This window comes from Danio aesculapii, chromosome 7 (genome assembly GCF_903798145.1).
Source record: "Danio aesculapii chromosome 7, fDanAes4.1, whole genome shotgun sequence".
Classification (NCBI taxonomy): domain Eukaryota; kingdom Metazoa; phylum Chordata; class Actinopteri; order Cypriniformes; family Danionidae; genus Danio; species Danio aesculapii.
The window spans coordinates 36314520-36386608 of NC_079441.1; the positions used below are offsets into that span (position 1 = coordinate 36314520).

Consider the following 72089-nt stretch of genomic DNA (forward strand, 5'->3'; position numbering starts at 1 on the left):
CTCTCTCTCCTTTTGAATAATTGAGTACAGTTCATCAGCCCTTGAGCTCCTGATTTCAGAAATGTCTCCATGTTTCCACACACTCCAATCTCACTTCCACACCCTGGGCTGATGCAGAGATCGTGATGATGGAGCAATCAATCTGAAAATATTATTACGAATAGGAGTGTTCTCTGATGTATTTCTTCAGAGTTAGCAATCAGCATAAAATATGTATGATTCAGTCAAATTTACATCTTGAAAATGTATGTATGATTTATCCAAACAATAATACAGGAAATTTAATTATTCGGCCATATTAAAGATCGTCCTCAGTACCACAAAAGGCTGATGACATCAGAGCTGGTGTTATTTCATAATTTACTGCTTTTTCACAATTTAAGATAAGTCTTTTGTGTCTCCAGAATGTGTCTTAAAATACCCATCAGATTATTTATTATATCTTTCAGAATATTGAAAATTTGATCTGTTTTGAATTTGTAGCTGTTTTGTTGCCTGTGCCTTTAACGTAAATGAGCTAGTTCTCCCCACCCATTATTCCCACGTGCCTGCCAGAGTGTGTCACATCTCCTGCTGTGTCAGGTAAACAGCACAGTGGCAGACATGAAGGAAGCAGATCCTGAATAACGCTTGTGAGAAATACTACAGTAAGATTCCCAATGATTCTTCCCAATGATTATTTGATGTATTTGTTGTGGAGTTAATTCAAGCCTTTGTGCAAAGATGAGTCAGACACAATGCCATTACAAAGTTCACGCACAGCATGTTTGATTTTGCACTGTGTTTTCATGGCAAATGTGACAGGATACACGTTAATATCCACTGCTGTATGGATATCCGTAATGTTAATGTACAAAATTAACCTGATTTAACGTCCACAAACTGGGATTGAAGCGTCTTCTTTTATAATTGTACTGACATGCGGCTGTGGTGATAACAGCCATTTTACTGTATTTAATACAAACATGCACTGTTTTAAAACATTTTAAACTTGTAAAACTCATTCTTTTTCATCTTATGGTACTTATGGTAAGTGGTGATCACAGAGAGCTGAACAGATCTTTTAAACCCAGTTGCTTTGCATACGTCCTGTATTGTGTTCATGATCATACGCATTATATGGAGATATTTTAATACGCGGCTGTCAATCAATTCGGTGGGCGGGTAAACTGCACTCCTATGTCAGGTTGTGGTGGGCCTCAAAATGGGAGAGATTTGGATTCTATTTTAACATCAGGAAATAAAAAAAAGAGACTTATTATCTTTATATTACCCCAATATGACTGTGGACAAACTATACCTACACGCAATTCTGTCCAAACAGCTTCCAAAAGTTAATTTTCATTATATGTGTCCTTTAATAATTATGCATGTAAATCATTTATTAATCATAGCAATGTGAGTTAGTTGTAAACCAACAGTGTACAACTTTAATTCCATTAACTAATGTTAATAAAGATGAATATTTACTCTAATAAGTGTATTATTTATTGCTTGTTTATGTTAGTAAATACATTATTTAACATTTTCTAATATAATTTAACATTATTATGGTACAGTGTTGCCATATTTTTGCTTTTATATTGAACTAAAAGTTTTATTATTAATACTTTTTCTTCACTATCAAGATAGACTAGTGTTCCACTCATGTCATACTTACAATTATCAAGCTATACATGTATGGAAGGCCAATAGGACCTAAAGTCTTTTCTATTTAACAAGCACTATTGTGCTGTCACTATTGCCCACGACCCCCCCCCCACCCCCACCTTCACTTGTCAGAGGGTCCGTGGCAGCCAGAGGTACCCCTAAAAACCATGTAACATTAATTGTATGTGTGAACTTTGTGTACAGAAACAGTTTAGGGAAATGTTTGCACCACCAAGAGTCTGCATTTTACACATTAAAATAACTTCAAACGGAAAAACACATTTATGTCCACTAAGAAGAATGGAGATTCCACTTGCCGTCATGTCCACTTTAGACATTAAAAGGCAAATTCTCTGCAAAAAAAAAGGAGAGCCGACATGAACAAATGGAAGGACAGAGTAAGGAAGGATTTGAGGGATGATGGGAAACCATATTTGAATCAAAAATGAGAACAAAAAACAGGGAAAAATCCACTGAAAGAGGTGAGTGGAAGAACCGTATATATGATGTGATCTCTCTCTCTCTCTCTCTCTCTCTCTCTCTCTCTCTCTCTCTCTCTGAACACACTGAGGAGCGCTAAACACCCCAAAAACAGCTAACCTAGCAAAATAAACCACATACCAAATATAATAAAGCTGTATCAATGCATATTTCCCGCCAGTCCAGTGCAAACTACGGCAAGCAGAGTTTATTTGTTTATATATTTATTTATATCGTGATATCACGGAGCACAAAAACAGTTTGAAGTTGTATATACACAGGTGCGCTGTGCCAGTATATTTCAAAATAAACGACAATATTTAGCAATGATGTATGTCTGCATTTTATGTATTTATTGATTGTTATTGCCTGTACTGTAAGAGAATCTATGTATTGTACATTGTTCATACTGTATTTTCTCTTTTTAAATAATAATAATAATAATAAACTTGAAAGAAATGCTTAATATTATCCTAAAGTTTCTGTTACTGTATTAAAACTAAGATAAAGGAATTAGATCTTTAGGGGTTTAAGGTTATATGATGAATTGGAGTTATTCTGTTAATCCACACTAACTTGACATATACCGTTATTCCACATTTGAGCAAAATAATTCACAATAACTTTAGATTCTTAATACTGACACTGAAAAATGTTATCTCCTAGAATTGAGAAGCTACCGTTGTCTATCTTCAAGTAAAATAAAAATATATAATATAATGTTCACAATATTAATTTTTAAAAAATGATTACTCAAAATTTGAAAATGTGGACTCATATGGTTCTTCCTCTCAAGGCCTCAGTTGAGACTTTTTGGATATGTGACACAGTGTGTTGTGCTTTATGTATACAAATGTAGACTAGTTTCCCAAAACGCCACATGTCACAAAGCTCAAATCATCTCAAACTGGTTTGTTTGGAGTTCACTAAACTCAAATAGCCTCCACAGTCACCAGATCTAAATCTAATTGAGCACCTTTGGGATGTTCTGCAATGAAAGATTCATTTTAAATATGTGCAGCCAGCAAAGATCATATCATTATTATTGCCTTCTCAAGTTCTGGCAAAATGGGGTTAAACCTGGCACTAGCAGGTAGCACCGAACTAATTGGCCGATTAGTACATTAACATTTGAAAGTATTAGAATAATATTGAATTATTTTGTAAAAGACATACCAAGACTGGTGCAGGCAGTCGCATTAGCATCTCCCTCTCAGCCTCTGTGATTACAACAGGACACTCTTAATCTCAATGACCATTATCTCATCATACCCTCAACAGAAGTCACTGCGGAGTAAATGTCAACAGGGCAACAAGACCTTGAGTGCCACAAAGAAACCTCAAAGACAGACAGAGGGAATGTGAACTTTAGCACTCAGTCAGCTCCTCGCTTAATTCAATGAACTTGACAGTTAATAAAGTGCTTTATTTTCGCCCTTCTTCTCATACATAAAAGCCTGCCACACCAATTAGCTTTAATTCGCTTTTTTTTTTTCCTCTCCTCTCTTTTTTCTTTTCATGCTCTCAAGCCTGCAGAAAGCGCTATATTCCGATCATTTGCATTATCCGGCGAATCTGCTTTGAAGTTGTGAGATACTGTAAGAAAAAGGGATCCACTTATCCGGCAGGGGAAAAAAAAAAGCGTTCAAAGCCTCTAAATACTCTGGAACAGATGTACATTATCATTGGATTTGCGTTTTCGCCTCTTTGCTCCTGTATGGGTAATAGTGTAGTCGCGTGTCCCTCACATCCTCTGTGTTTAGCATCTCCTCTCAACAGAAGCTTGCACCCCACTGGGCCAATCCGCACTTCAAAGCACTGTTTCTATCTACAGGAGACAAAGCACACTCCACACATATGGAAGCAGCCTCCTCACTCAATAGCAGCATTCGCTTGCTCGCCGTCTGTTTGTTTTTGTGACACAGAGATACGGCTCTTTAACACCTACAGCCCTCAGCATCCTCACCGCATACATCCAACGCCCCGTGCCAACCTGGTGTCACTTTTATGTACTTCTGAAGATATTTGTTGAGTTGAGAAGGGAAACGTTCTTTGAGAATGCCGGTTTTCTACTGTAGCGTTTCAGTGGCCCGTTAACAAACATGAACTAAAAATGAACTATACATTTTCTACAGTATTTAATTGAATTTTAGCTAATGTAAGTGTAACTGCTCATTGTTAATTCATATTAGTGCAGATCCGTGATATAATATTAACATATAGGCACTTTTGGCTTTAATAATGTCTAAATAAATTTGGTCACACTTTATTTTAGGGTATGTTTCCAAGAGGCAACATCCCGCTCTCCCTCATGAAGCCAATACGGATGTAACTGAAACTGCAATTCATAGACTCGCCTTTGGGGGCTGGCTCCAGGAAGTCCAGATGTTCACTGACTGCAATGCTAAACTGGCCATTTTTACAGCTGATAAAAACATGTTTACAGTCTGGTACAAAAGATGGTTTTGGTGCATATAACTAATATTACCCTTCATGACAACTGTGAGGGGATAATTTTTTAAATAACTCATCCGTTTCGTTTTTATTAAGTTTTATTAAGTCTGCATAGTTAAGGGTATGGCCACTTGAGTGACAGCTAGGTCCCGCTGGTCGCTGTCACTTCACCTCAGCTGATTCCGGCTGATTAGCTGCTGAACTCAGCATATATTGTATTATTGTTTTGTTTTATGTGGCTTTACACAGTCAGTTGCTTTTTGGAATTATTTCCTACAATTATCAGATGATATGGCATGCTGTGTGCACTTAACTGTGTTCACAAACCATTCAAGTTGCCTCCATTTCCCTAGTGAGTTAAAAATATATGCTTATATACCATCTCTATAAATGTATTTGTTTTACTTAAGATCATTTATTATTTATAGTTTTCTTTAGACTTGTAATGCACTCCAGAATCTGACAGATTGATTAGCTGTAGCCTCTAGAACAGTCGTCTGAAGCGTTGTCATAGAGTATTATGCCTGGATTTTTATAAGTAGTCTTACATTTACTAACACAGACTATATTTGAAGTGTTTGGAAGTAATTAGCATTTTCTTCCTGTAGAAAAACGTCATAAGAACAATGCTTTGTGGCTCAATGTATTACAACAGTGTTTTTAAAAGTCTAAACACTTCTAAACACACACTAAACACTCAGAACACAAACGTGTCACAGGTAATAAAGTATTAAGTGTTTCTCCCAAAGAAAAGCCTGTCTATGCAAAATGCTAGCAGCGTCTGTACCTCCACTCACACTCCGCCTCTTTGCCCTTGCTTGGTAATACCCGGTCGCTGCGATGACGAGCAAACAAAATGGTGATGGTTGGCCACGCCTACTTGTAGCTTCCTTTGTGCTCTTCAGAAACCTATGGGTGACCATACGGATACTATGTCCATATCTTTCACAGTCTATGTATATTTCTCACTATTAATAAACCTTTAACTACGACTTTCACCAACCTAAACTAAATTGCTACCTATTAATAGTTATTAGTTGTTTAAATGTTTTACTATGTTTTACTATAATGTAATACTAAGATCTACTTAACTATGTCTATTTTAGTGCTTCTTGGTTTTGCTTGATTGATTGTGTAATTTTCCTATTGTTTTTTAGGGTGACAATTTAAACATCTGTCCAGGGACATTGGATGAAAAATAGCCTTCTGACTAATTCTGGTGCATTCGTAGCAATGCTAATTATTGTACACTGTTCCTGCCAAATAAACAAACAATAATCAATGAATAAAGAAATAAAGAAATATTAAAGTAGTTGCTGGGTTTAGGTATTGGATTTAGGAGTAGGGATGTAGAATAAGATCATCCAGAATGTATGCTTTAATAAAAAGCCACTGTCTTAATAGGGAGGTAATAAGGCACAAGTAAATAGTGAAAATTGGCACTCAAACTAAAGCATTAACATGCATAAAATAAGCTTTATTAAATGTAATAAATCAAAATGAAATTTAGTGGACCTGCTGTGCACTGGTTTATTCCCACAGGGTTTCTCTGTCTATATTTATTCATCATCTACTTCACATCTATCATCCACTTATCCATATTTGGGGTCAGTATGTTTTTCCTTAGTAGAATTTTTTTAAAAATCTGAAAGAATGCATTAAGTAATTACGCAAAGTGACAGAAAATACATTTACAACATTACAAATAAGTGCTGTTTGACACAAACGCTGTTCCTTTGAACACAAAAAATTGATCAGTACTGTTTCCAGTGCTTATTATGAGTACTAAGTGAGCAGCACAGCTTAGTAAAATGCTTTCTAAAGGATCGAGAAGTGGTGACGACTGAAAAGTTTTGCTTCAGAGGTACAGTTTACATTTTAAATATTAAAACTAAAAACAGTTAATGGTTTAAACAACGAGTTCACATTACTGCTTGAACTTCATTTTTAATTAAATGATTGCAGTTATGTTGTCAAAAAGAAAAAATATACACTACCGGTAAATAGTTTAGGGTCGTTTTTTTGTTGTTGTTGTTGTTGTTTTTCTTCTTTTTTATAATAAAATTATTCTGTTCATCAAGGCCGCATTTATTAAATGTAAAAAAATGTTAAATTGTTAATTAATTTATTCATTCATTCATTTTCTTTTCGGTTCAGTCCCTTTATTAATCCGGGGTCGCCACAGAAAAATGAACCGTCAACTTATCCAGCACATGCTTTACACAGCGGATGCCCTTCCAGTCGCAACCCATCACTGGGAAACATCCACACACACTCATTCACACACATACACTATGGACAATTTAGCCTACCCAATTCACCTACACCACATGTCTTTGGACTTGTGGGGGCACCTGGAGGAAACCCACACGAACACGATGATAACATGCAAACTCCACACAGAAATGCCAACTGACCCAGTCGAGACTCGAATCAGCGACCTTCTTGCTGTGAGGCGAACATGCTACCCAGTATGCCACCGCGTCGCCGTTAAATTGTTAAATACTTACTTATTAAATATTTATTTATTACTTATTGTATGTATTTTCAAATGAAATTATTACTCCAGTCATTATTGCTTTTATTTATATTACCAATAATAATAATAACATTAATAATAAAAAGAATCATGTGCCTCTGAAGACTGGAGTAATAAAGCTGAAAAATCATCTTTAAAATCACTGAAATCAATTATTAAATTAAATTCTAAACTACTTTTGAACAGTTATTTTATAGTCAATAACATTTCATAATTCTACAATTTATACTGTATTTATGATTAAATAAATGCAGCCTTGGCGAGCAGGAGAAGCTCATTTTAAAACATGTAAAAAGACCTATCCCAAACTTTTGAACTGCTATTACCCTCAAACTTTTAAATGGCAGGGCATGTGGAGATGTGTTTTTAATGAAGATTGTGTATTTACTATAGTTTGTAAGTAGAATTATAATTTCTTTGGCTGTGTAAGACTGAACAGTGAAAAAGCAGGGCATGCAAACAACATAGATTAACTGGGAAGTATTTACACTCCACTAGAAGTAGAAACAGATCTCTGCATGCAGCAATGATGTAGTACACGCATGCAAAGAAATCATCAGAAACATTAACCAACGGCCAAAGAAATCAAGCCCACCCAGTCAGTAAGCAACAGTTCAGCTTTTAATGAAAGATTTTCCTCTTGGCACAGATCTGCTATTAAATAAATAAAGCAATTGTTTCCATTCATCTATATGAACTAAAAAAAAAAAAGCATGAAAAAGGATTACCAAAAGACACAAGTTGTCTGTACTAGTGTTGGGGTGTGGCATGTAATGCTACCACATTGTGTTATTTATATACAAGCACCTCCATGAATCACTTTCAGTGTGTCTGAAAGAATGTGTCATCCATATGACACAGTCAATCACACTAAACAAAAGCACAACAGAAATCAAGAAATGTTATATAGGTACAAATGGCACTATACAAGATAGCCGATCATCCAGATCCTCAGCATAGACTCTTTCTGTTATCACCACAGTGGTCCATTCATGTTGTATTTACAACCACCAAGCTACAATTGTATGGAAGGTCAATAGGGCCAAAAGCAGCTAGACCATGTCAATGCATCAACAAGCACAACAGCCAATTTATATAAATGAGAGAGTATGTTGTGCTTTATGTATACAGACTTTAAGTCATGTTTATTTCTGAAGGTTATTGTAGTGTACAAACGTAATCCATTTGGTTCTACTTGACCTGCCCAGAACAGGATTCAAACCAATGTTTTGCCATGGGAGGCGGACATGGTAGTGCGGATGTTAAAAATTGCAGCCTCTAACACCAACTCTTGGCACTTTTGTTGCAAAGTTCTTGGGTTTCCCATGGAATTGGGCCATTTTTGGGTTCTTTCTTTGTTTATTTTTTGCTGGCTCAACTGGAAGGTAACACAACACCCAGCTTCAAGAATACAGATTTTGATATGCACTACCAAAATGCTAAGCAAAATAATATACGGTTAGTATTGAAATATGTTTGAAATAAGTTTGAAATAAAGTAATTTTTCTCATCCCTTTGGCAGATTTTTTTTAATCTCGCAGAATTTTGAAAAACAAGACAATGAGTTTTGCTTCTCTAGAAAATGCTTCTTGAATTAAGAACCTAGATATTTTGACAAGAAAAAAAACTCAAAACCAACAAAATCATCAACAAGGTCACACTGTGCACGTCTAAGCGAACTAATGCAAAATGTCCAAAACTGCCATTTTTCAAATATCATAAAGTTCATCTGAAATTGATCTGATCATAAAGTGCATGTTCATGGTCAAATTCTTTTGTCGAAATACTTTTGGCCCCGATAGCCTTCCATATTTCTGATCCTATCAGACATCTAAACAATATGGTGACTCACTGAAAAAATAACCACTGTAGGATGTAAAGGAATTATTATTATAAATGAATGAACTGCGCAGTCATATATTTTGTGTTTGAACTTTTCATTTTCTTTCCAAGCCATCGGTGCATTTTTTTAGCAGCAAAACATATTTAAAATGGAGACAGCTCACTGTAAGGAATAACAGAATGATAAAACGAGAGGGAGAACTAAGCTTCATACCACACATTCATTCCCCTGCAACAGCGAGACTGAGTGAAGGTCGAGTGTCACTGACTTACTAGCCGTGATGAGACCACCCTGAAGCTGCAGGTGTGTTTTCTACAGTCTCGTGTAGAGTGATGCTCTCACATTTCCACCGTCCTACTGAGCAGAAGAGTCAGCCTCTATCCAAACAGAATAAACACACCCCATCACTCACAATAACAGGCTATTTCTTAACTTGCTAAACACTCTCCATGTTGACACCTCTGGATTATCATTATCAAGCTAGATTATATTAAATTCAGCTACAATTAAAGGACCTGCTGTGAGTTTCAACACACACCTGCTCAATAGCAGGACGGCTGTTCTGCTTCATAATCTTCTGTAATGTTGTTTTCGGAAGCACACGCACACTCATTAAGTCTCTGTCAGTGGGGTACTGGTGAGTTATGGGAGGACTGGAGACTCCTAGGCGGCGATACTGTCATCCTGCCCCTGAGGAATGAGACAGCTGCCATACACACTCACTCCCTCTAGGTGACTTGGAATACGTCGAACCTAAAATAGATCATAATGTACTATTTGAACGCAGTTTAAAACTGCTGCAAGGGAACAGATGAACTCCAAATAAACCAAATACATCTTTTTTATGCTACTAATCTGCCAATGCTGAGCTAAAGGCACTACCATATGGTGTACAAAACCAAAAATCAGTCTGAGGAAATATTTTGGGAGACTAAAAGAAAATGATTTGCAAACAAAATGTCCATATAGTCCAGTGGTTTACAGCTCTCTTGTCAAATCAATGACTAAAATGGGAACAAATGAACCTGAGAAAATGAAAGCGCTATTGATCCTTGGCAGCACAGATTCCTTTATACTTTACAAGGTCAAAATAGACAACTTGAATGATCTTCTTTCTGAACTTATAATACTAAACCAGCCGCAGTTACAATATGATGTATAATATTGTGTCATACAATATAAACTGTTTTCAGTGTTTTCCAATCAACTGATTTGACTTGCCATAAGCATGACAGGAATACGTTTTTCAAATAAATTACTTTTAACAAACTTCAGAACATTACTCTACAATCAATATTCTCATATTGTATGATACACATATTTAGCTATAAACTCTGATGCCTAGTGGTCTTACAATGAAATCAGCTTAATGTTACCGGGACAGGAAAACATTAAAACAACAACAACAACAAAATAATGAATACAAATGTTTCAGTAATAAAGCTTACGATGGATTTAAATCCAGTACATCTTGATATAACTGCAGATTGGTGGCATATTAAAACAGACGGACAAATAAAAAAAATTCAATCTGAATAATAAAAAAATGATGTCGATAATACCGATAATCATAATAATAATAATAATACTAGAGGTAGCAGCTGATTATGATGCTCTGTTTTCTTCATGTAGATTGGTAGAGTGTAGTTCTCACACCGTCCTTCAACAAAGTTCTCTCTGACAGTTTGAGCGTCTTTACTGGCTCTTTCTGTACATGTATCCTGTATTGCATTTTTAAAGGTGTTGATTCAGATCTGCTGTTTCTGAGAGAAGCTCTTCGTAGATAAAGTGTCTCGAATGCAATGGCACAAGAAGTGCTTTTCAAGTGGTCTTCAGTGGAAAATATAAGAAAGAAAAACAGGATAAGTGTAAAAAAAGACACCTTAGGCACACAATGATTCGCAGATCCACATGTACACACACACACACACACACACACACACACACACACACACACGCACACCCACATAATGTAAATTACAAAACCAAGGAATTGAATTCCTTCAAAAGTGGTTTCGACAACTCTAAATTCTTCATTTACCAGGGCTGATCACCTTTTCAACCAATCAGAAAAGCATTAAAAGAGCAAGATATGAAGGGAGAGAGAGGACAAGAAAGATAGGCAGAGAGAAGAAGAGCAAGAAAGAGAAACATAGAGCCCTTACGTATTATGTAAACCTGTCCAAAGCTCCTGCTGCCAAAGACAGGAATGAACACATAAGCACACATTCAAACCGACCCACACAACCTCTCTCACACACACACACACTTATATATATATATTTATATATATACACACAAATGCACACACGTGATCGGGATGCCTTGTGTCCTTCTCGGCCTCAAGGTGGCCGTGCGAGAAGATTTAAGATAATTGATTAGTTACATGTCTTTCCTGCTTGACTCTTCAGGACTGGTAGAAGTGATGATAGTGATGGTGATGTTCGTGATGATGATGATGCTCGTGTCTCTGGACCACCTGAGCAAGTCCTCCTTCATAAAGCACCAGACTGGGCAGATCCCTCACATGTTCTTTCTCTAGCACCGGGCCGGACGTCACACTCGGCCCCAGGGCCCGGTAGTGCAGCGATTCTTTAGGCCTCTGCTTGTGTCGTCGGTATGGACCTGAGCTTTGGTGCGGAGGGGTCTGGCTGGGGACCGATGGGGGAGGTGGTGCTCCTCTCCTCATAACTCGGCCTGCAGAGGCCTGGGTGGGTGGCGTGCGGTGGGTTTTGGGGGATCGAAGAGCGTGTGTGTGTCGGGTGAGAACGGCAGGTGGATCTGTGGAGATGGTCTGTGAGCGGCGATGGTGAGTCGGGTGAACCTGGCCATTCTCTGGTTCTTGAGAGCGCGAGCGGCTCTGATTGGACGAACGGGTGGCGTGGGTAGGTTTTGCCGGTTCGGTGGCAGGAGCTGCTAAAGGATGCACAAAATAATGATTTTATTATACAGTAAAATGTGTTTTATCAATGTGTACATGTATGCTTTTATCTGAGTATATTTGTTCTTTGATTTGTTCTATTTGTTTATTTTTTTGTATTTGTCTTTTGTATATTTTGCCTGATATTGATGCTGTTTCTTCATATTTGTTTATGTTTGTGAAGTGCTTTGAGTTGCATTTATGTAGGAAAAGTGCTATACAAATACAATTTATTATTATTTTTTATATATGCTATGGTTGTAAATAACACCTTCATAAACTAATAACGTTACATTCCAATGGATTTTACAGCATTTTTATTACTAATTGTTTTCATATACAATTTGTCTGACTTATTTTTAAAAAAATGTTGTTGTTTTTTTTTTTTGGCTGTTTGGTCAACTCCAGTGCAAAATAAATAAATAAGTAAATAAACAAAAATTGAACCTGACATCCTCCAATTTTCAGATTTGTGCAAGAAATGTATGCAAATTAGCACAAATGCAGTGTTGGGCAGTAGCGTCGCTACAAATAGTGACGCTACTAGCTTAAAGGGCACCTAGGTTACCCCTTTTTTTGTGTCTCCAGAATGTGTCTGTAAAGTTTCAGCTCAAACCACCCATCAGATTTTTCATTATACCTTTTGCAAGATTCTATTTTATACATTTTTGCACTAGGGGGCTGTTTTGTCATACTAGTCCTCCCCGCCCACCATTTCTACGAGCCTTTCTGCGTGCCTTAATCTCCTCCCTCGGCTGCATCAGACAACAGACAGACTTAAAGGAAGCAGATCTCACGTAGCGTTTGTGAGAAATACTGCAGTAAGAACTTTATCAATGAGTATTTTTTGTGCAGTTGCATCGATGAGTCACACAAAGTTCACGCGCGCACACGCACACACAGATACACATGCACACACACACCGCAGCAGACACACACACAGAGACAGACAGAGCGCCCGTTTAGCTTTGCACTCTTTTTTCACGCAAATGTGTCAGGATACAGGTTAATATCCACTGCTGTATGTATATCTGTTATGTTAATGTACAAAATAAACCTGACCGGGATTGAAGCGTCTTCCTTTATAATTGTTCTGACACACGGCTGTGCTGAAGAAGTGAATCTGAAGTGAATCGCTGTAATACATTCCACACATGCTCTGTTTTAAAACATTTTAAACATGTGAAACTTACTCTTGATCACATTTGATGATGATTGATGATCCTAGCGAACTGAACACACCTTTTATTCCCGGTTGCTTTGCGCACGTCTGGTCTTGTTGTTATGTTTATACACGTGACTACCAGGACATGGTAATATGCGCAGCTGTCGATCAATTTGGTGGGTGGGGGGACCGCACTCCTACGTAAAGTTGCGGTCGATCTGAAAACAGCTCCAATTGGTCCACCGTTTTTATGTTGTTAAATTGAAAAAAAAGGACTGGGTGTGTTTATTTCACCCCAATATGACGGTCTATACACCATACATGCACATATGTCTGTCCAAACAGCTTGAAAAGTAAATTTTTCACCATAGATGCTCTTTAACTACATTTCTCAGTAGCGTGTTGGTAGCGTCGCTACTTTCTAAAATCAAACAGTTTTCAGTAGCAAAGCAATTTTTTTTGTCAAGTAGCGCAGTAGCATCCACACAAGCCATATTTACCAACCGCAAATCAATATGTGACAGCACTGATATTCAGAGAGCTGTGAGGCCGGTGTCTAGCCGATGAAAGTAAATTCATATGATGGCAAGAATGAGAATTTCTTCTTCCTGTTTTTCGATGGTCGACAACAAACTTTTTGGTGCGTTATCGCTACCTCTTTCTCTGGTTAGTGACATCGATAACACAAGAAATTTGCTTGATGGAACGATGACTGAGGAAGAGGAGTTATTCCTGAAGCAGGATTCCTCATGACCATACCTCGAGAAGTACATGTTAAGATGAAATAACGTTAATTCTGTAATTTATAGTAAGTACTATAATATTTTTGAACAACACAATAGTGAAGTTCTCCCTATCTGGGAGCCTCGGCTGGGTCAGCGTTTCTAGAGTTGGCGTTTCTGTGTGGAGTTTGCATGTTCTCCCTGCGTTCATGTGGGTTTCCTCCGGGTGCTCCGGTTTCCCCCACAGACCGAAGACATGTGGTAGCGTAGGCTAAATTGTCCATAGTGTATGAGTGTGACTGAGTGTGTATGGATGTTTCCCAGATATGGGTGAAAGAATGAATCTATGTATCGTATCTACACATTAGGTGTAATTAGGCGCTAAATGAGGATGATCTTTGGCTCCTTTCACTGTGTGTAAGATCTTACCTGTTCCAAAGCGGGATGTGTAGTTTTCAATGCCGGCCAAGTCAAGATAATGGTTTCTTCTCTCCAGGTTCTCATCCACACAGTGCCGCTGGCAACCCTGCTGGCTGTGGTGCTCGGCATGATACCGCCTAATACAACAGAGTCATGGAGTCATGAGGTTGTGCACATAACAATTCAATATTGTTCATTAATCAATAATTACAGTTGAATTTTTATACATTGTAGGTTTATGTTTAGTAACAATCAATAATGTATGAAATTAACTTCTCAGATAGAGTACCTAAGAAAAGCTCTTGACTTCTTCTCTGAAGTCTTGGAGTCCTCTATGCACTTTTCTCCCTTATGCTTGGGATTGGGGGTGTCTGATTGAGAAAGAGAGAGAGAGTTGGGGGGGGGCTTTATCAAAGAGAACGGCGTTGAGTTGCACAGCATCACACACACACACACACACACACACACACACACACACACACACACACACACACACACACACACACACACACACACACACATATACTGCAGCAGCTTTAAAGACCAACCAGAATAAGAAAGAAACCTTTGTTCCCTGTTTTCTATTTACTTTGAAGGTTCATAAAAGAAGAAAAAACAACAATGCTTCATTTATTCTATTTTGAACCTCAGGCCTCATATAAATCTAAAAAACACACACTTGTGAATTTGCATGAAGACAGCTGCTGTTCAAAGACTCTTCTCTTTCAAATACATGACGGGTATAAATAGCCCAAATGACAGCACTAAACAAACAGAAACACTTCTGTTTCTTCACAGTACTTTCTGTTCTCCATCACACTGTTTTTTTTACCGAGTAACACAGTTAGAGAGTGGCTAAATGTGGATTTATTTATTTTTCAAACAGCAAAAGACTGTCTGAAAGAAGACTTTCAGAGAGGGATAAGATAGCGCTTTCCAAAAGGAATCCAAAAAGCTCCAAGCTGCAGAGGTTTGGGTTGCTTTCTCTCGTCTTCTGCCTTTGACTATGAACTCATCACACAAGAAATACAACGACATGGAAGACGGGGAAAAGGAGGAGGGCAAAAGTGTAGGAGACAGCATAACAAGAACTTTGTTCGCCCAAAAATTCTGTCATCATCTACTTGCCCTCACGTCGGTTTCTATAGGCTTGTTTTTGTTTCTTTATGAAACACAGAGATGATTTTTAAAAGGGTCAGTTCAACCCAAAAGAAAAACTCTGTTATCATTTATTCCCTCATTCGACTTTAGAACAAAAGTGAACATTTTTTCATCCTAAACTCTAATGCGTAAACACATTTGTAAAGACATCAAAAAATAAATCCAATGAGTAGTTTTCAAGCTGCTCGTAAAAACAAATAATATTAATGTTTCCAACAAAGCAAATTAGAATTATGCAGAAACCTGGAACCTCGCATAAAACATTTGCAAATTAAGCACAGTTTCCATCCAATGAGAACAACAAGAATAAAATCGCCACTTCCTCATAAACTGACGGCAAATATCAAAAGGAAAAATGGAATTTGCTGCAGTAGCACAAGCCTTTTTTCTTATATAATAAATCACTTGTGCCTCCAAAGATGAAGACAAAACCCAATGAACGATTGGTGGATTTTGAAGGCGCGAGTCCACTCGTTGAATAATTAAGCACTCAAGATAATTCCAGCAGGTAATAATATCAAGTCCCTTTGATGATGGACTTTGGCTGAGGAATTTTAGAATGACCAAAACAACATTTCAGAAGTTTTACAATGTGCTCAGTCTGCCAGTTTGTCCATTAATGTCCTTTATCACCACAATGTTTTGCTATCACATAATCTGTTAAAACAAAATGACTTTTTTGATGAGCGTGCAGGAATTAATTTATTAAATGTGTTTCTAATCATACCTTATGCGGTTTTTTCTTATTAGATAATTTTTTTTTTTCAGGAATTACTCAGCTCTCATAATCACCAGCGATCTAATCCTGACAGATTGCTGGTAAACACGCCGATCGCCAACGGACTACAAATCCACCAGTACATGGACTACAAGTTCCAGTCATGCACCGCTCACACGCACCTGTTCCAGATTCTGCTGATTGCACACACTCACAGCCAGAGAATCATTATGGACTGATAACAAGGACTATATACACAGCACACATGCACACTTCATTGCTAAGTCTTGTTATACTGAATTATGAACATTACGACGCGTTTTCCTTTGCCTTGCCACGTTTGACCTTCACTGTGTTTGATTGTTTATTCCTTTCTACTGCCTGTCTTCTGACCACTTGCCTATTTTTTGACTATGACTCTGGATTGTCTGTATGTACCTGATTACCTCTGTGTTGACCGTTGCTTGCCTGACAATTTTTTATAAACCTGCATTTGGATCCACAGTGCTTTGTCAGCGTTTCCTTCACATTACATCAGTTGTGCACATCAGTTTTTTTATGCACATTTTTTTAAATTGATGTGCATCTTGCCATTTCCATTAGCCATTTTTATGTGTTATTCCAAAATGCATCTAAAATAGATAAATAGAAATTTTCCAACATCCTTAACAATATAAAATTTTGTGTTGATTAGAAGGAAGAACTCATCAAGGTTGAGTAAGTGAGGACAGAATTAAATTGAATTAAAGTTTTTGGAGTGAAATCTTACTGGCATCTCTACTAGCTATGTGTTATTCTGAGTGAACTCTTTATCTTTGTGTGTGTGTGTGTGTGTGTGTGTGTGTGTGTGTGTGTTTGTGCGTTTACCTGCGTTAGTCTGAGTGCAGTTCTTCCATCTCTGGCTGGAGTCTGGGGCCACAGACAATTTGACTCTGAGGGTCTTACTGCTGCTGGGGGAGTGATTCACTGACGCGTCCACCACTTCATATATAGTGTGCAGAAGACTTGTGATGTCCTTGATACAAGATAATAGAGAGGTTAAAAACCCTACACAAAATTAAGAGAACTTCACTGACATGGCAGGACTGACTAGGCTTCTATTTGCTGTACGTGAAATATGATAAGATGCATGCATTATTGATAATTCATGCACAGACATATCCATAATGTGTTAATCAGCGTCTCTATAGCCCCAGGGAGGGAAGACAGGAGAGCACATGTAAATGCAAACATGCAACATGCTACACATCTGAATCTATTTAGCATGTGATAATGAAATGTAATTGCAGATCAACGAGGAAGTTAAGGAAAACACTGAGAGTAAATAAAAGATGCAGAGAGAGGATCTGTGGTGAAAGAAGACATCAGTCTCAGCCGTCTTACCTCTCTGGTGACCTTGCCATTGTTATCAAAGTCGTAGAGAGTGAAAGTCCACTCTTGTCTGTTATCTTCTTCCACTGATACAGCACACTCCAGCTCCTGATTAATTATCAACGATAGATTATTATTGTTTCAGAAACACACACACGTTCAAAATGCAATTCATAGGGCCCTATGAAATCTGGATTTTTTTTTTATTTTGCTAATTTACTTTTGCCAATCTTGTTTTTTCCATTTTAAAAAAATGTATTCTGTTTATCTGTTAAAAAAGTTGTCAGTCTCATGCAACCCATTCTGCTTTATGGCTGGACTTTACATCGTGGAAATCAAAGATTCAAATAATACATTCATACTTGAGCTGCAGGATATAGGAAAAATCTGACATTGTGAAATTTTCTTTTTCTGCGATATATATTGCGATATGGTACAGAAATTGAATAATTAAATATAAAAAGTAAAATAGTATTGTATTAATTCTGTCAAATTATTCTTTATTAAAGTTACAAATGTACTTCTCTGTGCTCAAATGTTTGATAAACTCTCCTGAAATGTCTTTAAAACACATGCAAATGATAAAGTTTCACTCTGTTATGTTTATATTTTGCAATGACTCCACAAGTCTCATGTATTATCAACTGTTGTGCTAATCAACTATAATCCCAACCCAACATTGCATATCCTGCGATGTGACTATTGCAGACAGACACATTGTGATATCGATGCTGAAACGATTTTTATTGTGAAGCCTTAATTCATACGTTTTAAATTGCTATGATTTTATAAAATGTGTCTTCCTCTAAGATTTAATAATCACAAAATTACTAAAATGGCTAGATTTTAACTTAAAATAACTATTTTAACATATTTTAAAATGTCATTTCTTTTTGTGATGATAGAGCTAAACATTTTCAGCATCATTACTCACATTATCCTTCAATATATATCTTTTAACATGACAAGGAATGATCAAGGAATATTTCTTATTTTTATAATGTTATAAACAGCTGTGCTTATTTTATTATTATTATTTTGCTGAAAGTGCGAGTATATTTTCGGTAAATATATAGTTTAAAAGACTAGCCTGTATTTAAAAATAAAATATTTTTGTAGTGAATAATCAGTGTCATTGTCAATCTCTGTGATTTTTTAGATATTTTATTCATCCTGGCTGAATGAAAATATACATTTTTTCTCCTAAAAAAATCTTACTGTCCATAAAATTTGTGAAAGGCAGGGTATGCCCAGTTCAGTGTGTGCTTATGTGTGTATGTGTGTGTGTGATATAAACTGACCTCAAACTGTAGTTGTTTGTGTGGGCCAACAGTGGCAGAGCCTTCCGTGCCCTGCATTCTCTCTTCCACACTGCAGCTGTCTGTCTTCTCAGGGGGCAGAGCCACTGCAGGAATACACACATCCACATCATGTTGAGGAAACATTTAAAAACCCCTTAAGGTACTTTAATAACATATTTAATGTTTTTTTTGTTGTTGTTTTTCAGTAACTGATGGTAACATCTGGAAGATCATGTAAAACTATGAAAATATTCAGAATTTTATTTGTGAAAGACTTTAATAAAACAGTGGAAACTGTAGTGCACAAGTTATAAAACTTAATTTGACATTCCCAGGATTCTCTGGATAACACTTCTTCTTTTTTCTTATTGGTTATGTATATTTAAATTTACAGCTTAATTAAGTTAATGCTTATAGTATTATTTTAGACTTAAATTTGTTACAATATTTAGAGACCTAGCACCTACGGTGCATAGGCCCTATTGGAATTGCTCTGTTTTTTATTATTATTATTATTTCGCCCCTAATTGAGGGAATTTTGAGGGTCTAAACATCTCGAAAACTCATGAAACTATGCACACATACCAGTCGTGGTGAAAATGACCGTTTGATATGGGTTTTAGTAGTGGGTGTGGTAATATGGCTCAAGAGCGCCACCTATAAACATTTGATGAAGTGGCCCCCAAGCTGCGTTTCATGCACACATACAAAAATTGGCATACACATCAAACATGCCAATACCTACAAAAAAGTCTCTTGGAGTGAAATCTCAAACCCAACAGGAAGATATTTTTTACTTCCTCTGTCGAAAAAAGTGCAGTTTTTGCCATTTCCAGGTGTTGTATTTTAACAAACTCCTCCTAGGGATTTATATATATCAGCTTAAATTATTATTGTCCACTGTTCTCTGTCATCCTAAGGCCACAGGAAGGCAGTGAGCCTGGGTGCAAGGTCCGTTTCATCGCTGCTTGCAGCTTTAATGGTGTTTTGTGTTTGTGTGCATGACACTTTCCTTCTATATACAGTTGAAGTCAGTATTATTAGCCCCCTCTACATTTTTACTCAATTTCTGTTTAACGGAGAGATTTTTTAACACATTTCTAAACATAATAGTTTTAATAACTTGTATCTAATAACTGATTTATTTTATCTTTGCCATGATGACAGTACATAATATTTTAATGATTTTTTTCAACAGCCTAGTCTTGAGCCTAAAGTGACATTTAAAGGCTTGACAAGGTAAATTAGATTAACTAGTCAGGTTAGGGTAATTAGGCAAGTCATTCATTGTATAATAATGGTTTGTTTTGTAGACTATCGAAAAAAATTGTATAGCTTAAGGGGGCTAATAATTTTGACCTTAAAATGGCTTTAAAAAAATTAAAAACTGCTTTTATTCTAGCCGAAATAAAACAAATAAGACTTTCTCCAGAAGAAAAAATATTATAGTTAATACTGTGAAGAATACTGCTGTTAAACATCATTTGGGAAAAAAAGGAAAAAAAATTCACAGAATGTCTAATAATCGTGTTTCTTTCTTCACCAACAGTTTTTTTTTTTTTTGGCTTTTTTTTTTTTTTTGCTTTATTTGTTTTATTTTATTTCCTCAATAAGCTGGAACAATATTATGATGAAATGAAAAGTTCTTGAGTTTACATGAGCTAAAACAGCTGGAAAAGAGTTAAGAAAGAGTGCCTATAGGAGGCACTCAGCTATTTTTATATCCAGCTAGAGTATGTCATTCCTGTACTGCTGTCCAATCATTTTACAATAAAGACACAGCATGAGACATGAGTCAAAGACATCCTAAATGTTAAACTACACATTCCTCTGCACACTTTGTGAGAGTCTGGGAGGCACTGATGGACGTGTGGCACACACATACTCATGTCCACATCTCAATCCAAAACCATATTTGTGCAGCATCAGCGTTTTCGCAGTGAATTGCCTGAAAGCAGCTTTACAAAGAAGAGTGCCTTACATCCCCAGCAAGCAAGCCAAAGGCAACAATAGTGAGGAAAAGCTGTTTATGTAGAATGAAGAAGAAACCAGAGGAACCAAGACAGCAGATCAAAATGTAAGCTGTTTAAATCAAGATGCAATGTGACAGTTTAGACGTCAGTGATGTTAAAAGGCAATGGTTTCTCATGTGTGACTGAACCGACTGTGACACGATAAGATTATATACAGTAAGTGCAACTGCGATTTGTGTTCATTGGCTAAAGGCAATAACCACTTCAATTTAGCTCTGTAGCTATTGTAAAAGTAGGAAGAGGCTCAGAAGAGGCTGCATTGGTGATGCTTATATTACTTTTGAAACTTCATGGTGTTGCATCTTACAGGTTTAGAACAACACCAATTTCGATTTTTGAGTGAACTATCCCTTTTAAAGCAGACTAAATCAGCTAAATGCCTGCAAACAGGCCTAACTTCTGGCATCACAACCTAAGGCCAGACTTAGGAAGCATCCTAGATATCCTATTGGTATCTGAAACGGCGAGCAAACTGAAAAACGGAGACTAACAACGGCCCGTTCAGATCTAGAGAATGCCTGTCAGGATTAATCCCCAACTCAATACCCAAATTTCAGAGGCAGTTTGTCTCTTTGTGTATTGTGGGTAATAAGATGGAGATGTTTTAAACGAGAGCAGATCTAACGCAGCTCAGCGAGGACACGGCTCAGCACCAGGCTGGGTCCTGCAGGCTAAATCCTCCCCCCTGCCCCAAATCCCTGCGCTTTGAAGTTCCATTCTCAAACCTTTTGGCCCAGGATCAGTCCGTCTGTAAAACAGAATCTCTAATTAATTAAGCAAAGTCAAATCTGAAACAGTGTTTGTTGTACGAGCCAAAAGGATAGGCAGACACAACAGTATCTCTCTCTGTCTTCTCTCTCTCTCTCATTCACTTCTCCTCCGCTGATCCGCTCAGATCAAAGAGGACCTGTCTTGTCCCTCTGCAGCGAAAGGCAAGGGAGGATGAAAAAAGAAAAGAAAAGCACCAGAGGATGAGAGCAGTCGTCCCAGGGAGCTTTTACAGGTTTTTTGGAGGGAAACAGCGTCAGATCAGGGCTTTTGATCAGGGCCAGAAACTCAAAGGCAACGCTGAGCTCCAGGGCCAAAGCCTGCTTGCCAGCCAGCTCACAATATACAGTACAGGAGCTGTTTATCTAGAGGACTAGCAAATGGTCACAAAGAAACTATACACACACACACAGGCCGTACACACAAAGGAAGTGCTAACTCTCACAGCGATAGTCAAAGTCCTTCCCCACAGAGTGATGAGACAGCCAAACCCGCTACACAGCTCCAATGACGGAGCTTAAAAACCACACTATACAACAGAGAGGGCAGCTTGGCTCAGTCCCAAAGGTGGCTTTGAATCTAAAGGTTCACCTGGAGTTCAGAATAAACTGTGAGGTGGCTGGTTAATAGCTGAAGCCCAGTGTGTTTCCTCTGGAGGTTTGGTACAGGCTAAAGTGCAGTGAAGCTGTAACAAGTTGCTTGGTTAAAAATTCTCCCAGTCCACAAATGTAGGATTTCTTTTGCCAGATAAGATTCTCATTGAAGGGTCACGAAACACCAAAACACAGTTTTTGAGATGTTGACAGTCATCTATATGTCCCACAATGCTAAAAACACCATTAGGACACATACAAATATTTAGCTAAAGAGTGTAAATATGTTGTTTTTGCATTGTTTAGAGCAAATTCGCAAATTTTGAAGCAACATCACGGCGATGAGACTATTGGGTAAATTCCAACATGGAGATTGGCTGTCTGTATAGGTACAACGTGACGTCATTGAGTTTTTAGCACATCTGTTTATTAATTCATGAGAAAGACTTGGTTCGAACCAATCAGTGTGCACTTTTGCAAATGAGATGCAACTTCATTAATATGCAAGATATAGCTTCGAAGACTGTTGTTACCTGTTACAGTTTTCAGAGAGACGCCATGTTGTGTTGCCAACCGTAAATCAAATAAATAGTAGAAGAATTGTTTAGAGACATGGGTCATCAGTGGTGCGTTTATAAATGTGACATATAAATGTGACATATAAATGTAAAAGCGCGAAAGAGATCGCATGCTGTTGTGTGAGTGCACGCCGCGCTTAGCCTTAGACAGGCTCCGAGACAAGCAGAACACACACATCTAACCCCATCTTAGTGTGAGCGCTTTAATGGTCAAACAGATGCACATTTGTGTCAGAGCGCGGTGTTTAGTGATTATTTATATTAACCCTCATTTGTGTAATAAAAAACAAGTTGAGAATCAAAAGACATGTAAAATTGAAACCATATCAGAGCCGCACTGCTTTTAAAGTGACAGCGTGCAATATTCCTGCTGTCGCCTGTTTTTATTATTAATCAAACAACAAAAGGAGAAAATCCCTCACTGCTCTTGACTGAAGGACTTTTGGAGCTGAAGTTTTTTTTCTTACAGTGAAGATGCTTAAAGCACAGTTTAAACATAATAGTTTTAATAACTCATTTCTAATAACTGATTTTTTTTATCTTTGCTATGATGTAAAGTACATTATATTTTACTAGATATTTTTCAAGATACTAGTATTCATCTTAAAGTGACATTCAAAGGCTTAATTAGTGTAATTAGGCAAGTCATTGTATAACAGTAGTTTCTTCTGCAGACAATCAAATATAATATATATATATATATATATATATATATATATATATATATATATATATATATATATATATATATATATATATAGCTTAAAGGGGCTAATAATATTGAGCTATTAAAATAGGTTTCAAAATATTTAAACCTGCTTTTATTCTAGCCGAAATAAAACAAAAAAGACTTGCTCCAGAAGAAAAAATATTATAGGAAATACTGTGAAAAATTCCTGAATCTGTTAAACATCATTTGGGAAAAATAAAAAATGTTATAAAAAATATATATAAAAAAATATATATAAACATTCACAGGAGGGCGAATAATTTTGACTTTAACCGATAATGGTTTTGAATAATCGTGATTACAATTATGACCAAAATAATCGTGATTATAATTTTTCCCATAATCGAGCAGCCCTATTACAAATGTAACTAACAGCCCTCTTTTGTCTTTGCATGTGCCCTAATTAGTTGAGAGAGACACATAAACATCTGCATCAATTTTTGTTTTTAATATTTACAATTAAAAAAATGTACAACATCCGATTCTACAGGTAACTGATTCCATACAGTTTAACTCCTGACTGTGATGCAACTGCAACACCACAAACCCCTTAGCCAATCACATCTCATCCCTGACTGAAATTTGACCCTTGTGCAGGCACGTACAAGCTGTAAATGTTGTAGCCTTTTGATCTTGAACTTAGATTTAAGGTCAAATGATACAATAAACAAATCACTCTAGGTTGGTTGATATCATTTGCACAGTTTTTTAAGTGTTCATCGTCATTAAAATGCAGCATTTAATGAATCTGCTTTTTATATACAAGAAAACATTTGTTGTTAGGAGGAAATAGTGTGATGGTTTACCTTCTAAACGATAATGTTCATCGCTGACACCTTCAGCATATCCTTCATCCAGTGGATCCTGCACAAACAAGAGATGAAGAGACAGTTAGGGCCCTTCACAGCAAGCCAATTATATGACACATCTCAGACCATGAAAACAATGCAAGCAATGGCAGCATTTGAAACAACAAACAGATCCAATATACAGTAGTCAACACAAATGAGATCATCAAAGTTGTTGCAAAACAAGAACGGGTTTTGTTCAATTCACATGTTGGTTTCAGGACAGAAGTTTAATGAAAGGTTGTTATTCATTTTAAATGGTGAATTTTGACCTGCATTTTGCTGCAGTTGTATTATAAAAACAGAAATACATTTTAGGACGGGTGAATAGGATGTGGAAATAATGCGGGCTGGATATAAACTTCTGAAGCATCTGATCAGATTGCTTTCATAGTTTATATTAAGGCTGCAAATTGGAGGATCTGCAGTGTCATGTTGGGATTAATAAAACTTGACCAAGTCTAACAGGTCCTAATAGTGGAAAAGACTTCATTCATTCATTTTCCTTTGGCGTAGTCCATTTATTCATCAGCGGTTGCCACAGCGGAATGAACCGCCAACTTATCCAGCATATGTTTTGAGAACTAAGAAGTGCTGTTTATTTCATTTTTATCTTTGGCCTATTGTTTTTATCTGTGCTTTATTTTACTTGGTATATTTTTGTATAATTATGCATATTTTATGCAGATGTGCTCCCTGAAAATTATAAATACTTTCCAAATAGAGATACTCAAGTCATCTTGTGAAATTATATTTAAATCTCAATATGTATTGCAGAAAATACATATTGTATCCGCTGCATAAAACATATGCTGGAATAGTTGGCGGTTCATTCCACTGTGGGGACCCCTGATAAATAAGGGACTAAGCTGAAGGAAAATAAATGAATGAATGTACAGATTGCAATGAAACTTGGCTTGCTTTCACATTTGCCTGTAGGGTTATTCATTCAATAGCACTTGTTTGTCGCATTAAAAGGCATGTTAATACAAGGTGAAAACAGTCATGTGTCTCGACTGACCACTTGTGATGGCATTACTGAAAATATTCATATCAGGTAAACACAGTGACATAGTTAAGATCTATGAGATTTCATTTACATATCCCATAACAGACAATGTCAATGTGTGTTACACTGGACTGTAGTTTCTAATCAAACACAACACAGCACATACACAAACAGCCATCTACAAACTTTCTGTCATTTTTAAACCAACCATCAGTCAAGAAGAAGAGCATTGTCTCAACACACCTGCTGTCTTTCTCTCATTTAAACACTCCAGCTGTCTGAATGCTGCTAACAAGTCATTTCTCTGGCCCAAAGACTGACCGTGAAGCCGAAGCTCTCCAGCTGCGTGTGTGTACATGTTGTTTCTGTCAGTGAGGGCCTGCTTTGTCTTCATCCACACTAGACAGGCACACTAAATGTCTTGCTGTAGTGCCTCAAGCCATACACTGGCCACGAGAGACACAAAGCCGCGCACGCAAACACACGCGCTCACCATAATGCTCCAGAGGTTAGCCGACAGCATGCGCTAATTATGCGTTGTCTGGATGATGGATGGGTTGTATTATAAATATGAGTTCCTCTCAGTTGGCTGAAATGAGAACCGGTCAGCAGAATTTCTCCTTCGCTTTTACTTTTTTCCCTCTGTCTCTCTATCATTCAAGGTCAAGTTTGTCTAAAGCACTACTTGGCCCTTTCAAATGAGTGCGCTGTGGATACGTGGCAATGTGTTGTTATGCAGGACAGTGAGGGCTGTGAGAAACTCACTAATCCCTGAACTTTACCTCTAAGTGGCGTTTAGCACAAGCACTGTGGCGTCTGTCCGCCCCTCTCAGTCACTTTATAAAAGCTCTATGGAGTCCCGGTCACCCCTTTATATTAAAGACTCCTTTCATGCTTCTGTTTTCTCACAGTTGCCACCACCACTGTCTAATATATGTGAAAATTACTGTTATATTTAAATATAATAACTTTATAATTTATTTGTTATAGTTATTCTTCATTAATATCATTATGATATCAAATCAGTTTTTGCTAATTTATATTTGTTTATAATAAAAAAATATTTAATATAATAACAATAAAAAGGGATGATTAGCGCTGACCAAAGATTAATTGCGATTAATTGCATCCAAAATGGATTTATATATTTGAGAAAATGTTTATTTCTATTTAGATATAAAATATACTCGTATATAATACAAATTATATATAATAAAAAATGTATTAATAAAAAAAAAATAATTATATATTTTTATTATATTATTATTATATTATTATATTTAATTTATAAATATATATATTTACAAAAAATTGTATAATTTTATTTTTATGTTTGTGCGTGTGTTGCATATACATAATATATGAGTAATATCACACAAGTGGCAGTGCAATAAGGCTGTATAATGGCACTGGTGGGAGGCGTGCATTGCTCTAGTGTCCCACCAGTGACAATATACAGCCATATCGCACTGCTACTCACGTGATATTGCGTTTCTACAACAGTTCAATGGCATGGCATAATCGTGTGTATAAAAAGAAAAATCATACACGGAGAGTCTAAAAATTCTTTTGTAAGAGGAACTACTTTTTTCCGCCATTCATTTACATCTGTAGCTGACGTCAGAACAGCAGAAACCACTGCCACTTTACCAATGTCACTTTAGAGCTAGCATTTGAATGATTCTCTAGTGCAGTGTTTCTCAACCATGTTCCAGGAGGACCACCAGCACTGCATGTTTTGGATGTCTCCTTTGTCTGTTACACCTATTACAGGTCTTTCAGTCTATGCTAATGAGCTGATGATCTTAATCAGGTGTGTTTGGTTAAGGAGACATGAAAAATTTGCAGAGCTGGTGGTCCTCTGACGTGGTTGAGAAACACTGCTCTAGCGTAATGTTTAAAGTGATGATAAAACAGATGATTTTGTTCACATTTTAAGATTATAAGGCTGAACGGCATGAAATGCCATCAGTCTAGAGACATTTTCCGGTATTTCTCTGTTGCAATCAGGAGACCACAATAATTAGTCAAAGCAAAGCAAACACTACCAGACTATGGTATAAATACAGCACAACATACAAAAGAGAGAGGTTTAGAAAGTCACTTATCAGTTTTATAATAATTTGATCAGCTTTAGTATGAAATTACACTGAGTTTTTCTTGTATGTGCTTATTATGCGATCTGTCACCATCTTGTGGCGGAAAGTCAACAGTCTTTGCTCTGCTCAATGACAGACTGATGGATGCTGACACGCTGTATCTCCGAAATTATTAATATTTAATATAGGCACTATCCTTATAAATGAACTGCATAGATGCAATCTAAAACAGCCTCAAAAGTCCATTATGTTGCCCAACAGCTGCAATATTTGTCAAACTGTAGTGAGTTTATTGATCTGCTGTCACTCTATGTGGGTGGAGTCATACAGATGGGTGAGGAGGCTGTACCAGTTCTGATATTGCAGAATATCGGCATTCAAGAACCAGACATAACTGTTGTATAAATATATATAATACACACAAACAAACATTTATTTTGAATGTGATTAATCTTTGCCCAGCAGTATATATATGATATACTATTTATTTTACTATAATATTAAATGATCAAGGTTAAATCGCATGAAATACCCATTGTCCGTTTCTTTGGCTCATATTGAGAGCTCATGAGATCCAACCACCTACCAAACAAGAAGTTTGGAAATAATGCAACACAGACTACATAACGCACAGATGCACTGCACTGCACTGCAGTGACCTTGACCACTGTGACTGCCCTTTTTAAATGGCATGTTTTTGTACACTTCCCAGATAACATCAGAAGCTAATTGGCTATGGAAAGTGTAATCAATAGAGGCTGATCTCTCTTCAGTGGTGTAATGAGAGGCTGAAGAGGGATCTGTACACACTCAGCCTGTGTGAGGGAGACCATGTGCTTCAGGTCACTCATTAATGTATGGAGACTAAGTGCCATTTAGTACAATTGAAACTCGCTGAGGAAAAGAGGGACACGGTTTGCGTGCAAAGAGTGACCGAGGCTTTGATTAAAAGCATTGTCCTCTAATTTCACAGATGAAGTCTTGCGAGCGACATTTCAAACAAAGAATGAAAAACAATTGACAGATCTCGTCTCCTGTGACTTACTCCTGGTGTGAACGTATTCACCTCCATATTTGTTACTGTTTTATGTTTATAAATGTTTATAACAGATGGAACAATGACATTTCTGCTGTGGGTCTTTTGCCTCAGCAACATCATGAAAAGGCCTGTGAAACATAAACAACGGCTTCACTCAATCAGTGCCAGCGACCAGAAACTCTTTCCCAGACACCATGTTTCACACTCTGCGGAAAACCAACCGCATCTTTTTGTTTTAACGCAAGCCAAAACAGGAAAGAAGAGAAGTTTGAGTACTTCACTACAAATGGATACCCACAGAACCCAATGCAGCATTACTGATTTGCCAAAACACATAAACACATAGCCTACATCAAGCACTCCATTGCTGTGTTTTTGTTGGCCTTGCGATCAGTGGAAACAGCCCAAATGAATCTTTCAATATGAAAGTACAAATACAAGAGTGAAATAACAAATAGCTTTACAGTGGGAAAGAGACACAGAGAAAGAACTATTCACATAGAATGTTTTTTGTTGGTCTGTTTACAAAACTAATAGATAGAGCTGTTTGCTTGAATTTTGCTGACATCTGTGCTGAAATAGTTGAACTATTAAAATCACTTAGGAACAATAGACCCACCTCATTTTTCTAGTTGCCAGTATATTGGAGTTAAAGGATAACATTTAAATATAACAAATTTCATTTCCATTTTCTCACCTTCAAGCGGTTCCAAGCCTTTATGATTTTAATTTTTCCTAATGAACACAAAAGAAGATATTTTGAAGGATGTTGTAACTTGTAGCCATTGACTTCTATAGTAGAAAAAAAAAAAAATCGATGGAAGTTAATAGCTATGTGTCCATCCAAAAATGCTAATTAACTTTATGCACAAAACTGGATTATCGCATAAAAGACGTGCAACTAAAGCAGCGTTACCATCCAATGAGTCAAAGAGAACAAAATCGTCACTTCCTGATTAACTGGCGCCAAATGTCAACAGTAAAAACTGAATTTGCAGTGCTAGGAGAAGCTGCGTCAATCTTTTTTTCATTTAATAAATGACTTGCGCCTCAGAAGACAATCCTAACATGCAGTGAAGTTGTGGTGGTGTTTGAAGGTGTCAGACGTCAAGCACAGAATTTCTTAATTGAACTGAGCTAAACTGAACTGAACTTAAAACACTACAAACTGAACTACACTGTTCCAATTTACTATGACCTTTTATGTGAAGCTGCTTTGACACAATCTACATTGTATAAGCGCTTTACAAATAAAGGTGAATTGAATTGAATTGAATAAATTCTGAAGGTAATTAATAATATAATAACACTAAAACGGTTAAGGCGTTTTAGAATGACCAAAACAACATTTGAGATGTTTTACAATGTGCTCAGCCTGCTGGTTTGTCTATTCACACACATTTTCACATTACTTTTTTTATGTGCATACTGTAATTTGTTTGGTAAAAGTGTTTCCATCGTAGTTTATGTGCATCTTTTCTTATTGAATAAAAAGTTTATCCTACTTAGTTATGCGCATACACTTTTTATGCACATTTTCAAAATTGATGCACATCTTGCCGTTTCCATCAATCGTTTTTATGCACATATTCAAAATGTGCAGAAAAATAGATGGAAGGAAACGTAGCTATTGGCTAGTTGACCAAAGTTCTTCAAAATACGTTATTTTGTGTTCAAAAAATGAAATAAGTTAAAAATAGGTTTGGAACAAGTGCAGGGTAGGGTGTCATCATATAAGGCAGAAAAGGGTCCCCCAGCAAGTAACCAATGTAGTGCCCAGTAAGGATTGAAGTGTATAATACAAATATAGTAAAATAAAAAATAAAAAAATGGTGTAAAGCAAAATGTATCCTGAGCTTTCACAGTGATAGAGCAACAACACCCGGACTCTGTTTTAATCATTCTCTGGGATTTTAACAAAGCAAAACTATCCCGTGAACTGCCAAAATATAGACAGCATGTTACATGTCCCACAAGAGACAGTAACATATTGGATCACTGTTATACCACAATAAAGGATGCATACCGCTCCGTCCAACGAGCAGCTTTGGGACACTCTGACCATTGTTTGATTCATCTCATACCAACAGAAACTGAAAACAGCCAAACCAACCTGTTGCCCGTTACTAAAAACAGCCAAACCAACAAACCAATCCTGTTGAAATGTGTGGCATAATGAAGACTCCCTGAAATGTCGGGCATCATTTCCAGACCCTGGCCATTTAGCCTCAACATAGTGATGTGGTGGGGTGCATCACATATTACAGTAGCTAGTTAGTGGAAGCAGTAATGAGTTAAATACTGTAGTCGTAACACCAAAATACTAAGGACAGAAAATTAGGTTGTTACCTGCACATTTTTACTATGGACAGATTTCATATTATCATAGTCTCTTTATTGACTGATTGAGCTTTAAAAGAGGCTGCACACAATAACATATGGAAACGCTGAAAAAATTACATTAAAAAAACATATCAAGTGTGTGTGTGCAGTGTGAACAGATGTATAGATGTGAATGACTAGACATAGGCCGGTATATGACTCTAACTTTTTTCCCCCTACACAATATATTTTGTATGAACACAATATATATTATTTTGAGAAACATTTAAAGTATTTTGGAACAGTAAACATGTTTGGTTAATAAATTCAAATCAATCATTGACTTCTGCTGTCTTCATTTGTTTCAAAAACACTGAGTTCTTGACAATTTAAAACAACATCTTTGCAGATCCTTTTGCCTAGAGATACTGTTGTCCTAAAAAACTAAATAAAATAAAAAACGTAAAACAAAATCTTACATATATTGTAGGAACGGTATAGCAGAACATGTTGGCGGATTTAAAACCTTGACTTTTTCAAAGCGCGCTATACCTTAAAAATGGTCATCATCCCATGTCTATGAATGACTACATCTTAAAATATAGATAGATTTTCCTAGAAAAGACAAAGCTGCCACTTCTTATAATATTTTATATAGGCTACAGAAAAATGTACGGGGTGCAGAGAGAGAGAAAGAGAAAAAAATAACAATGATCTCTACATAAGACTCAAACTCATTCCACCGTGAGCACCATTGTGTTCTAACATATCTGTGTAATGATATGCAGAGGTTTATGGCCAAGGAAGTGTACAGAGAGTGAGTAAACAATGACATCATTTTCATCTTTGTATGATCTATCCCTTTGATGCTCCTCTGAACAGTCATTGTAAAGCTCCTTTCCTCCAATTAGATTAGAGGTCTCAAATAGCTGGACTATTAGTATCATATAACTAAATAGGCCAGACAGAACCACACAGTACAGTACACAACCCCTCAAACAATACCAGCTTATGCTTAAACACTGGACATAACTTAATTTTCACTTTATGCATTATCAGTTGGCTTCCAATGTTTAAAAACTGTCTAAAATATAGTAGTCATTTCACACACACACGCACTCACGCACGCACACACACACACACACAAATTTAAGTCTCAAGAGCAGTCGCTTCAAATCTGGCAATCACTTTCAAGCTCAATCCATTAAAAGAGTTTGGGGTGTAGCTTCCGTAAGACAAGCTGAGCCAGAGGGTGTTGAGTTGGTGGTGGGACCGCGATAGACATGTTACAGGCAAAACATTCCCTTTCATAAGTACAAACCAAAACTTGAAGACTTACTGAAATGCACACACGCTTTCACAAGATTTAGGAATTTGACAGAAAAGTTTCTTCTCGACAGGTAACCTAAATTCAGCTTAAGGTACACATTTGAATACGGCCTTATTCGATTTATAATTAAGGTACATGTGCGTGTGTGTATCTGAACATGTGCATTTATCTGGATAACTGTGTGTGTGTGCGTTGTGGAAAGTCCCACACAAATCTGTGTCTGTATTTTCTGTCTGCTCGCCACGCCACAAGGGCTGATGGACAATTTACACAGCTGATGACAGTTCTGCATGATCCCGGGCCAGACACACACACGCACACATAAAACACACAGACACGATCAGTCGCCAAGCTTTCTCTAGGCCGCAGCCTTGGAACGTCATCAAACCCAGGAAAACCTAATTAAGAGCGTCGCCTCTGTCTCTGTCGCCTTCTCAATCCGTCTCTGTCACCTTTGCTTTTCACACTCACAGACCACAGTCCTAATCATATTAAAACGAGGAATGAAAGAAAGATGGAGGGTTCCAGTGCTGTGAACTGCAGCCAACCAGAAACACTCAATTTTTAGTACAGTTTAAGCCTTCAGGAAGACATATGCACCTACAGGTGCCATATTTCACCAGAGAAACATTCAGCTGCGGATATATAGTAATGAGAGATGACGGAAAAAGACTTGAAACTGAATTCCTGTTAAATCTTCCATGTCTGTTATCTTGCTTAAGCGTATATGGTTACATCTCAGGAGAGGAGATGTATATGCGAGTGCGGCCCCCTGTGCTGAGGGCACAGCAAAACCAGTCCTCTTTAGCTACAGGGCCAATCCAAAAACGCCTCCCTGTCCTCCCCCCAGTACCCTACATACTTTCCTACATGTGAAGATGAAAGAGTCTGGAGTGTGGTGACCTATATAAGCACCCTGTACTTTATAATGAGCAGAACAGACAGCCCAGACAACCTGAACTACTGACTGGAGCGTCAGTACTGCACTCTTAAAGGGACAAGTCACCCAAAAGAAATATTCTGTTATCATTTGCTCACCTTCGTGTCATTCCATACGTTTCTTTCTCTACTTGAAAAACAAAAATTAGATGGTAGAGTTGTTTTGGACTACATTGACTTCCATTGTATGGATATACAATCACAAAGCAGCTTCCAGATCCAGCCGCTATATCAAACTGTATGGGGAGGCTCAACCAATGGGAATAAAAAACGTTTACAAAGCGATGAAATGCTTTTAAAAATCACAATCGCTACACTGTAAAACCCAACAGTCAACTGAAATCAAATGAAATGAGTGTAGTTAACTCAAAATTGACTGAAAGTTAATTCTACTCATTTAAAAAAAGAGTTTTGAACTCTAAAGGTGTTGAATAAAGAGTTAATTAAATACTTCATTACTTCAACTTAAATGGAGTAAGTTCAAAGTACTTATATAGATTAGTTTTTTACTCAAATGGGTTGTTGCAATCGGTTTCCTCAAACGGTTTGAGTTACCTTAACTTTTTGGGTTTTACAGTGTGTGTATATATATATATATATATATATATATATATATATATATATATATATATATATATATATATACACACATACATACATGCCTAATATCAGATGGCCAGAAAGAGATTTATTTTTTATAAATTGTTAAAATATTGGCAAGTCCAGAGACTGTTGTGTACGGCATAATTTTATATAAAATTCACATTAATGTGTGATATGACAAAAAAGTTGTCATAAACAAATATTTTCTCAATTCAACTGAGTGGGCCCAACTTGGTCCCAGAAACAGAAATCACAACTTAACAAGCTGATATCCTCTTTTATGAAGGAAGTCAGTCAAAATGGTGAGCAAATGGAGACAGAAGTTTTGTTTTTGTTTATGTCTTTAACACTAGCACCACACAGCCTTACTTTTGTTGCTGAAACTGTATAAGTCTGACACGCCGATTAAGACTAGAAGAGCGGTAACAACTGAAACAACTCCCTCTGACATTCCTCTTGGATTCCCTGTCATGTTTTGCAATGCCCCATTTTGGCAGCTAATCAACATGAAGAAAGAGGCACAGTGCAAATGGAGACAATTGTATTAGAATGCAATTCATGGAATGACTTCACCCTCTGAATGTGTGTGATGTTTATTTGTCCCTTCAGGGCTTGCCGTACAAAGTATATGTGCATGTGTGCCGGGAGCGCTTGTCAGCTTCAGAGAGAAAAAGATTTACATTCAATAAACACAATGTTGCCAACTTTCTCTCATTTTATTATTCATTCTGATTAAGGGAACACAATTAAGGGTTGCACAGCATTCCTGACTAATTTCACTTAGTGGATCAACAATTCTTGAGAGTGATCTGCATGTGAGAAGGAGCTCAATGGTCACTGCTAAAGCCATTAGATCAGACTGTAGTCCTATAGAAATAAGTACAGTCTAAGTACAGTCTAAAGTATAGCATTAAGTACATTAGGGCACTTTAGCATACCTGAGTAGAGTCTTTCAAAGTAAGCTCCCTTAGATAATGCATAAAGAACACAAAGATTCATCCTCATCAAACTCCCTTTAAGGCAAGTCATTTCACTCGATGGCCAACTTTAAAACCCTGTATGCTCAGTTATTCTGTCTGAATGGGGAAGCATCATATTCTCCAAAACTGTTTGCCAAGCTTGCGATTACATTACAAATTTGTACTCACCAATAAGGTTAAACAACAACCGTCTCATAAGTTTTATTTCTAAACATCCGAATCAAACAAATTCTGCATATTTTTAGGTTGCCCGAACTAATGCACATGCACACTCAAAAGAAATCACGACATCAACCTCATTTATGGCCATTTTACTCATTATCATCCTCTGGATAATGATTCTCTGATCGCCCCGCTCTTCTGAAGTAATCCACAACTTGGTCTTGATATTGACTCTCCTCCAGAAATGACAGCGACTCTTTGTCTACAAGTTTGTGGGCGTTTGAGTAATTGCTGTCATGTTATGTGCATTTAACAGGACAGACTGTACCTCACACTAGTTTCATACAGATTACTAAATAAAAAATATTTTTGTTTTTAAGTGTAGTTGGTTCCTTTAAAAGTACAGATTTCAAGCTTTATGTGGATATATTTCTCATGTATGTGAAGCAAGTACTCTATGAGATAAAGCACAGCGTCTGCTTCGAGCTCTCCCCCAAAGAAACGTCAGTTTAAAGCGATCGATGATTGGCTTCCGTATTTGTAGGCGGGGCTTAATTCGCCATATTGACCGTTACACTTTTCCCCATTCAAAACTATACGAGTGACACATCTCGTGTATTCTATAGTCTTTGTCCTCATCCAGTATTTGCATTTTCTCTCCAGATTTTATGCAATAAAAATGTCTTTGTTGAAAATACATGCGTATTTTTTAATCTCCTCACATAAGTGCTGGTCAACAGAGGGTCTGTAAATGCTCAGTTGCAGACAGATACGGTCATGCACATCAATCCTCAAATTTGATATGGATGATTTGATATATGATGTTGCTCATAGTTGAAAGGCAGCTGAAAAAAATCAGTTAGTGAGCTCAAACTGTAAACATTAAAAAAAAAAAAACATTCAGGCTGGACTGTAAACTACCCCTGATCTGCTGTGAACTGAGCAGGAAGATATGCAACTGATGGGATGTTTTAAGGATTAGTTCACCCAAAAATGTAAATTTTGTCATTAATTACTCACCCTCATGCTGTTCCAAACCCGTATGAGCTTCGTTAATCTTCAGAACAGAAATTAAGATATTTTTTTCTGACCTCCAAGAGCTCTCTGATCCTCCACAGACAGCAAAAGCCATGAAACCGAAAGACCGAAAGGTACCAAGAACACCATTAAAACATTCCATGTCAAAACAAACTTTTATTTTGGGTTTTTATCATGATTAACCTTTGCCCAGCACTATATATGATATAATATTTTACTATATAATACTATATACTACAATACTATATAATCCTATAATACTTTATAACCTGTTTTAACACATTCAAATCTGTTTTTATCGGTTTTAATCATTTTTAATTCTTCCATTTAATTTATTTTCTTATTTCTTTTATTCTTGTTTATGTAAAGCACTTTGAATTACCATTGTGTATGAAATGTGCTATATAAATAACTTGTCTTGCCTATAACTAAGGCCAGACAGAATGTGCTGACCTTTTTTTGCTATTTCGGTGAAGAATATTGTGAAAAATCTGCGGATTTATGTAGAATGATTTTGTGTGTATCGTAATGTTGAATAAAAAATAATACATTTGTAACTTTTATTTAATGTTTACGATACAAATCCTATTAGATCCATTTATTTGGTAAACAAAACAAGTCTCTCATAATATATCTATTAAAAGACAGAACTTATTACTTTACAAACTGTATTGTAAATCATATGAACATTTTCATATTAGTCAGTAATATTACTGAATATTTAAAAACTGAACAAATATAAAATTACCCACAATTCGAGTTCACACTTAGCTGATGATTGATAATAAAGCTTGTTTGGTGTGCTGTCCCGGGAGAGAGCCCTGAGCTTATAAGGTCCTCGAGCTCTGGGCTCCCTCCCGTTGCAGGGCGAGAGGGGAGTTTGAGCTCAGGTAGATCTCGATGACTCCCCCTCCTGCTTAGTGTAGCTAAGTGTCAGACATGGAAGCTGAGAAGGTGTACTCGGAGCTTGGCTAAAATATTTTGGATTAATTGTTTAGGGTGCTTGTTTTTGAACTGTGGGAGGAAACCGGAGGACCCGGGAAACAACCCACGCGAGCACGGGGAGAACGAGCAAAACTCTGCACAGAAATGTCGGCTGGTTTGGAAAGGAATTAAACCAGGGGCATTCTTGCTGTGAGGCAACAGCGCAAATCACTGGCTACCGTGTTGCCAGTTTGAAAGGAGGGAAAGTAGGGTTGGGTGGGGGGGGGTTTCTTCAAGACGAAGATATTGAGATGAAAAAAGTCTGGTTATTTATAGTGAGTTAAGGATCGTCTGATAGGATAATTAGTCATAAGCTAAAGTTGGAACAGCTGTGAACAATCATAAGCACGTTATCCTCTCGACATTTGTTTATAAATAAACTTCACTTAAATAAACAGACTCAATGATGGGCTGAAAATCTGCAGAAATCTGTGGATTTACGTAATGCAAGCTCTGTGATTGGTCAGCTTGATAGCTGTAACCAGTGTGGGCGGGACCCAGAGCCGCACGAACCTGTTGGAGCGAGTGTTTACAAGTGCCGAGTCCCATGAAGGAGCTCTAGATGGAAACTTACTTTATGATTAATGTTGTTGCACGTCTGCAGGTTCCCACCTCTGAATGAGCGAGTTTGAGCTACTTGTACATTAAGGTAGCATTCAGAAAAAACAAAACATCAGCAAAGATACACGACACAGAGGAACATAAAAACCTCACTGCCAGCTAGGGTTTCGGAAGTGTTATTGCAGAGCAACACAAACAGCGCACTGAAGTATAAATGCATGGCTACGTGCAAGACATGCGCAGTGGGTCCCGCCGATCACTCAACGCAGAAGTATAAATCAGCAAGCTGAACAACAAAAATACAAAAGGATGAATACTTCTGTTTAAATGGTTAGCTCGGCTGAATAATTAGAGCACTATTAGATGTTTATGGATATATATGGCTTCATCTCCTTCACCACAGGACAGAAAACATAACTTTAGTGTTAATGAACATCTCTCATCAGAATGCTCAATTAGCAGAGAGAAAGTAAAAGAAAGAGAGAGGCTATAAGACCATTTGAATAGTTTAGCTGTGTGGGGTCAGACAATAGATTAGCGTGCTTGGAGAAGCTGCTGTGTCTTGTCTCCTGGATATACTGGTGGTTAGATTGCAACTTCACATAAGCATCTGTACACTTTGTGCTTTTTATGTTGCATATTTGCAAAGTGGACATAAAGAGATCATTAAAGGGTGTGTGTGGGCAGCCACTTGTGTCAATGTCTGCAGAGACTCTTTAGTAATTTCTGAGATGAGATTAACATTGCAAACATTTCCTCACACATTACCTCATCCACTTCAAAGCGCTCGATGCTGATGTCACGGCACACTTGCTGTCCACACCAAAAAAACACTCTCCAGTCATAGACATGCTCCGTACGGAGATGCAGACATCATTTCTACTAATGCGGCTACAGAAAGCTTAACAAATGCAGATTTATTAAACTGGATGTGAGCATGATTGTGCTTATAAAGTCTGTTTGATCCTGTGTTTTTGTGCATCAAAGACTGTGAAATGAAGTGGAGCATTTCCTATTAAAACAGGAAGTTGAGGCAGGACACTAGGAGGAAGTATACGTAGCTGATACAAACACAGGAGCTAGAAGAGTGCTTTTACATTCCAAAAACACAATGCGTTTATTCTCACAGCTAGACGACTAACAAAGCATCCACATCACATAACTAAGCTACACAGTATCACTGACAGATTCGACAGAAAGAGGCTGTTGGCAGAATAGTTACTGAGAGATAAAAGCATCAATCTTATCACTTTGCTGGCAACAACAGGACACTTATTGAGATAAAATGAAGCAAACATATAGTACTAGTGAGGTTGCGCTCTCATTTACTAGAGACACTTTTAAAGCATGAAAGCTGTGGAGAGAGTGAGCGCTTTGAAGCACTGAAAATGAAGCAGAGCTTCCCGTTTGTTCTGCACTCTCTTCCCCTTAGGTGATCCCTCCTTTACCTTCTCCCTATTTCCCCTTTTCCTTTTCTCTTTAAAGGCAGAGAAAAGGAATAGCTAAACTGCAAACCAAAAAAAAAAGACTTTTCAAACATTGTGTTTGAAACTCCGGCCTGTTCCTCTCTGAAGGACTTTAAACAGCAGAGTAACAGAGATCTGGAGAGTTGTGGAAACAGCAAGTCAGAGATGTGCCAGGCCCTTCAATATTACCATTTCATAAGTGCTCTAAAAATATAGACAGCACTGTGAACATGAATTAAATATTGCAACAAACTCTGCTTTTTTATTTTTATTTTTTGCCTTTTTGCTGTATCTTTGTGGTGAGCAAAAAATTGCATTAAAGAAATTTGAGATCAGTAAAATCTGTGAAAAAAAAATTCTGAAAGCAGTGCTTAATTTGAGCCGGATCTTGCAGAATCTTTTTGGCTTAGTCCCTTTATTAATCAGGGGTCGCCACAGCGGAATGAACCGCCAACTTATCCAGAATATGTTTCATGCAGCAGATGCCTTCCAGGTGCGACCCATTACTGAGAAACACCCATCATTCACACACATACACCACGACCAATTTAGCCTTTTCAATTCACCTGTACCGCGTGTCTTTGGACTGTGGGGGAAACCGGAGCACCCGAAGGGAATTCCACGCAAACACGAGGAGAACATGCAAACTCCACACAGAAATGCAGAGGCAACATCGCTACCCACTGCACCACCCATATTCGTATTTTGCATTCTAGTATTTATTTTAATGGATCCGGCATTAACTTGTGCATAGTGAATCCCTACATGTGTGTATGTGTGTGAGAGAGAGAGAAAATGTAAATGAGTGCAAGCACAGGCTGTGTGGATTGTGTGTGCGCACACACACATGACGGTAGTCACCATGCGCAAGTTAAAGGCAAAGTCACATTTAACTATTGGCCCTCAACAATTTTTTCAGCCAATCAGCTTTCTTATGTTTACAATCACTCTCATTGGTTGGCGATAGTTGTTGCGCTGCAGTGAGCAGCAAAAATATATCATGACATAGTGGCCAATCTAAAAATATTTGTATATTCAAAATGGCAAAGAGGCAGTCAAACATATTTTAATTTTCTTAAAAGCACCAGTAAATCTGATAATGAGCCTGATCAAAAGAGATCTCGAAAAGATGAAACTGTGCAAATAGATCAGGATAGTGGGCGACAGAAGCAAAGCGAGTCAGCCAGAAAACATGACAGAAGAGGTAACTGTGGGCTCTTCTTGAAGATTAGACGGAGTCACTGAATTTTTTGTTTTTCACTTGGCACATAATAGTGAAGTGAACTAAATAGTGATGTTTTATGTTTGTAGCTAGATGTTTTTATTATCCATGACTTACCTGTAACGTTATATGGCACAAAATAATTAAAGACCGTTCAGCAATGTGATGCTCTTTTTTTGCGATATCACCGTTTACTGACGTTACGTTCTGGAAAAACTGAAATTGTTTGGTGAACAGTGGTCACGGTAACTTATTTCCCAGTTTTCTTCCGGGAATTATTCATTAACAAATTAAGCACTGTCTGAAAGTATTCTCCTCTGCTTAGGAATAAACAGCAATATTGTAAAACATTTAAATTTAAAACAACTGTTTAACATGAACCTTCAGAAAATCTGTTTAACATGCTGTTTTTCTGCTCAAGAAACATTTCTTATCATAATCAGGGTTAAAAACAGTTGACCTGCTTAATGGTTCTGTGAAAACAGTCATTAAAATGTTAAGATATTACATTTGTATCTTTATCAGTATATACTAGTAAATGTTTATTTGCAGATAAGTCAAGTATCTCAATCTTACCCTTTGAAGTACGGAAGAATCATAAATGTGTCAGAGCAGCTGAATAAATAGGGGTGTTGAGGAGGTCAGAAAAACACTGTCCTGCTTAGCTGCTTGTGTATGTGTGTGTGTGTGTGTGTGTGTGTGTGTGTGTGTTTAAGGAAATTTGGAAAACACAGCCCGATTCTCAGCTGTTAATCCTGGCAACTCCGTCCACACATTCCCACCATGCACTTTGATCTCTAGAGCACATCCGGACAGACGTGCTTTAATGCACAACACACACACACACACACACTCTCTCTCTCTCTGATGCACCTAGCCAGGCGCCATCCTTTCCCCCCCGGCACACCCCCATGCCACACATACCTGAACACTATTTTTACATGCATACTTACACACTTGCATTACTCAGAGTTAAATGGAAAAGCACATACAAAACACGAGGCAAGCCATTTAAATCGCCTACAACTGAGATGACTGTAATGCTTTCCAAACCACCGGTGCATGTCTACTAAGCAAGAGTAACTGGAGAGGAAAGACCAGCCACCTCAGAGCTGCCTTTCAAGTTCCAGCTCATTACAGGTTATCCTCACACAGATGCGGGGCACGTGCTGCTGTTCTCGGATACAGAGCCATTCATAAACCTCAATGAATGAGTCAGTGACAGTCATAGTTAGCATTTCAGTAACAAAAATAATCTGTCCTTTTAAAATTTGATGCATATGCACTACCTGACAAAGGTCTTGTTACCTGTGCAAGTTTTAGGAACAACAAATAATAACTTGACTTCTAGTTGATCATTTGGAATCAGAAGTGGCTTATATGAAAGGCAAAGGCCTCTAGATTACGCTTATTTTAGCAAAATAAAATATGATCATGCCTTGATTTTTAAGGATTTAATTAGGACAGTAAGGTCTGACTTTGCTTAGACAAAAGTCTTGTCACTTAACAGAAATAAAGTACAATACAGAATATAAAGTCATGGTGCAGTGGAATAAGAATAAATATTGTGTATGACTTCCATGAGCTTAGACGACTGCATCCATACATCTCTGCAATGACTCAAATAGCTTATTAATAAAGACACCTGGAATGGCAAAGAAAGTATTCTTGCAGGACTCCCAGAGATCAAGATTTGTTTGATTCATCTTCGATGCCTCCTTCATCTTACCCTAGACATGCTCAATAATGTTCATGTCTGGTGACTGGGCTGGCCAATCCTGGAGCACCTTGAACTTCTTTGCTTTCAGGAACTCTTATGTGGAGGTTGAAGTATGAGAAGGAGTGCTATCCTGCTGAAGAATTTGCCCTCTCCTGTGGTTTGTAATGTAATGGGCAGCACAAATGTCTTGATGCCTCAGGCTGTTAATGTTGCCATCCACTCGGCAGATCTCTTGCACGTCCCCATACTGAATGTAACCCCAAACCATGATCTTTACTTCACCAAACTTGACTTACTTCTGTTAGAATCTTGGGTCCATGCGAGTTCCAATAGGTCTTCTGCAGTATTTGTGAGGCTTGGGATTCAGTTCAACAGAAGATTCATCTGAAAAATCTCCCTTCTGCCACTTTTCCAAATGATCAACTAGAAGTCAAGTTATTATTTGTTGCTCTTATAACTGTGATCGATGACAAGACTTTTGTCATGTAGTGTAACTTATTTCAGTTTCAGTACAAATCATACTCCATTCATTACAAAGTTGGACTAACGGACCTAAATAATGTGAGTGTGACTGAGTTTGACTAACATGGGAACTGGGGTTCAATTTATTTGTTAAATAAATTGTTAGTTTTATGCAGCAAATGGAAGTGTTAATAAAGACGTTCATAAATTTTACTTTAAAAACACAAGTTAAAGAGAAATCTTTTCATTCAATTAAATTTACAATAAAGACAAATATCCATTATGGCTTCCCCAAAAAAATATTATGCAGCACAGCTGTTTTGAACATAGATAATAATAATAATAATAATAATAATAATAATAATAATAATAATAGTATGTTTAAAAACAAATCAGTACACTGTAAACAAATGCTGAGTCCCACGCATCCGTTTTGATCCGATTTGTGTTGGGACAAGATGAAGGAATTCATTTAGTTTTGACAAACTTAATTGGATTAAACATAAAACACAGGCATTACGGTGGCACATTGGTTAGCACGATTGCCTCACAGCAAGGAGGTTGCTGGTTTGAGCCTCAGCTGGGTCAGTTGGCATTTCTGTGTGGAGTTCTCCCCGTGTTCGAGTGGGTTTCCTCCGGGTGCTCCGGTTTCCCCAACTGTCCAAAGACATGTGGTACAGGTGAATTGGGTAAGCTAAATTGTCCGTAGTGTATGAGTGTGAATGAGAGTGTATGGATGTTTCCCAGTGATGGGTTGCACCTGGAAGGGCATCTGCTTCATAAGACATTTGCTGGATAAGTTGGCAGTTCATTCCGCTGTGGTGACCCAAGATTAATAAAGAGACTAAGCTGAAAAGAAAATGAATGAATGAATAAACATAAAACAATTAAGTTGTCCTACCTCAAAAAAATCTGCAATAGTAAGTACAATTGTTATTTCACCTGAATTTAAATAAGTAGTTTAAACAGACAGTAAAGGTCATTTGTTTTAGGGTAAGTCAAATATTTTTAAAGAAAAAATGGTGCTTTAAATTCAGCTTTGCCATCAGATGATTTAAATATTTTTTAGGGTGCACTCACACTAGGCTATCAGAACTACATCCAGGCATGTTTCCCAGTTAGTTTGACAAGTGTGAGTGCTCCGAATCTGGCCCAGGCGCAATTCAGTTGACCGCTCCTGGCCCGGTTGGAAGAGGTGTGCCAAATAGGTATTGGCCAATCTTATATAAATCGCCTACAAGTGGTACAAAGGGTACCTAGCAAGACAAAAGTGTACTAAAAGGCAGAGCCAGACGCGCAGGTAAACACTATTGGTTTACAGAGATACGTCACTCGCTCGTGTACAAGCAGGAGACAAAGAAACCACCATTTTTAAAAACACAGCCGAGACATTCCACCGTAATATATACATATAATAACAAGCCATGGTCGACCCGAACTTAAAAAGACCTTGTCGTCACCTTGATGAACAGCCACAAAGTCAAAAAGAACTAAATCTGCTGTGTCCTACTGTTGTTTTACGACCCCGTCTGAAAGTACGAGCAGTTTCACTCTCTCCAGAGAGCTCCTGATCGCGAAACTTTTTCACACTGCATAAAAAAGTATTTAAAGTGTTTACATGATATGACAGATATGTTTCACGCTTCTAAAAAATGTAGTAAATTCAGTCTGCTGCAGTAATGTGAACATTAAACAATGACAAGCACTTGCTAAAGGAGGTAGACCTAGCAGTCAGCAGCAGGTCCCTTCACTCTTCCTGTCCTGCAAGAACAATCTACTTCTCTTGTGTTTCCCTCCGCCCTTCTCATCTCTTCTCCTTTTTAGGAGCCCCTTAACAGCCCAACACTGGAGCCAGGTGCTGTCCCGCTCCCCAGAGGCACCCTCCTCCCTCTTCCCTTTTCTTTCTCTTTTACAGAAAAAAAACAGCTTTTCTCTTCTGCCCCCACCCTCTGTCTTTCAATCTCTTTCTGTCATCCTTTCTCAACCAACCCTGGAGAGACATGGTAAACCTGACGTCTAGAACAGAAAGAGAAAGAAGTCTGAGGGTAAGTGTGTGACAACTACACTTGAAGCTTAAAGTGAAAGAAATACTTTGGATATTGGGAGGGGAATTAAAGAGACAAAGGATTTAGTGCATATACTGTCATGCTTTGTGCAACAATAAAGACAATTCTGAAGACAGCAGTAGAGAGGAAAGGCTTGTGTGTTGTCAGGAAGGGTTTCAAAAGCAAGACTTGGAATCCAAAATCCCCCCCACCCCCCCAAAAAAAGTTCTAGAATTTCTAAAGAAATTATTTTTAGAATTACAGTTCTGTATTTGATCTGGGCTTCAAAGTGTTTGGTCTCTGAGCGATACTACACACAGAGTGATACAGAATGCTTTCAAAGTCACGATCAGGCTTGGTTTTACAGTTGACCTATTGGCCGCTTTTGACTGCGCCGGAGATTGTGTTTAAAGCTGTGATGTTTTCTGGTTTGCCCTAGTTTAGAACTGTTGTGCCAACTGGTTTCAGAGTGGTTTTCAAAAGCTACATTTCAAAGTCGTAACATCGTCTGGTCTTGGCACTTTGAAGCTGACTGAGTTATGATTTTTCTTCTTTGATAGTGTAATTCAGCTGGTTTTAATGCAGAGGTGCTATAGCTGCAATACAGTGTTAAGTGGAAGATCAGTTCAGATGAATATCAGAGACATGTTTCATTTACACCTAATGTTTTAATCCATTCCTTTGTATACTTCTGACCGCTTTTTGTGATTTCTATAGATGTCTGTATGCATCCGCTTTTGTTCTTCACAATTTACACACAAATGCAAAAGGAGCCAACAGAAAATAATATGGAGAGCTCACATTTCTGTTCTGGTAGCTGCAAACCTTCATTGAACATTATGAGTTTGAGTTAGAATCAAGTCTGCCAAGAGAATATTAAGCTTTATATATTTGCTTAGAGTATTTCAACACAATGTCTTTTGTGGCTGTTCAAATACATTTGACCACATGAGCGTTTACATTACCAAAGCAACTCAATTTAACTTGATTTTGAATATCTCTGAAATGGATGAAAAAAATCTGTGTTGTCCACTTGTAAGTGGATATGCAAGTTACACGTTTTTATCAGGTGTAAACAGGCCTGAGTTTTAATATAAGCTGCCCGAGACTAACATTAATGGGCACTAAATGCAGAACATCTGCAGATAACAGAACACCAATCAATAAGTTTTAAAATTTAAAGTAATAAGTCTAAAGTACTCAGTTTAAAGTAATATGGGTCGATTAAAATATTATGGTTAAAGCTGTCAAACTGAAATCAACAGACAAGCACCTAAATTTGATTACCAAAAAGGTGATGACTTGCACGGATTAATGGACTATATGCACAGCTAGTGTTTTTCAGTCAATGATGAACTTCCGGTGTAAGCTTCATGTGACTATTTTCACTTTTATAAGGTTCCTTTAACAGCATTGATGTTGTAATGTAATTGCAATATATTCAGTTAATAGACTTAAGCATTCATTTAGTTGTTCAAGCGTAAAAAGAGACGAAAGGCCGTTTTAAGGTGCCGTCATTAGCCGCAGGCTAGTGCAGAAACTCAATTGAAAATACTGGGGTAAAATAATTTTCCATGTTTTAAAGACATGGCATGGAAAAAATATAATTTAATGCAGTGCTTCTTGTTTGGTCTGATACCCATTTTATATTGTATCTCAGCCAGGCAGCGAAGATCGCTGTTTTTCTAAAGAAATGAGACCTTAAACATGGCGATTTTGTATGGGATGACAATTCACCGGAAGCCCTGGGGTTGGCTAACTGAATTTAAAAGTCTGTGTGCATATACCTCATTGTTCGTATAAAGAATAACAATATGTGCTAGCAAAATAAATAATGCAAATTTTTGATTTCACACAGACTTTAAAGGAACTTTTTTCATAAAAGTAAACAGTAAACAGTAGGTCTGAAGCGCTTCATGTAAGGGACAGGAAATTGTAAACCTTGTAGCCACATGAAAACCAAAGAGCATAATACTTTGTTTTTCTCTGAAAAAAATCTGACCAAACAAATTTTTTTCAAGTTTTATTCAACAGTTTGAAACAGCCTTCTGGAATTCACTTTCCAGAAAATATTGATTTGCCTGATAAACACCTTTAATATACCACTGATCTATGGTAATTATGTAATAGGCTCAGCAATATTTGTCACAGAAAACTTCTTTAGTTAAAAGATGAACACACTAGAGAGCTGTTTTACAACAGAAATTGATGTTGTGCTTCTAATTGAAATCAACACTGACATTATTTGAATTTCAAATACTATAAAGCTGCTTGCATTAAAGCTATCTATTGTATAAAGTGCTATATTAAGTTGGGTGGGTGTGACGATGTGATCATGGATTAACATCTATGTTGGTCCTGGAATGTCAGTTTTGTTCAAAAATGTAATCCATTCCTATTCCCTACCCCTAAACCCAACCATAACTGTGAATTATTCCCAAAATCGGAGGGGAATAATAGTTGGATAACAATCATGTAGAAGTACATATCCCTTATTGTAAGCCTAAACTTAGCATAAACTGTAAACGCATCCTTTAATTTTGATTGTCTGATTGGAATGTTGTTCCAGGATCAATATAGATGTTAGTCCAGGAACATGTCCTACTTGGTGAAATCCCATCAAACTAGTTCAGCACAAAAGAAGATTTTTTGAAGAATGTTGGAATGTGTACCCAATTCATAGAAGCAAAAACAACTACTATGGATGGCCATGGTTACAGGTTTCCAACATTCTTTAAAATATCTTCTTTTGTCTAACACATACTCTATAAACAAAGCTCAAACTGGTTTGGAATGATTCAATGGTGAGGAAATGATGGCAGAATTTTCATTTTTGGGCACACTTCCCCTAACTGCAGTTTTCTCATTACTGTTGCTTTTGTTGTTTACATTTACATATTGACATATTCATCTAACCTCCACTTCCAACACTAACAGTGTATTGCCGAAAAGGGACATACCATACATAAACTTCTTTTTACCCCTTTGAAAAAGAAAAAGATGAAACGGAAGAACTTCAATGTGAGTACATCCTTTAAAAGCCATTACAGTGCTTGCAAATAGCACAGAATCAATGCAAACCAGACTGGAAAATGTAATAAGCAGTGCTACAAAAGAAAGTTGTGTTTGTGTGAAGGCGAGTGTGCACAGCACAACACAACACAAACACATTCAAATAGATTCCTGTCTCGGACTCCCCACCATCCATACCATCTGAACCACATTTAAAACACAGGCACACACAACTGTCCCAACTTAGGCACAGCTGCTATAAATAACTAACTCTCCAGGTAGCCTCTATTAGTCCCAGTATTATCAGCCAGTGAGGTTTATGCTTTACTCATGCTCATGAAGTGAGGTCATTCGTCTATAAGAACGCATTAGCTTTTCATAAAAAACAAAACAGAATATTTACATAATTAAATGATGATTTTATAAGATTTAGAGTGAAAATTAGTGTTGTGCAATATCGAATGAAAAATGTGATTTGTAATAGCACGCTAAATAGGGTCATTTTTGTTATGTGATTTTTTTTTAAATATACATAACCAAAATGTGTTTCATTTTATTTCAGGAAAAATAAAGCATCACTACAATTTCTGAAATTAAAAAAACTTTTACTGTTGCATAAAACAAATATGCATAAAATATCATAAAAATAAAATAAGGACCACTTTGCTCTGCTCTTTAACTGGTATAGTTTTATCAATCTGAAAACATCAAGACAAATTAGATAACCGAGAGTGCAGTTACTTCCTAGTGGTCTTATTGCATTCTTTACATGGCTTGATTGCTTGGTGTTTTTTCAGCATTAGCTGATATTTGTATTAAATCACTCATTTACTGCAACAGTGAAGTTTTACAGTTTGAAATATTCAAAAAGTTCATTCATTCATTTTCCTTCAGTATAGTTGCTTTATTTATCAGGGGTCACCACAGCGGAATGAACCACCAACTATTCCAGCATATGTTTTACACAGTGGATGGCCTTACAGCTGCAAGCCAATACTGGAAAACATCCATACACACTCATTCACACACATTACGGCCAATTTAGCTTATTAAATTCACCTGTACCACATGTCTTTGGACTACGGTGGAATTCGGAGTACCCGGCAGAAACCCTTGCAAACACGAGGAGAACATGCAAACTCAGAACACAGAAATGCCAACTGACCCAGCTGGGACTCAAACCAGCGACCTTCTTGCTGTGAGGTGACAGTGCTAACCACTGAGCCACCATGTTGCCTATTCAAATAGTTCAATGAAAAAATGAAAAGGGTCGCAAACCCTCGTTCCAGTTAAACCATCCAAATTTTCTTCACTCTATAAACATTAAACTGTCCTGGAGATCCTTTGTTAGTCAAAAGAAATAAGTTCCTAATGTTCCAAATAAATGTTTATGATTTTAACACCTCCACTTGTTCTTTATTTCAACATTCCGCTTTTATAAAAAATAGTTCAAATGTTTGAATTCAGCAGGGATCCTTTCCCAGCCTGACCAAATCACTTCACACCAACTGGGAAAACACACACACACACACACACACACACTCACACAGATGCACACACTCACGCACTCCTCAGTTCTGCTATTGTTTCTTAAACTCCTCATTAGTACATCAGAAGGAAAACAATCATGTTGTGTTAAAACAATCCCTGGTTCACATTATAATACTGATGTAATGAAGGCAGCCCAGAAAAGTGAACAACTTTAAGGCTTTATTGAAGTCTGAATTCCTAAATAAAAATCAGGTTCACCATGTGTAAATCATTTTAGACTTTGTAACTGTTGTTGAGCGCGTTATGATCTCTCCAGCTCCAATAAAACCTCCTCCTCACAGCAGAGAGTGAAAAAAAGTAATAAACTTCAAACTGCGTGAACTTTGAACTAAGCAAGGGCCATGCGTTCAGAGCTCCTTAAACATATTTTCTCCCCTTCAGACCTCACAGCTCTGTTGCAAATCTTTGTTTGCGATGCAATTTTGCATCTTGTGTGCCAACCCGCGGTTTATTGCCTTTACTTTCCTACTGAGAGTCAAAAAAGCAGCATTTCTGCAGCAACATTCCTCAGTCGGAAAGTTTAACAGCATCAGGTTTGTGTTTGGATGTCCACATATAAGGATTGGCTTTTTAAGAAGTTGTGGTTGCGCTCTCCTGCTGTTTGAGACGGCTGTTTAATAGCAGCCTTCTGTGGATTTCCTCCCTCTCTTTCTGTCACTCTCAGCGTCTCTCCATATCTCTCCAGCCCTCAAAAAGTCTTTTGAGACTCCGCAACAGCCCTTGACCAAAAGAGGCTTACTCTGAGGTATTTCCAGAGGATTTCTCCTCTCCTAAACGACAGTGCTCTTATGTGTTTACTAGGATGCCAAATCTGAGACAGACTGGCCCTCCCTCCACCCCTCGCTCTACTTCACAATACAGCGCTGTCACCAGCCTGTCAGCCTGCAATGCTTTCAACCCGCCGTGATCTATTACCTACAGAGAGAACTTGCATCTGTTCCTAGCCCTCACACAGTTCTTCCCACCACGTTCAAATAAACCATTTACCCATGTGAGCCGCCAGTGAAAAAGTTGACGTGCCTTTTGTCTAAACATGACTGCTAAAACATTTTCCTTGTTGGGCAAATTCAAGATAGAAAACACACAACTTTTCGCTCACAAAAAAGATAACCAAATCCAAACATATACCTTCAAACACATCTGCTGCCTTTAAGATACCAATGTAGGCCTAGATTTATTTACCTATTGATATTTCCTCTCAAAATGACGTGCTTGTCAGAAATAAACCTGTCTGGAAAAGTTGACTTTTCCTCTTCCTATCTTTCAAAGGAATAACAACACAAGATCTCCTCCTCTATCTTCAAAGGCAGCAGCTGAAGCCGTGGAGAGCGTTTTAACAGACATCATTAAAGGGAAACGTGTATTCAGAGAAGTGTTTCTCCTTTAATCACTGCTGGTAATAACGCCTCTGGCTTTTATAGTTGGGCTCAAACTACAGAGTGTTTCCAGAGAGTAAACTATTGTTCTTGGTGACGTCACAAAACAATAGCGCGATCACTTTCAAAGCGCGTGAATTGGGTGGTCTGAAGCGCGTGTGGCCTCTACAAACAGCGCGAATATCGCATATGCACGTTTTAACCATCTATAAGCCGATGTGATGGTTTTGCGACATGCCTATTAATATTTTTATTGTAAAAATTTATTTTATTGATGCGCTAAGACAAATTTCTACTTAAAAAGATTAATGGTTTTACATTTTCATCAAGTTTATCTATCGATTTATGTTAATTTTACAAACATTGCTTTTTAAGGTGACTAAAATCCATTTAGTTTCGATTAATTAGCCTAATTAATGCAATACCTTGTGTGCGACGCTGTTACTTGTGTAGAATAATTTGAACTCTTTGTTAAAAATAGTTGTGAAAATAAGATTTTCATCTAGTTTAAATACACATAACCACAAGATACAGAGTTCCGCACATGCATCCCTTACTTCGGAAAGTCAATAACAGCTTAACACTCAGACATTTGATTCCTAGAGCATTTCAATTATGAAGGCGAAGCGCAAACAAGTTTACAACTTTCTCAAAGTCAAACATCTTTCCAGTTTTTACATGCGCATGTAATAAAGTTATTAAAACCATTCACATACCCGTGGAGACAGCTCGCAATTGTTTTTCTGCTGGCAGTCCTGCTGATCAACACGAGAGCTCGAGCAGTAATACTTCTGTTTAACCATCCAGTCATCCAGTCCTTTCCTCGCCAAACACGCGTTAACTACAAAACTATCGCCTAAAACAAGAAAACACGATTTATACACCTTGAAAAAAGAATTACTTAGTGTTTACAAGTTGCACAAGCTCTCGACTGAAGTTTCAAATTCTTTTCTTGACACAATGAACGATGTAGCTTTGTTTTATTAGTCTTTAATTCAATTACAATAAAAGCGCAATTATTTATTTGATGAATAGAAAAGTATATTCAACTCACCTTCAGGACTCTCCCTCGCTTTACAGATAGCAGCTTTAAAAGAGAAAAAACGTCGTATACACGCATTACTCGAGAGAACTACATCACATGTGCTTTAAATTTAAAGTCTTGCTCTAAAACACCAAAAGGTATCTCGCCTTACCATGTTTGGAATGAAGTTTACCCATTTCTCTGCATCGGAGAGCACTTGAGAAACATCAGAAACGAAAAACAATCCAGAAAGAGTGCTAAAGATATTTGTGAGCGTCCGTGCAGAAGAGCGCGCGGCTTGCGTACACATCCAGCGGCGGCGGAGGAGCGAGCCGATCTGCAGCTCCAGCCAGCAGCCACTCACAGAGCGGGATTGACGCCTCGCGCAGGCCGCCTCTCCTTCCGTCTGATTGGGCAGAGGCGGCACATGAAAGGGAAGCGGGATTCTTTTGGAGACTCCAAATATAAAAAGAGCAGCGCAAAGCCCCCCGTGGGCGCCATGAGCAGGACGTCAGCTAAACACGTCCATCCGAGCGGACACCAATCACTGCTTTGGACTGAATAGCACACTCTGAAAAACGATTCTCTGGATAAACTGTAAAGTGAACATTTAACTAGTCGTGTAATGTAGTATATATAGCCTACTAATTAGGACTATATGCAAACAAAACTTACAATTTATCTATCTATCTATCTATCTGGAGACTAGAACATACATTGCATTTGTGGTGACTGTTACAGTATAGAACCAGTTCTGCTAAAAAAATATTTAATACGCATTTCAAATAGTCATATTTAATATATTGGAAAAAATAACAAAACTGTTTTTAACAGGAAACCTAAACTTCTTTATCTTTGTTTTGTTTTCAGCAATAAATTGTTAAGTCTTCTGTGGTTTAAGTTAAAAACTGCAAGTCTACACCTAAAAGGGATTTTTTTACTGCCATGTCTAAAACACCAAAGGGATAAAAATAAAATTAAAAAGATTAAAAAGTGATATTTAAAATGTGAAAATATATAAAAAAATACATGTTATAATAGTAATATATAATAATATATAAGTTAAGACTGAACTTGCCCCAATAACCTGACAATTCATTTCTCTCTCCACAGTGCATTAGTAAACCACAGCTGGAAAATACAGGTTACACCAGTGACACCAAGAGGGAAGGCAGAAACAGAGGTCATTTAATTCAAGATAATAGTTCTTTCTCCGTGCACTCCATTTCTACTGATGAAAAGTGTTTCTACTTCACAGCATTTGTTCGTAGTGAAACTCATGATGGATGTCACGGTGGTACAGGGGTTGCACAATCACCTCACAGCAAGAAGGTCGCTGGTTCGAGCCCCGGCTAGGTCAGTTGGCATTTCTGTGTGGAGTTTGCATGTTCTCCACGTGTTGACATGGGTTTTCTCCGGGTGCTCCGGTTTCCCCTACAGTCCAAAGACATGTGGTATAAGTGAATTGAAAAGCTAAATTGGCCATAGTGTTGGTGTTTCCCAGTGTTGGGTTGCGGCCGCTGTGTAAAACAAATGCTGGATAAGTTGGCAGTTTATTCCGCTGTGGCGACCCCAGATTAATAAGAGACTAAGCCTAAAAGAAAAAAAATGAATGAATGAAACTCATGATGCTGTTGGGAAACCCAGCACTTTGATTCCTAATTGTCATCCACACTGGCATCATTCATCATTTAAAACGATACAGTGAAGCAGTCATCGCAATATCTCTATAAAGAACATCACTTCATAGCAGGTGAAGGTGCAGACAAATGGCCAAAAGTAAGCAACGTGTGACATAAATTAAGCACTAGAATTAGATGCCAGACGAAAGGGAAAAAAGCTGAATGAGGTTTGCGATGAGAGTAAAGAAAAACTGAATTTGCACTGCATCACTCCGTACTATACAAGAAGAACCTTTTCCAGAACAAGTTGCATGTCCGAGGTCTTGGATTAAAAAAAACTCATCCGCATACAAACAAACATATGCATATGCCAGAGTGGGGCATCAATGCCACAGCAGATTTCACATCCTCTCTTCAAAGCAGAGGATTCTGGCTAGCTTTGAACCTCCCAGACACACACGCACAAATACAAGCACAGAGATGGGCATGTTATTATACCCTGCATACACATTTTTTTCGCTCTCTCTTGCTCACACACTAACACACACGCAAGGGCTGGGAACCAGCCGGCTAGTCGCTTTGACACACTTCCTGTGCTTTGAAGCGGCCAGTGGAGAGATGGCTTTTCCCATCATCGCCTTTGAAGCCTGCAAGAGGAGAATGTGTGTGTGTGTGTGTGTGTGTGTGTCTGTGTGTACACATGATTTGGGGGAGGGGTGGTTCTGACATTAATTCATTGTAATCATTTATTTGTTGGTTTGTTTGTTTGTTACTTAGCTAAAAGTGATTCATCCATTGTGCATCTCTTTTTAGAACAGTGTTACAATCCATGTCTCCTCATGGTTACACTCGTGATGGTCAATCATTCAACTGTTTGATTCCAAACTGGTCTTAGAAACGACATAGGCATTCATATTCAATTGGCTTAAATCACCTGTGGACATTTCAGCAGTAGAACGGGCAACAAGAAGTGGACTAGGCCAGCAGCTGTGGGGTGTGCGGTGCACATGTGACCGTTGCTTTTTTCTTGTGGGACAATAGAGAGCTGGGTGTGTGAGAGGGCAGAGGGCAACAGTCCTGCGGTACAGTGCAGAGTCCTGGGACGGCTGCAGAACGGGGCTTTGTAAGACCCAGCATGCCGTGTGTCAGAAGGGGGGGGTCTGGGACAGTTGTGTGTGCTGGGGAGGGTGGTGAGAGACAGCAGGCTGGCATGTGTGTAGTGTGCGCCCGCTAGATTAGCACCATGACCCCGTTGTGCAATGAGAGCAGACACAGTCAAGAGATGGGCTTCTCATGCTAGAGCTGTGCTAAAGCAAGAGCTGTGCTGTGATTTGTATGTAAAATGTACTTCCCACTTTCCCAACAAAATAAATATATAGCTAAAATTACAACGATGAGAAAACAGCAGTTAAGAAAGCATCTGATAATAGTGATGTGGAGGTTTGCACAACGTCTGGATTTCAGCACATCAGGCAAAAGTCATGGTCGATTTATTTATAATGAACTTTATATAGTCGACTCCTTAAAGTCCTCAATGAACTGGAAGCTGAGACCGTTATTTTTTTCGTATTGTGACGCAGTTCCTAGAGAAATGAAATAATAAATAAGAAAACAGTGGGTGTGGCTTGTTTTTTCTACTGTGAGTTGAATGGATGTTGTAAAGTAGGCATTACGTTCAGAAAGATCAGGTAAAGAGTTATTACAACCTAACAGATGCTTCCTCCTCAGCGTTTCTGTTTGTTGTCAAAACTGACAGTTGGAGTAGCGTGATTAAAATGTTAGCCATGCCCGTTTGCTAAGATATATATATATAAGCTGACAAATAAACTGAAAAAAATACAAGTGCATTTTCAGATTTCAATTAAAGATTATAAGGACAAACATTTTTTTCTTAATGATATGCACAGATGAATTGTTCACCACAAAACTGAGAGGAGGTCTGGATGCAGACATGGTGCAGTGCAATCTGAGCTGCATCCAATGCTTTTTAATGTGCTCACCTAAACCCCGCCCTAACCCTACCCGTCACAGTGACGTCTCTCACTCCATTAAGTTCATTGTGTCTGACATTGCATCGCTGAGTGATGCAATCACAGTGTGCATCATAAAGGCTGCATCCAGATACTATTGACAAAACTAGCAATGTGAGCTAACAAAGTCATATGATCAAAGTCATAGTTTTGATTTCTTGGGCACTTTAAATGCAACCAGCTTTACAGTAATGAACAAGAAAAACGGTGTCAGTGCTGTTTCAACTAGAATTACAGTTCAGTTTCTTATTATGAAGAATTTATCAGTGTGTAATGTTCACTTGTGAATATCTGATCTAACAGCCTGAAAGGAAAGGAACTGTGGAGGATTTCAAAGTAAAATAAGGCGGAGCCTCAGAGCCACACCTATTACAAATAATAGAGGACCAATGGTATTTCAAAGGTGTTTAGCAGTTAAAGCCAAATCTAATTTTGTATTGGCAAGCTGTTTCAGATCAGCTTGATTTTGTTAAAAATGATGTCAATATTGACCCCGTTTTTCTTCAGGCAAAAGCAGAAAAATGAAAACATTATGTAATTTTTGAGTGTGGAATCATGGGAGTCCTTGGTCTTCATTACATCCTATGGGACTCCTGCAGAAATATTGTAAGAAATTATAATGTCAACAAGTTATTTTGTTAGATAAGCTCCAGATTTGCTTCAGCACTGACTAATCTAATGCATATGCACAAATATAATATTGTATAATTTCCTATCAAAATCTGAATTTATAAGATGGATTTGTGAGGTGTGCACTTACAGTATATATGCTGAGCATTGTATAAACACACACACGCACGCACACACGCACACACGCACACACACACACAATCTGTATCTTTTTAAACACTACTTACCTTGACCATGGACCTTTTAGCAATTGTTTTCTTCAAAATATCTTCTATACTTTCTTTGGCAGAAAATAAAGTCACATCAAGCTTAAATAAAATGATGGTTCGTATATGATTACATAATATGCATACATACATTTTTGCATCCACAATGTAATTATAACTCAACAGGTGCTTATGCTAAAACAGGATCAATATGCTCAAATATGATTTTGGATACAGCAGATGTTTTAGGTAAAGTATCCCTTTAAGAAAAATACATATCCTAATTTTAAAACCAACCTTGATAAAAATTAGACCAAATGAACGCACTGAAGATGAATTGAAGCCCGATATAAATGTATGCTGCGCTCTAGGAGGAAAAGCATCTTACTGATAAGCTTCTTCTTTTAAAAGGTTCATCCTGTAAATTAAAAGGATGCTGATGTGGTGTTTATCTTATGGGCTCCTGGTGTAAAAAGGGGGGAACTGTGGCGTCCCACTTAAGAATGCTGTTTTAATCTGATGAGGCACACACAAACATCCGGCCGCATACACATACTCAAACACATGTAGAGCGCCTTATAATCAGCATCGCAGCCGAGAGTGTTTACACCAGACACTAATTCTAGATTTAATGCAAGCGCACTCACACTCAAAAAAATAACTCATTGGATGAATTTCCATCCAAATTTATTTCCAGCCAATAAATTTGTGTACACTGTAAAACCCAACAGTCAACTTTATCAAATGAAATGAGTGTAGTTAATTCAAAATTGACTGAAAGTTAATTCTACTCATTTGAAAAGAGTTTGAACTCCGTGTTGAAGGTATTGAGTTAAATACCTCATTACTTCAACTTATATGGAGTGATCTCACAGTACACATATATATTAGTTGTTTTTAACTCAAATGGTTTGTTGCAATCGGTTTCCTCAAATGGTTTGAGTTGCCTTAACTTTTTGGGTTTTACAGTGTAGCTCCAACAACAACAACAAAAAAAAAACAATTTACACAATTAAGTGCAATTGGGTTGGTCCAACATGATTTATCAAATAAAAGTTTAAATACATTTGTATATTTATTAAACAATCTGAAAGGTCTGATAATATCATGTATGTCTAATGTCTATTATGTGTCCGTACATTTCAAAGTCTCTTAGATTTATTTGAAGTTGTCCAAAATTAACTTAAAAGAACCATTTTTGAGCATATTTATGAGTGCCCACATACAGTTGATTGGAATTGATCTCAGAACTAATTTTTAGGACAGTTATTGCTCAAGGAGCAAAGCAACAAAAGCAGTTTTGCTAATTAAGCTGCCAACACCCAAAGCATGTGTGCTTCTGCAAGGTGGTAATCTCAAAACTCAAAGCATTACATGAAACTCTTCTAAATACTCAAACTAAGGTGAAGATTAAACTAACAAGTCTTTCCATTAACTTTAAAACACCTTAGATTACTATTATTGTGAACATTTCCCTCTCTTAATCTTCAATCCCAATTGTAAGCATGCTGGGAACTACAAATCCCCTTGCCAGGTAGTTGGACCAACACAATTTTTTCATGCTTGTCCCAACACAAAAGCTTAAGTACTTAATGGTTTAGAAATTTAAGTGGACTGAACATAAAAAAATAAACGTCTAAAGAAATCACAAGAATTGTGTGTTTCAGCTCATTTTAAAACAGGTGGTTTGAACAAGCAGCAGTAATCATTTTTTGAGTGTACATGAACTTATTAAGTTCAATTTCTGTCAAACTTTAAAGATTTTTAAATGCTTTAAATCTATTCTTGACAGTTTTTCAGATGTAAATTAACAGACAATGTAAATATAACTCGGCATCATCCCACATGCATACACATTAATCTGACTACGATTAGCACATGAGAGTAGTTTAATGTGTCCTTCATGGGCTATTGCTTCATTCGCAGTAGGTCACAGAAACACAGATTAGCTTCTATAATCACACATTCTGTGAGACTTGTGTTCACAACGTAAATATGCCTCTGTCATACTGATCTAAAACCAGTTCTCAAGCTAAAATCATTTTGTAGCATTACTAGGAAACCTCACGAATCTGATCACAGGGCGATGTAAAAGTAAAACTTCTCCCAAAGTGCTTATCTGAGTGTGTCCCCTCTCTGTGCTATCTGTGCCCTGCACTGGCTGGTTTTGAAGCAGTTGGGGGTTTTTGCCCATCCAAAATGAGGACACAATTAGAGCGCTGAGCGGAGAACAGTGGGGATCCCTCTTTGAAGTGCGGATCAAATAGAAGAGCCGCATGGTTTTGTTCAGAATGACAGAGCTGGCAAACTCACCACAGCACGGCTAATAGAGAGAGCGCTTTATGATGCTCGTTAATTATCCTTTCTGTCACAGGCCACAGAGAAGAGGAAAGAAAGGAGAAAGGAAGGAAGAGAAGGACAGAGTATGAAAGAAAGCTACTGTAATGGTGCAGTGGGTGGATGTAGGTGAGTGCATGCGGGGACCACTGGAGACGGAAACAGGAGAAGATAGACATGGCGATGAAATAAATGTTGGTTAGTAAGAGTTTAAAACAGAGTTTGCTAGTTGTTTTGAATGGAGCAGATGGTCAGAGCAGGGGACAAAGATGGTAAACCAGAAATAATGACAACAACCAGGACCAAACAGGAAGCAAAAGTCGAGGGAAGAAACAAAGCAAAGAGAATAGGAAGCTGGAGATAAACAGTTTCCTGAGATAAGAGGTGCCACCAAGACAAATCGAGGCTTTAAAGTGTGAGACGCTCCCCGGGGGCCGCTGGCACTGTAAACCTTTAACCACGGCTTCACAGACAAATCCTGCGCCTGATCCAAACACTGGCCATCCTAAAGCATCCCCTCCCTCCCTCTCTCTGCTCTCGCTCTCAGCTTAGTGACATGAATCCTTCAGCATAGTTTAAATATGCTACAAAGTTGAAAATAGAAAAAGATGAAAGTGTATCTTCAGTGAAAAAACACACACACAAAAACACAAAACACACATCTCAATGTCTATAAGTAATAGCTAAAATTGATACAATTGTGGATTCACCACTGATCTAAAAATAGCAGAAATTAACCAGATGACTGTGGTGACGTCAGTTGTATTCAAATTTATTTTATAGTCCATTGTAAAGTCAAAAGATGCAGTCATTTGTCCATGTTACTGTGCTCATGCATTATACAACTTCTGTTTATACTTACTGTAGGCCCAATCCCAATTATATTTTTTGGCCCCTACCCCTTCCCTTGGCCCTTGAAACAGAGTGTGAAGGGGAAAGGCTTCAAAATGTACTCCTAAGAAAAGGGACAGCACTACAGTACCAGCAGACAACATCATATGACGTCGCAAGCTCTTACTTCTTATGAGATCGACCATCGCGACTGCTGTACTTATTCCAGTTGCGTAATTTTTTTCTAATTTATCTTCAGGAATCACTGAATGCAACGATATCCTGTTATCATAATGATATAATGAGAGATAATAAGATTGTGACTATACATGTGGATTTACACCCTGGCCATATTAATTAATGTAAACACACGAAAACAACATTAACATTATACCAGACACTGTAAAAAGGTCATTTACAGCTACTAGATGTTTCCGACAGGATATTCAAGTGTCATTGAATGACAGTTGTGAAAATATTTTTGTGGGACTGCCTATACAGGAGTTATTATCAGGGATTATAGATAGCGAAATTAAGTGTTTTTTAGCATTTTTTTAAAAAGCATGATCGTAAAACATGAACACTGTTATGAATGTATTGAAACATATGCTTGTTGTTGTAAAAATTTGTAATAATGCCAAAAAATACAAATTTGTGCATCTCCTGACTCGTGTATGCAAACATGTTGCTGTTGTAACTGCTGTATTCTGGAAACTTTTTGTACAGTACAGTACTTTGTTGAGTGTGGTCCTGGAAAAACTCAGTTTCAAGGGCTATCTAGCCCTTCCCCCTAACCCTACGCCTTCAAGCTAAAGAGAATTGGGACACTCCTACCCCTTCAAGTGAACGCGCAAACAAGGGGTAGGGGTAAGGGCATGGGCAAAAGGGTAGAATTGGGATTGGGCCTAAGTCTGTTTATGCAAGCATAGAGTATACAGACAATTTTTGTGTCCATATGGACTTACTTTATCCAAAGACATAGGAATACAGTAAATTATACAGAATTATTTTAGAGCTTAAATCTTGTTTATGTTTAAAATATTCAGTCATCTGCTGCTGAAAAACCCGAAAATGTGAAAAGGGTCCATAGCGTTTGTGTTATTAATCACCGCTCTGCCAGTGAGAGTAGCTAAGATCAAGCACATCAAATGAAAACATCTTAAAGGGGGCGTGGCATATCTGATACTAGAGAGCATTTGATTGGTCAAGATTTGATGAGAACTGAAGTTTGAGATGATGTGAATAAAACCGTCGACCCATTTAGGCGGAAGAGCATCTTTACATGTTTATATGAATTTTATATCTTCTAACATGGATTTTGTCACTGTTTCGGAGCACACTCGCTTATAGATGTCCTTAAAACTACCAATACTAATACTAAACATCTAAAAAGCATTTTAATTTCTCTGGACCTTTAAAGGTGCATTTGTTTTGCCAAGCATACACAGTGCATCCCATAACACGTGCTCCATTATGCTAATCAAATGCATGCTATTTTCTTCTGTTTGCAATTATTATAAAAAGCAGCTACGTTATTTTAGTTTTTCTGTTTTCTACCTTGGAATGTCCATCCTGAGGCAACTAAAGATTATGCCAGCTCTAGTTTGGATGTAGCTTCGTGAAAAGCCCAGTTGACCCCAACACCTGTCAAGACTAACAACCAAGCCCTGTGAGGACTCTTGGGTTAATATACAAAACAACATTATCCCTATACCACAATACAAGTTGTTTCTTTAAAAATGAATAGTACATAGGCTACAGCACATGATGTGAAGTAATTAAAGAATTGCATTTATCTACATAACAACTTTTGATTACCTTTTTCTACCCTTGATTTTAATATAGAAAAATGTATTTTTGTAAATCTAATTTAAAATAGATACATACTTTGAAAAGTCTCACACAAATAACATGAACTGAATTGAATTAAGGACTGTAATAAGGAAAAGTTATTTTCAGTTATGGTTTATAAAAAGCATTCAGACTTGGTGCATGCACACTGAATATATCTATTTAACCTCATGGTCAAATGAGTAAATTATGAAAGACAGGCACTCACTCTCATAGAAGGGAATGCAGAAATTAATAACTTACCTCTGCCTTTATAGTTGCTATGACATCTTACATTTATCAATATTTCTAATTTGACTAAGTTTGTATGAGCACTTTTAGTCTAATGTGTTTTATGTGCAGAAGTTTTTTTAAAGAACAATATTTGACCTTTTACCTTTTGAAGAAGAAGTCTGCTGTTTCTCAAAGTCAAACAGAGGATGGGCAATCAATCCTAGATAAATAAAGACATTGAGGCTGATATGTACACTGCATGTAAAACCAATTATATGTGTAGATTATTCAGAGGAAAAGACATATTATGACAAACTCTTTTAGACACTTTTCAACTCTTAATTGGGGATTTTAAAAAAGACAGAGTTAAATAATTACATAATAGATTGTTTAATTTTTAAAGTTAAATATGCATACACACAGTTAGCATAAATGAGTACACCCCCCCCCCCCCTTTTTTTTTCTTTTAAATATTTCCCAAATGATGTTTAACATAGCAGTATTCTCCACAGTATTACCTATAATATTTTTTTTCTGGAGAAAGTTTTATTTGTTTTATTTCGGTTAGAATAAAAGCAGTTTTTAATTTTTTGAACCCATTTTAAGGTTAAAATTATTAGCCCCTTTAAGCTATATATTTTTCTGATAGTCTACAGAACAAACCATCGATATACAATGACTGCCTAATTACCCTAACCTGCCTAGTTAATCTAATTAGCCTAGTTAAGCCTTTAAATGTCACTTTAAGCTGTATAGAAGTGTCTTGAAAAATATCTAGTCAAATATTATTACTGTCATCATGGCAAAGATAAAATAAATCAGTTATTAGAAATGAGTTATTAAAACTATTATGTTTAGAAAATTTTCTCTCTGTTAACAGAAATTGGGGAAAAATAAACAAGGGGGCTAATAATTCAGGGGGGCTAATAATTCGGACTTCAACTGTTTAAAGTTTCCTTAATTTTTCCTGTTTCTTCAAATTTTATTTATAATTTCCCCCCACATATTCATTTAGGTGTACTAATCTTTGGACTGTGATCCTAAGTCTTTTTGTTAGATTAGTTCTGGCTTTGGTACTAACTAATCTATTGTATATGCACAAATATATTATTAAAAGCACCCTATAAAAAATATTCATTAAAAGAGAGATCTTTGAGGGGTGTGCTCATTTAAGCTGAGCTATGTGTATATAATTTCAGTTTGTAGCTCTTTGCAATGGCAGCAATGCCACTTTAACTTGTTATAAGTATAACATAAAGTTTCTGTGCAAGGCACAGTTGTTGCCTAAAACAGAAAGCCTATTTCTGTAGGTGTACAGCCACTACAAGCAACACTGTTAAACATGCTTAAAAATACACCTTCCAACATGTTGGTGCAACAGAGAATACGGTTACAGTACTGCTGACTGAAAAGATTAAAGCTGGAATAATATACTGTAAGTCTTTTCAAACTCATTTTAAAAGACATTAAATGTTTATGTTTTGAGCTATCAGCTCACTCTCTGCTACGGAGAGCAGTACCTGTGTGCATCTTCATATCCATTATCCAACAGCAGAGAGAAGCTCTGACTAGAATGTTCTACCTTGCAGTTTTGTTTATTAACAGCTAGAGCACAGAAAGTGACATACTGCAACTTCAAAGTTAGATTTCTGTCTTAGACTAACACCAAAGACATCTGTTCTCAGAAAATGGAAAACACAATGGGTCACCGAGTACTAGGTAAGTGATTAGAGTACAGTAAAATATAAGAATTCACCAAGTGCAATAGGCATGCTGAATGCAGGAATGTCCATCAGAACTATTGCCTGTGAATTGAATGCTCATTCTCTACCATAAGCCATCTCCAAAGGCGTTTCAGAGAATTTGTCAGTACATCCAACTGGCCTCACAACAGCAGTGCATGAGTAATCCCTCCACATCCAGCATCTCCACATCGAAGATTGGTAAGGCACCAACCACTCGAACAGCTGCTGCAACAATTGGTTAGCATAGCCAATGAATTTCTGCACTAATTGTCAGAAACCGTCTCAGGGAAAATGCATCTGCAGGCTCGTTGTCCATATTGGGGATCTCGGCCTGACCGCAGTTCTTCATTGTAATGGACAAATGCTCAAATTGTATAGCATCTGGCACTTTAGAGAGGTGTTCATTGATGAATGCCAGTTTTTACTCTACAGGGGCAGATACCAGACAATGTGTGTGGCATTGTGTGTGTGAGCAGTTTGCTGATGTCAGCAATATGAATTCAGTGGGCCACAAAGACGGTGGGGTTATTGTATGGGCAGGCATATGTTGTGGCCAACGAACACATCTGCATGTTGTTGATGGCATTTTGAATGCACAGAGAAATGTCTGGTATGCTCTGAATTGTCGTACATGACACAGTTCCAGTTCCTGCCAATATCCAGCAACTTGCACAGCCAAAGAAGAGGAGTGGACCAACATTCCACGGACCACAGTGAACAGCCTGACTGACTCTTTTTGAATGAGATGTGTTGCACTGTGTGAGGCAAACGGTGGTTACTGGTTTTCTGATTACAGCAAGTGCACAGTAAAAAATGCTGGGTTCCACACACGTTCTTCATGTTGTCCCAACTCAAGTTAATTAAGTTAACTTAATCATTTTCACCAATTTAAGTAGTTTAAACATAAAATCATTAAGTTGTGCCAAAAAAAACATAAGAATTGTGTTGTTTCAACTTCATTTAAATAAGTAGTTTGAACAATTCGTTTGTAGAATCATCCCCCCTTCCACCCTTCCCCCGTCCTTCTCCTTTCCTAGATGGGTGGCATGGTGGCACAGTGGTTAGCACTGTTGCCTCACAGCAATAATGCCACTGGTTCAAGTCCTTACCAAGCCAGTCAATGTTTCTGTGCGGAGTTGACATGTTCTCCCCATGCTCGCGTGGATTTCCCCCGGGTCCTCCGGTTTCCTCCCACCATCCAAAAACATGCAACTTAAGTTAATTGACTAATCCAAATCAGCACCATTGACGTGCTACTAGTAAGTAGTTATCTCTTCATAGCAATCCCTATCTGTTCATCAGCTACAACAGCGGGGGAGTTTCGAGATCTACCTGAGCTCAAACTTCCTCTCGCCCTGCAATGGAAGGGAGCCCTGGGCTCTAGGATCTTGTGAGCTCAGGGCACTCTCCAGGGACAGCATGCCAAACACGCTTTATAATCAATCATTAGCTGAGTTTGAACTCTTGAAATGGACAAAAAAGAACATATTTAAACAAGAGTTCTTTAAATATTAATTATGGAGAGACATCAAACTAGTACAGCTGTGTAGGAAGCATTCTGGGTAAACAGATATTTATGAGCACAGAATGTTGAATGCTGCATCCAAATACAAAGGCGTCCACTCTTCCATATTCTCATTCTGCATTTAAAGTAAGTTCTGACTCTTTTCTCTTCTGTCTTTCTACAGCCTTGTTAAAGCTGAAGGGTATATGACACTGTGGCATGCGTGAGACCTTGTCTTTTGCAAAAGGAAGTTACAATTTCCTCTAGGATTTAATCAAAACGCCTGGCAGGATCTCTCACCTCTAGCCAGAATCCCTGCACCGCCTGACACATTCAGCAGATGTGTGTGTTCCTTTGCTTGCGTGCGGACTCACCTTCCCTTTTCAGAAAGCACTTGACTATTTGTGAGTGTGTGAGCGTGCACATGCTCTACTGTCATGGCCTTGTATGTGTGTTCAGAAGACCTTGAGCAAGAAAAACAGGCTGCAGTCTCACGCACTGGGCAGGCTGGGTAAGCCCTGTTTGACTAAATACATGGGCACATTCAGCTCTGCTCCATCTAACAGCATATATTATTATTTAATAATAATAATAATATAATAATAATAATAAAACATACTTTGACCAACCTGTGCACATTTACAGTTTTCAACAATATACCATTATACCATTTCATTTATGAGTAATTAATAACCAGGTGTGGAAAGATTACTGAAAAAAAAATCACACTTAAGTAAAAGTACCATTACCTGCTCGAAAATATAGTGCAAGTAGAGTAAAAGTATCTGTTGTAAATATTACTCACGTATGAGTAAAAAGTAGCCCTTTTAAAAGTACTCAGGAGTAGTAAGTAGTGAGTTATATGCTGGGAAAGGTTGATGCGTTACATGTAATTTGTGTGTGTGTGTGTAAACGTAACATTCTGTAGTGCATTTAGTTATTGTTTAAGGCCATTTCGATCATCATACAGTAAACATCTGTCATCTTCTCATCACTGACATGCAGTGTAAACTCTGTATGTCTCTGGATCATTGCATGTAAGTATTTTCTTGGACACTTTCAATGCTTCCAAACAGTTTGCTGCATGTCTTCTGGTAGTTCCATATGATGCATTTTACTTTCTATGTGTGATTTGATTGGACAGGAATTACAGGACAGATTTTTCTAATGCTCATAGACAGGAAATAATAAAGTAGTCACTGCAGATTGAAGGACAGTAGTGGAGTAAAAGTACAGATACTGTGCTAAAAAGGTACTCAAGGGAAAGTAAAAGTACCCATTTTTAAACTACTTAGTAAATTACAATTCCAGAGAAAAACTACTCAATTAGTCATTTGAATATTTGTAATTTGTTATTTTACATCATTGTTAATAACAGAAATATTATGAAAATATTCTGATTAATATTCTGGAATAGAATTCAAATGTAAACTATTTGAATATATTTTCAAACATTATTCATTCCTCTGATGACAAATCCTTCAAGAAGTCTATATGCTGATCTCCAGAAATACTTTTGCTGAAAAATTCTACATTTTAACAGTACCCTTTGATGAACAGAATGCTCAAAATACAGCATTGATTTAAAATAAAAATATTTAGCGATATTAATCTTTATATAAATTATTTATTGTGACTTTCAATCATTTTAGCTCCTCTTAATTCATTTTTTTTTTATTTAACATACCTTGCTGGTGTAGCATCCAGTTATATGTAATATGTACAATACAGCTATATATAAATTGTTTTTGGAAAAACCAAATGGAACATTTAAGCTATAAGCTGTAAGGAATTTACATGAGGCAACAACAACAGTGACTAGAGGAAGCTCCTAATTTTAACCTAGTACATGATGTTAAAGGGCCACTCACTTTGCTGCTGTGGTTTAGTAGTAAAATAATCCTGATTAGGTTTTATATTGGTATCTACTTTTGTCAGGCCCATTAAAAAAACTGTTTTATTTTTTACAGCATCATTCAACACAACCATGTCCAGCTATACAGTTGAAGTCGGAATTATTAGCCCCCCTTTGAATTTTTTTGTCTTTTTTAAATATTTCCTAAATGATGTTTAACAGAGCAAGGAAATTTTCACAGTATGTCTGATAATGTTTTTTTCTTCTGGAGAAAGTCTAATTTGTTTTAAATAATAATAAAAAATATTTTTTAAGGTCAACAATATTAGCCCCTTTAAGCTAATGTTTTTCCACAGTCTACAGAACAACCCATCGTTATACAATAACTTGCCTGATTACCCTAACCTGCCTAGTTAACATAATTAACCTAGTTGAGCCTTTAAATGCCACTTTAACCTGTATAGAAGTGTATTGAAAAATATCTAGTAAAATATTATGTACTGTCATCATGGCAAAGATAAAATAAATCAGTTATTAAAAATGAGTTATTAAAACTATTATTGTTAGAAATGTGTTGAAAAAAAATCTGCTCTCCGTTAAACAGAAATTGGGGAAAAAATAAACAGGGGGCTAATAATTCTGACTTTAACTGTACATACAGAAAAATCATAATAAGTATACATTTATTTAAATGAATTTTACCCATGCATGTTTCATGAACATCTTAAATGAATTAATAAAACACCACAAACATAAAGCACAGTTCTCAGCATGTTGAATGACATCAAATCATGACATTAAATGATCACTGTTGCTCATGTTCATACTATTGTATTGTACTATTGGCTTACATATTAAACAACAATCTACCTTAATAATAATAATAATAATAATAATAATAATAATAATAATAATAATAATAAAAACATACTGAGGGGTTCATGCAAAATATCTTTGATTAAATTCTCAAGCATGGCATTTACACAGTAGTTGTGTACTGTTTGAAATCGATTTAAATTTTACAAATGACATGCATAGGTTTTAAATTGCATAAATATTGATTTTATAAATCTATAGAGATTTGGACTAACCATTCATTTCTGGAATGTATAATTGATATGTCTGACCTTAGAATTGTACAATATATTGAAAAAAATCATAGTTATTTGCAAATTAGTTCATTCATTCATTTTCCTTAGTCTCTTTATTTATCAGGGGTTGCCACAGTGGAATGAACCGCCAACTTATCCAGCATATGTTTTATGTTGCAGATGCCCTTCCAGCTGCAACCCCAATATTGAGAAACACCAATAAACTCTCACATTCACACTCTCATACACTACAGCCAATTTAGTTTATTCAATTCACCTATAGCGCATGTCTTTAGACTGTGGGGGAAATCGGAGCACCTGGAGGAAACCTACATAAACACAGGGAGAACATGCAAACTCCACACAGATATGCCAACTGGCCCAGCTGGGACTCAGACCAGCGACCTTTTTGCTGTGAGGCGATTGGCTACCCACTGCGCCACCGTGTCACCCTGCAAATTAGTTTTATAGAGAAAAACTAAGAATTTAAATACTTTCTCGTGTCAGTGAAAGAAGAGAAGGCGAGAGGCACAGAGACACAGAGGAGACAATGAAAAGAGGGAAAGGTTGGGAACGACAGATGTGTGAGCATAAGAGGAAGCAAAGGTCTAGTGAACCAGCTGTTTCATGGCCTAAGAGAATCATTAATTCAGTACGTTTTGTTCTTCAGTGGACAACAGATAGACCTACTTCATAATGAATAACCAAGCAAGCGTTACTGTGTGTCTCAATGAATGATTCAGACAGTGATGGAGAACTTTCCTGCACACTGTAATGCTCAACCTTCAATAAAAAAAACACATTTCATCGTGTTTTGAATGCTACTTTCTTTTACAGATGTGATGCATTTGCTCTGAAGCACCAAATAAAAAAATAATAAAAAACAGTATTATCTGTGTGAACATAAAATGAATATGCCAATTTGAAATAAATAGCATTTCTAGAATTAGTGATGGAGGCGAATAGCATAATTTAATTTTAATACCATGTATAAATCTATGTCTGTCAGGGTTTTTGTTTCTTACCAAACTTTAATCAATGAAAAGTAAACCTCGAAACTTCACTGGATTCTCAAAGTGTAAGCAAAACCTATTACCTCCACATCACCTCTTTACAGAATGAAATGTGTCTCTTTAGTTAAGCCTGACCACAGCTTTCTAAATCAAACAGCTGGGATTTTGCTGAGGCAAGCTGCAACCAAATCTGGAATTGTCCGAATATGTTAATCTTTGATGAATCTGAGGAAAAGAGAAGAGTCTCTTGGTCTAGTTTAGCGTGTGTCATTCACCCAACATCGTCATAAATGGCCTAAAGCAGTATATCTTTTTTCAACATTACATTTTTGCCTGCTACAAAAAATGTTATAAGCTGGATTTTCTTATGTAAGTTTTACAGATTAGTTTTTACAGTGCAGACTTTTGTAAATGAAGGCATGGCTACACACATTCAGTTCCTGATTAGCTCATTTGGATCATTGCGTATCAAAGCAAATTTTTGGAGTGAGCTCAAGTTTTTAAAAATAGCAGAAAGCAAATCCTGCATGTTTTTCTTAATTAAAATATAATCAATGTGTTAATTTTTATTGTGAATACACAACTTAAAAATAAACCCATTACATTTACGATTGATGACTTACTCTTGTCTGTATTACCAAAAATGTACTATGAGCATTTTAATGTGTATTACCAAAAATGAGTGTTTAAAGATGAGCATTATGATGACCAAATCTGCAATTATGCATCTCGAATAAAACATATCACAGAATTGCTAACTTAACAACACATCCTGAAAAAAATATATAAATAAATTAAAAATATATATTAATAATAATAAATAAAATTATATATATATATTTAGGCATAAAGAAAGTTTTAGATAAAAGCTGGGTTTACATTGAGGGATGTAGAATAAGTTCACGCAGAACACTTCATAAGTGCTAACAAACCCATTTTCTTAATAATAGGCAGGTAATAAACCAGTTAATTTTGAGAATAGGTACTTAAACTAAATTGTTAAATTATTTTGTCAAACATTACAAGATTTTAAATAAACAGCTGAAAGCAGATCCTGTATGTTTTTCTTAATTAAAAATTTAATCATTGTGTTAATTTTTATTGTGAATACACAAATTAAAAATAAACCCATTACATTTACGATTGATGACTTACTCTTGTGTTTCCCAGTGATGGGTTGCAGCTAGAAGGGCATCCGCTGCATAAAAACATATGCTGGATAAGTTGATGGTTCATTCCGCTGGGGCGAATATACAATTATACGGTGGCCAAGATAGCTTAACGTGCTGCAATTTAAGAAAACACAAGCAATTACAAAAAATGCCGGCAAATAAGAAAATATCTTCCTTCGTTTGACAGCACATGTGCTGCAAATCCTCACAATGCAAAAACTTTAAAAGGGGTTAAACCTTACTCTTTTTCGAAGAACATCCTGGAATTTTTAATGACCACAGAGAGTCAGGACCTCGATTTAACGTCTCATCTGAAAGCAGAGCAGTATAAAGTCCCCATCAATATACTGGGGTGCTAGGACCCACACAGACCACAGCTTGAGCGTCCCCTGCTGGTCTCACTGACACCACTTCCGGCAGCAAACTAGCTTTCCCATGTGATCTCCCATCCAGGTACTGACCGGGCGCAGCCCTGCTTAGTTTTAGGCTTATTATGCGATCTGTCACCATCTTGTGGCGGAAAGTCAACAGTCTTTGCTCTGCTCAATGACAGACTGATGGATGCTGACACGCTGTATCTCCGAAATTATTAATATTTAATATAGGCACTATCCTTATAAATGAACTGCATAGATGCAATCTAAAACAGCCTCAAAAGTCCATTATGTTGCCCAACAGCTGCAATATTTGTCAAACTGTAGTGAGTTTATTGATCTGCTGTCACTCTATGTGGGTGGAGTCATACAGATGGGTGAGGAGGCTGTACCAGTTCTGATATTGCAGAATATCGGCATTCAAGAACCAGACATAACTGTTGTATAAATATATATAATACACACAACAAACATTTATTTTGAATGTGATTAATCTTTGCCCAGCAGTATATATATGATATACTATTTATTTTACTATAATATTAAATGATCAAGGTTAAATCGCATGAAATACCCATTGTCCGTTTCTTTGGCTCATATTGAGAGCTCATGAGATCCAACCACCTACCAAACAAGAAGTTTGGAAATAATGCAACACAGACTACATAACGCACAGATGCACTGCACTGCACTGCAGTGACCTTGACCACTGTGACTGCCCTTTTTAAATGGCATGTTTTTGTACACTTCCCAGATAACATCAGAAGCTAATTGGCTATGGAAAGTGTAATCAATAGAGGCTGATCTCTCTTCAGTGGTGTAATGAGAGGCTGAAGAGGGATCTGTACACACTCAGCCTGTGTGAGGGAGACCATGTGCTTCAGGTCACTCATTAATGTATGGAGACTAAGTGCCATTTAGTACAATTGAAACTCGCTGAGGAAAAGAGGGACACGGTTTGCGTGCAAAGAGTGACCGAGGCTTTGATTAAAAGCATTGTCCTCTAATTTCACAGATGAAGTCTTGCGAGCGACATTTCAAACAAAGAATGAAAAACAATTGACAGATCTCGTCTCCTGTGACTTACTCCTGGTGTGAACGTATTCACCTCCATATTTGTTACTGTTTTATGTTTATAAATGTTTATAACAGATGGAACAATGACATTTCTGCTGTGGGTCTTTTGCCTCAGCAACATCATGAAAAGGCCTGTGAAACATAAACAACGGCTTCACTCAATCAGTGCCAGCGACCAGAAACTCTTTCCCAGACACCATGTTTCACACTCTGCGGAAAACCAACCGCATCTTTTTGTTTTAACGCAAGCCAAAACAGGAAAGAAGAGAAGTTTGAGTACTTCACTACAAATGGATACCCACAGAACCCAATGCAGCATTACTGATTTGCCAAAACACATAAACACATAGCCTACATCAAGCACTCCATTGCTGTGTTTTTGTTGGCCTTGCGATCAGTGGAAACAGCCCAAATGAATCTTTCAATATGAAAGTACAAATACAAGAGTGAAATAACAAATAGCTTTACAGTGGGAAAGAGACACAGAGAAAGAACTATTCACATAGAATGTTTTTTGTTGGTCTGTTTAAAAACTAATAGATAGAGCTGTTTGCTTGAATTTTGCTGACATCTGTGCTGAAATAGTTGAACTATTAAAATCACTTAGGAACAATAGACCCACCTCATTTTTCTAGTTGCCAGTATATTGGAGTTAAAGGATAACATTTAAATATAACAAATTTCATTTCCATTTTCTCACCTTCAAGCGGTTCCAAGCCTTTATGATTTTAATTTTTCCTAATGAACACAAAAGAAGATATTTTGAAGGATGTTGTAACTTGTAGCCATTGACTTCTATAGTAGAAAAAAAAAAAAATCGATGGAAGTTAATAGCTATGTGTCCATCCAAAATGCTAATTAACTTTATGCACAAAACTGGATTATCGCATAAAAGACGTGCAACTAAAGCAGCGTTACCATCCAATGAGTCAAAGAGAACAAAATCGTCACTTCCTGATTAACTGGCGCCAAATGTCAACAGTAAAAACTGAATTTGCAGTGCTAGGAGAAGCTGCGTCAATCTTTTTTTCATTTAATAAATGACTTGCGCCTCAGAAGACAATCCTAACATGCAGTGAAGTTGTGGTGGTGTTTGAAGGTGTCAGACGTCAAGCACAGAATTTCTTAATTGAACTGAGCTAAACTGAACTGAACTTAAAACACTACAAACTGAACTACACTGTTCCAATTTACTATGACCTTTTATGTGAAGCTGCTTTGACACAATCTACATTGTATAAGCGCTTTACAAATAAAGGTGAATTGAATTGAATTGAATAAATTCTGAAGGTAATTAATA

At 37.2% G+C, this 72089-nt stretch overlaps 1 protein-coding gene across 3 annotated transcripts; it reads right to left on the reverse strand.

The window, feature by feature from the left end:
* Positions 1-7722: 7722 nt before the first annotated feature.
* Positions 7723-51606, reverse strand: nkd1 (NKD inhibitor of WNT signaling pathway 1). Of its 3 annotated transcripts, XR_008838088.1 has the most exons (11): positions 51411-51604; positions 51269-51301; positions 50931-51070; positions 24253-24310; positions 18745-18848; positions 17456-17551; positions 16940-17087; positions 14483-14564; positions 14203-14330; positions 9505-11882; positions 7723-9343 (listed from the first exon to the last, which is right to left on the reverse strand). XR_008838088.1 is itself a non-coding variant. In XM_056461796.1 (10 exons), exons 1-10 carry the CDS (start codon positions 51433-51435, stop codon positions 11374-11376), a joined length of 1320 nt encoding a protein of 439 aa, XP_056317771.1. In that variant the 5' UTR covers positions 51436-51606; the 3' UTR covers positions 7723-11373. The 3 variants fall into 3 exon arrangements, 2 of the variants coding, with proteins under 2 accessions (XP_056317771.1, XP_056317770.1); XM_056461796.1 differs by having other exon boundaries at positions 7723-11879; positions 51411-51606; XM_056461795.1 differs by having other exon boundaries at positions 7723-11882.
* Between the last annotated feature and the right edge of the window lie 20483 nt (positions 51607-72089).

Coding starts and splice junctions, on each gene's coding strand:
- nkd1 (XM_056461795.1), bottom strand. CDS start 51,435: ATGGGTAAACTTCATTCCAAACATG. Junction 51,302..51,410: donor TAAACTTCATTCCAAACATG/GTAAGGCGAGAT, acceptor TCTCTTTTAAAG/CTGCTATCTGTAAAGCGAGG. Junction 14,331..14,482: donor AAGTCAAGAGCTTTTCTTAG/GTACTCTATCTG, acceptor CTGTTGTATTAG/GCGGTATCATGCCGAGCACC.